Below are 72,089 nucleotides of genomic sequence, written 5' to 3' on the forward strand. Positions count from 1 at the left end.
GTTCCTAACACAGACAGGTAGTCTTTCTGCTCTGAGCCCATAGGTGTGGGAGCACACCACTTTTACCTCTACAGGCAGCTCCTGATTATTACTGATAATTACTGAGAAGGAATATTAACCCTATCTGCACTAGGAATCCCCCTGCAGTCTGCATCATGCACCTCAAACACACATTTTGCCATATATTTCTAGGTAAAACAGTTGTTATATAAAGAGCTGTGACAAAATGTGAGGATCCTGACGGTCTGCTATATCCTCTCTTTTACTGTAGGTGGCAGTGCTGTCCAGGCATTTGTTCTCACCTGCCATGGGTGCTACCTCATATTTTCTTTCTGGGAATAAACTATATATGATATAAATATAAACACAAAGAAAATGGCAGCAATCAAACAGGGTGAGGAATAGTACTGAGTAAGTGATTGGCCAAGGCTTATAAGAGGAACAATCACAAGAGAATGCAGATTCATGTATTTTCAGCATTAACTTAAAGGAACAGTAACACCAAAAAATAAAAGCTTTAAAGTAATAAAAATACAGTATAATGCACTGTTGCCCTGCACTGGTAAAACTGGTGTGTTTGCTACAGTAACACTACTATAATTTATATAATAAGCTGCTGTATAGCCACGGGGGCAGCCATTCAAGCTGGAAAAAAGGAGAAAAGGCACAGGTTACATAGCAGATAACAGACAAGTTCTGTAGAATACAATAGTGTTTTATCCGTTATCTGCTATGTGCCTGTGCCTTTTCTGCTTTGAATGGCTGCCCCCATACTACACAGCAGCTTATTTATATAAACTATAGTAGACTTTCTGAAGTAAACACACAACTTTTACCAGTGCGGGCAGCAGCACATTATATTTTAGTTACTTTTATACACTTTCATTTTTTGGTGTTACTGTTCCTTTAAGGAAGCCCTGTGTGCCACCCCCTTTACCTGGTGGTGGGATAGAAATATTGAGGCTTTTGGGGGGTAACGGTATGATAGGTAAAGAAACTTAATGAGTATTGGATAGGGTGTTCATCAGTTTTACGCTACTGTGAATGTGCACAGCTCAGGGCAGGCACAAGGAATTGATGGGGCAGGAGGCAAGATGGCACCTATCCACTTACTGGAATTGTGCCCTGGAAAGTGTATTTTTTCTCTAAAAAGGAGCACCAGTCTGGGGTGTGAGATTTGCTTTTGTAATCACTGGAAGGTAACCTTTCATTCTCCTTTAACTATATCTCCTATTGCTGTATGATGGTTTCTGAACCATAATCATCCATGTTAATAGGTACAGATTTTTTAATCCCTTGTAGTCCTGGTAATATTTGCAATTTAATTTATATACATTCTACAAAAATAGAACAGAACCTGCTTTTGTGCGTTACCAAACCTGAAGAAGAAGAGAAGGGATCTGTGGCCTGGAAATGTGTTTAATTCAGAAAACTTGCATAAATGTATTAAATTCCTTTAGTTTGTACTACATTTTCATATCTCTCCCCACCCTTCTAATTGTTCAGAGGAATAAGGTAAGTGCACTAAGCCAATAACCCAGTATTGTAAGCGTTGGAGTTGCTCATCGTGTTCCTTCTGGTCAGTGTCATGTCCATGTATAGAGCGTTCTGGGGCAGATTTTGTTGGGCTTTCTTCTGAATCCACTTCTGAAAAACAGTGAAAAACCATGGACTGATAACAGCTCTGTTACAATCAAATAATATATACATTTATATTTCAGACATAGCCATCCCTATTCTTTCCCTTGAATTCCACAAAATATTTTTATATTATACTTTCTCAAGATGGCTACTACAAACTTTTAATGTTTATTTCATATTCATCTCAGATAAAAACCTAACCTGCAAAAAAAAAAATAGGGAACAAAAGCAGAGGCATTTAGATCAGAACCATTTGGGGGAAAAGGAGGGCTCAATTGCAGCAGGTTTATTGCCTGCAACTAGACCCATCTCTCTTAAAGGGGACCTGTCACCCAGACATACAATACTATAAACATGAAACTCAAGTTCCTTTTTCATTAACACATCCATACCCCATTATAAAGGCATTTAGTTGTCAATCATATATTGCCTACCCTGCCCCTATGCCTTAGGCATAGATGCGGGTTAGACAATTACTCTCACTTTCCCACTTCTTCTTCACCATCTAATTTTGTAGCCAGTGCATGATCATGGACATCCGGTCCCCAATTCTGGCATATAAACTAGATTTGGGGTGATACAAAGCTTTTCTTAATTACAATGCCCACAAAATGGCAACTGCCTGCTTGCTGTGATTGTGTAACTCCAAGACTGAAGGAAACAAGATTTACCGTATTTTTCGGACCATAAGGCGCACTTTTTTTCCCCCAGAAGTGGGGGGAAAAAGTCCCTGCGTCTTATGGTCCGAATATAGCCTACCGATATACTTAAAAAAAATGTTTTTACTTGCCCGTGTGGTCTCCGCAGGGCCCTCCTCTATTTGCCGGCGCTTAGCTATGGCGCTGTGCGCATGCACAATGACGCGCATGCCCATACGCATGCGCGTCATTGTGCATGCGCCAGAGTTAAGCGCCGGTAAATAGAGGAGGGCCCTGCGGAGACCACACGGGCAAGTAAAAACATTTTTTTAAAGTATATCGTTAGGCTATATGCTGGTACAGATGGGGGCAATATGTTGGGTGAAATATGTTGGGTGCTGCTGGTACAGGTTGGGTTTTAATGCACATAAAATATTTTAGGACACTTTGTTTCAGAATCTTTTTTTCTTCATTTCCCTTCCCAAAAAATTGGTGCGTCTTATGGTCCGGTGCGTCTTATGGTCCGAAAAATACGGTATATAATTTATATAGTGTAAGTGAAGTTTATTTTGCTTGACAAACACAACAGAAAAGAATCTGGAATTATTTCTTAGGGTGACATGTCTCCATTAATAATAATTTTGACCAGCCTCTCAAACTAGTTTCAGACAGGTGCCCAATAAATGCTAACTGCTGATTGGTTGCTATGTGTTACTGCTCCTGGGCAAGTTTTCTGCCTTTTATGACATAACCCCATTAGTGTTCTTTAGTTCCTGGTTGTGTTTTCTAACTGTCCTAAGTAATAAAATATCAACTGAGCCTCCAGAATACTTACATAAATCAAGTATATTGCCAGCAGCAAAAGGATCACGCACTGGGCAGCAATAACCGCAACAAGGATGGGAACAAGATGTTCGTTTCTTGATTGTTCTGTATTTACATCAACACAGATATATATCAGTTTCCCTACTTGTGTATGAAAAGGCATACATTAGGACTAGTTAGAGAGAAGGCAGCATTCAGATGAGTGCAAGTCTGATATTATCCCTGTCCCAGTAGAACTTGCAAAAAATAGGTTCATAATGCTGGTCATACAAGCACCAATAGTATCGTACAAAATCTCGTTTCATAGGATATTGGATGCGTGAATGGCGGATCGACGAGACGACCGATATCGCAAAAGCTTTCGGATATTGGTTGTCTCGTCGATGGGGCGGGTCAAAAGATTTTGATCGGTGCCCAAGCAATATCTGCTTTTGGGGCTGAATCGTCAGGTGGAGGTAGAATCCCTATTGTTTATACAACAGAGGGAACGTTAACGGAGGGGACTTTCCTGCGACCATTAGATCGTTATTGGTACGTGTATGACCACCTTATCACATGTACACTAGCAATGACCAAATCTGTCCCGTTTGACTTCGGTGAAACATCTGCGAAACTGCTAATAAAAATTCTCTAACTTTTTTTTTATGTGCGTGACATTTTTCACTTAAGATTTTGGTGTTTTAGTTTTTGTTAAACAATAAAAAATCGTTAAAAAAATAAACAAAATTAAAGGTGGCCATTCATTGGCTGATTCTCCACATATCTAACTGATAAGGATACAAAGTGTATGGCCGATTTGGTCTGAACCATCGGAACTGCAGGATTTGAAAAGAAACCAGAATTCAATCATATCACAGGCCTCTACATGCAGCAGTGCTGTAAATACAAATGGAGCTTTCTGGCTAAAGGGGTGGTTCAACTTTTAGTATGTTATAGAGTGAACTATTCCTAGCAACTTTGCAGTTCATCTTCATTCATTTTTTTTTTAATAGTTTTTGAATTATTTGCCCTCTTTGTCTACCACTTTCCAGCTTTCACGTGGGGGTCAATGACCCCGCTAGTCAAAAAACGTTTATTTTATATCTTTTTATTTAGTCCCTCTCCTATTCATCTTCCAGTCTCTCGTTCATACCCCTGCCTAGTTGTTAAGGTAAACAAGACCCTAGTAACCAGATAGCTACTGAAGTTCCAAACTGGGGAGCTGCTAAACTAAAAGCTAAATAACTGAAAAAACTACAAAAATGATAAACAATTGTGTCAGAATATCAATGTCTACATCATACTAAGGGGCTGATTTACTTACCCACGAACGGGTCGAATGGAGTCCGATTGCGTTTTTTTCGTAATGATCGGTACTTTGCGATTTTTTCGTATGTTTTGCGATTTTTTCGGATTCTTTACGAATTTTTCGGATCCAATACGATTTTTGCGTAAAAACGCGAGTTTTCCTATCCATTACGAAAATTGCGTAAAAAGTTGCGCATTTTGCGTAGCGTTAAAACTTACGCGAAAAGTTGCGCATTTTTCGCGTAAGTTTTAACGCTACGAAAAATGCACAACTTTTTACGCAACTTTCGTAATGGATACGAAAAACTCGCGTTTTTACGCAAAAATCGTATTGGTAACGAAAAATTCGTACAGAATCCGAAAAAATCGCAAAACATACGAAAAAGTCGCAAAATGTTCGTTTTCAAGTCGGAACTTTTCCAATTCGGGTCGGATTCGTGGGTTAGTAAATCAGCCCCTAAAAGTTAATCTCAAGGTGAACAACCCATTTAAGGGTGCACTGATTTTAGCTTCCTCTTGTAGAAATGGGCGTTTTTTTTTAGAGTCTAACTACACACAACAATCTCCACTCACCTTTACCTATACCGGGGCATTCGGCTGCAGAAAGCACTGAGATAAAAGTCCCACCTCCACAGAGTTTTTCATTTGAACCGATTAGATCTGCATCACACATGTAAATATCCGAGTCATCCGTCGTCAGATTTGTTAGCGTCACTGTAAAATCCCGACTCCACCCCGACAATAACAGACTTTGCCTGTAATCTGGTTCCTTGCTGGTTGTATTGGTTTTATTAATATATATTATTTTCCTGAAACGCCTCAGTAGATGCACCCCATGGATATCCTTTTCCGACGTGACTTGGCACGTAATACTGACAGATCCTCCTGGCAGAACTACAGCAAATTGTGGAGTTTGCCTTATACCAATAACTGAATTTTCTGAAAAGGAAAATGGCAACACTTGTTTACTCAAAATAAGTACAAAAAAACATTAATTCTCCAGCATAGTTATTTAGTCACTGCTCCATGCCGTACAGATAGCTGTGTCTGTCACTCCCAAATGCCCATTGGCTCCCAGCACTCATTTGTTAATGACATGCTGTGAGACAAAAGTGCATTCGGTTTTCAGTACCTACAGGGTAAAAAAAAAATTAAAAAAAAAATGACCGCACCCATTTTTGTGACTGCACCCCCTAAATACCACTCCCATTTTACAAAATTTGGGTTTTGGGGTCTTGCTTTATGTGTTTTCAAAAAATTGTTTCTAAGGGGCCCATTCATTAAACCACGATTTTTCGCCAATTAAAAGCACGATTGGAAAAAATTCAGAGTAACCACGATAATTTCTGATGTGCGAAAATTACGCATAAATTCTTTTTTTGGTCATACGATCCAAAAGTCACAACATTTTTATATCCGAATGATCGTAAATGACGCAAAAACCTTTCTGGCTTTAAACTTCAATGCATGATTTTGGAAGCCTCCCATAGGGCTCAATGGCACTCTGCAGCTCCAACCCGGCCCAAGGAAAGTCTCCCATAGGGCTCAATGGCACTCTGCAGCTCCAACCCCCAAGGAAGTCCCAAGGCTCAATGGCCTCTGCAGCCCAACCCGGCCCAAGGAAGTCTCCCATAGGGCTCAATGGCACTCTGCAGCTCCAACCCGGCCCAAGGAAAGTCTCCCATAGGGCTCAATCGGCACTCTGCAGCTCCAACCCGGCCCAAGGAAAGTCTCCCATAGGGCTCAATGGCACTCTGCAGCTCCAACCCGGCCCAAGGAAAGTCACCCATAGGGCTCAATGGCACTCTGCAGCTCCAACCCGGCCCAAGGAAAGTCTCCCATAGGGCTCAATGGCGCTCTGCAGCTCCAACCCGGCCAAGGAAAGTCTCCCATAGGGCTCAATGGCACTCTGCAGCTCCAACCCCCGGAAAGTCTCCCATAGGGCTCAATGGCGCTCTGCAGCTCCAACCCGGCCCAAGGAAAGTCTCCCATAGGGCTCAATGGCGCTCTGCAGCTCCAACCCGGCCCAAGGAAAGTCTCCCATAGGGCTCAATGGCACTCTGCAGCTCCAACCCGGCCCAAGGAAAGTCTCCCATAGGGCTCAATGGCGCTCTGCAGCTCCAACCCGGCCCAAGGAAAGTCTCCCATAGGGCTCAATGGCGCTCTGCAGCTCCAACCCGGCCCAAGGAAAGTCTCCCATAGGGCTCAATGGCGCTCTGCAGCTCCAACCCGGCCCAAGGAAAGTCTCCCATAGGGCTCAATGGCGCTCTGCAGCTCCAACCCGGCCCAAGGAAAGTCTCCCATAGGGCTCAATGGCGCTCTGCAGCTCCAACCCGGCCCAAGGAAAGTCTCCCATAGGGCTCAATGGCGCTCTGCAGCTCCAACCCGGCCCAAGGAAAGTCTCCCATAGGGCTCAATGGCGCTCTGCAGCTCCAACCCGGCCCAAGGAAAGTCTCCCATAGGGCTCAATGGCGCTCTGCAGCTCAACCCGGCCCAAGGAAAGTCTCCCATAGGGCTCAATGGCACTCTGCAGCTCCAACCCGGCCCAAGGAAAAGTCTCCCATAGGGCTCAATGGCACTCTGCAGCTCCAACCCGGCCCAAGGAAAGTCTCCCATAGGGCTCAATGGCACTCTGCAGCTCCAACCCGGCCCAAGGAAAGTCTCCCATAGGGCTCAATGGCACTCTGCAGCTCCAACCCGGCCCAAGGAAAGTCTCCCATAGGGCTCAATGGCACTCTGCAGCTCCAACCCGGCCCAAGGAAAGTCTCCCATAGGGCTCAATGGCACTCTGCAGCTCCAACCCGGCCCAAGGAAAGTCTCCCATAGGGCTCAATGGCACTCTGCAGCTCCAACCCGGCCCAAGGAAAGTCTCCCATAGGGCTCAATGGCACTCTGCAGCTCCAACCCGGCCCAAGGAAAGTCTCCCATAGGGCTCAATGGCACTCTGCAGCTCCAACCCGGCCCAAGGAAAGTCTCCCATAGGGCTCAATGGCACTCTGCAGCTCCAACCCGGCCCAAGGAAAGTCTCCCATAGGGCTCAATGGCACTCTGCAGCTCCAACCCGGCCCAAGGAAAGTCTCCCATAGGGCTCAATGGCACTCTGCAGCTCCAAACCCGGCCCAAGGAAAGTCTCCCATAGGGCTCAATGGCACTCTGCAGCTCCAACCCGGCCCAAGGAAAGTCTCCCATAGGGCTCAATGGCACTCTGCAGCTCCAACCCGGCCCAAGGAAAGTCTCCCATAGGGCTCAATGGCACTCTGCAGCTCCAACCCGGCCCAAGGAAAGTCTCCCATAGGGCTCAATGGCACTCTTCAGCTCCAACCCGGCCCAAGGAAAGTCACGATACAGAAGCAACATTACCGGTGATGTTGGCTTGCACACTATAATAAATATGCCCCTACCTGTAACCTGGGATAGTTTGGCCTTGTGGTGAAGGCCATTTGTATTGGATCAAATAATAATGCCTTTTCCTCCAGACTCAAATGGAGGTCTCTGGGCCTCTGTTCTTTCCTGTGTTCCCAAATTATTGTTTTAAACTTTCTCTAATGTATTTATGTATTAATGTTCTCTCAAGTGCCTCTTCTCTGGAGAAAACATTTAATAGGATCTATGTAGTGGAATTAGGGCTCTTACACATGGATTTCTCCAGAATTCCACCGCAGGGGAGCGCAGGACAAAACACAACCTAGTCTTCCTAATTGACCTGTACTGACACAGACCATACCTCCCAACTGTCCCAATTTTAACAGCTCAGCCTGCAGTCCCGGATTCTAACTGAAAAGTCCCTCATTTACCTTTCATCTCCTGCACTGAATGCCAAAAAAAGATACAAAGTTTCTCAAATTTAATTAAATCAGTAGCTTAACAAACTTAAGAAGCAACCCCTGCACTATATATTTTATTATAATTTTTATAATATTTTATTAATTGTAACTAATAAGCTAAACAGGTCTCTTGGGGGAACTAAGACTAGCAACTTAAAGGCCAATTTAACCTTTTTTAGCAAAACTGTAATAACACATAAAACAAGACCCGAAAACCCCCAGAAATGTGTTCAAACTTTAAATGGCCTGCCAAATTTTGTAAAAATGGGAGTGGTATTTAGGGGCATGGTCGCAAAAAAATGGGAGTGGTCCAAAAAATGTTGCCACGCTACATGCACCATTTCTTTTAGTCCCTCTTTACATTTTTCAAATGTTGGTAGGTATGACACAGACTAAGGCTACAGCCTGGGTGCAGCCACACGAAGCGGATTTCAGCGCCAGAGAGTGTGAGTATGTATTTCACACTGAAATCCACTCCACCTGTCTGCACCCAGGGCACCCATCTGTCTTTCACCCTTCTGCAGGTGAAATAATCACAGTATATCCAAGTAATTTCCCCTATTCCAGTTGTTTTCTCCTTTAACATGTACATTAACATTCTGCTAATGGATTTAATGAGATGAAAGTAGTTAGTAATACATACCAGTGAAACAGTTTGCTGAAGCCAGCGAGAAACTGCAGACGTGCAGCAAAAGGAGAAGCAACATGTTTATTCCCCCAGGCTGCGCCTTGTCACTGTGGTTGTAACGCCTGGGGAGGGGACTATATGCTGTGAATTAACTGCCCCCTCTCCACCCACAAGGAACCTTACTCGAGTATCCTGTCTATTTTCTCTCTGTTAAAGGGGAGGTTCGCCTTTTAGTTAACGTTTAGTGTGTTATAGAAAGGCCAATTCTAAGCAACTTTTCAGTCTTTGTTATTATTTTTTTTATTGTTTTGAATAATGTGCCACTCTTCCAACTTCCAAATGGGGGTCACTGACCCCGGCAGCCTAAAAACTTTTGCTCAGTCAGGCCACAATTTCATTATTATTGTTACTTTTTATGACTTATTTTTCTATTCAGGTTCTCTCCTATAAATATACCAGTCTGTCATTCAAACCAGTCCCTGGTTGCTAAGGCAAAACTGCTGAAATTCCTAACTGGAGAGTTGCTAAAATAATAAAAAACAAAGACCAGTTCCAAATTCATAATGTTACTCTCTACATTATACTATAAGTTAACTCAAAGGGGAACAACCCCTTTAAAGGAACTGTAACACAAAAAAATGTTTTAAAGTAATTGAAATATAATACTGTTGCCCTGCACTGCATTACATTAATTATTCATTATGCAATAAAGGGGATGTGCAGAGTCCCACATAAAAATCACAGTATTTCCAAGTAATTTCCCCCTATTCCCGTTGTTTTCTCCTTTAACATGTACATTAACATTCCGCTAATGGATTTAATGAGATGAAAGTAGTTAGTAATACATACCAGTGAAACAGTTTGCTGAAGCCAGTGAGAAACTGCAGAAATGCAGGAAAATGAGAAGCAACATGTTTATCCCCCAGGCTGCGCCTTGTCACTGTGGTTGTAACGCCTGGGGAAGGGACTATATGCTGTAAATTAACTGTGCCCTCTCCCCCCACAAGGAACTGTATTCAGGTATCCTGTCTATTCTCTTTGTTAAAGGGGAGGTACACCTTTCAGTTAACTTTTAGTGTGTTATAAAAAAAGGCCAATTCTAAGCAACTTTTCATTATTTTTTTTATTGTTTTTGAATTATGTGTCACTCTTCCAACTTCCAAAACACTTTTGCTCTGTTAGGCTGCAATTTCACTATTATTACTTTTTATGACTTATTTTTCTATTTAGGCCCTCTCCTATAAGTATACCAGTCTCTCGTTCAAACCACTCCCTGCTGAAACCTGCTGAAATTCCAAAGTGGAGAGTTGCTAAAATAATAAAAAATAGACCAGTTGCAAATTGTTTCATAATATTACTGTCTACATCTATGACGATTCTCATTCATCCAGGTCATGATATACAGTATCTAGTAGAATTAAGTCTAAAACAACTGGACTTTTCTGAGTTTTTCTTGAAAACCTTTCACCACTCATCCGAGTGTCTTCTTCAGTTCAAATGGCTGGTAGGGAATTCCCCAGTATTTAAGCTCTTGGTAGTACAGCCACAGGCATCCAATCACAATGGTTCCATTGAACTTGTTCAGTTAGGTGTTAGCTGAAACTGACAGATGTAAGAAGGTATGATCCAACCACAATGGTACCATGATTCTGATTGATGAAGGTGTTAATCCTTCAAAGTACATGACTGGAAGTGTGAACTGTTGTGAAACTGCCGGGGTAAGGATGTCAAAGCGGCATTGTATGTTGATGAGAAGCAGTGTCGAAGGCCCCCTCCTCTATTCAGGGTTGGTTTTTCTATGCTGGCATTAATGGCCTCTTTCAAACCATCTGTCCTCTTGGTCCAAAATATGCACGTTACTGTCCTCAAAGAAGGAAAGAGAAAACAGAAGCAGAAGGAAGAGGAGACTCTCGCTGTAGCTACCCCGGGCTGGTGCGGTTTTCTCCTAACAGGGGCACCAGCCCGGGGTAAAAGGTAAGCGATTACCCCAAGTGACTTAGCCTTTCCTTCTCCTTTAATAATAACTACAGAGATCCAAAGATCTTCATGGAAATGTTCCTCAAAATATTTTGTTTAGTGTAGAAGGAACTCATTTTGTGCCCCCTAAATGGGAAAATGTTATTTACAAGGATTGCATCTCTGTTACCTGGAAATGTTGGTAAACTACATTATGAATTTCCATGAGATGCAGAGAAACAGCATGTCCCGCCCATAACAAAAAACAACATAGTCATCATCTTGATGTCAATATAGCTAATAATCTGGGGGATTATTTAGAAATTGGTATTCGCCTCCTCTTTCCTACTCTCTTACAACTTTTCCAGTTAAAAATCAATAAAAAATACTTTAAAAAAGAAAAAAAAAATTGGTATTCGCAGGAGGCATCTTGAATATTTTGAATAACCTGAAGAAAATCTGCCTGGAAAATGCACCAATATCCTTCTGAAAAGCATGCTGTACTGTTATGTACTTGCCCTAAAAGAGACGACCATGGGCTCATACATTTTATTATTTTATATAGCCAACTTTTTTCAGCAATACCACATTTAACTCTGTAACTGCCATATCATTTTCCTCCACTCTTCTTTGTGTGTCCTTTCCAGTCTCCCTAAATTAAGTTTCTTGTACAATTAGAGGCCACTATCCCTAGTATGCTCTGTGTCAGGGTGTCACGATTAAGGGGGAAGTGTTGCTGGAAGAACTCGTAGAGGAAGGATCTCTCCTACACCTCCCACTAAGGAGCACAGCCGCTGCAGATGAAACAGGACTGGGACCAAGTGGAGGAGTGGCAGGAGTGCCGAACCAGGCGTCAAAGCAGAGTTGAGAGGCAATCGGATGGTCAGGCAGGCGAGAGGATGGTACAGGCAGCAGGATACGTAGTCGAGGGGCAGGCCTGGTCAAGAACAAGTTTTTCAGTATGATAATAATGCTTAGCGTCTTTCACAAGGAAAATGATCACTTCGCAGTAATCCTAGGCCCCTGGCGTCTATTTAAGCGCAGGGCGTATGCGCGTGAACAAACTTGAGTACCGCAAGGCGAAAGGCTTCGGGAACAAAAATCTTATTATGAGTTATGAGGTAGTTGTCTTGGCGAATAACATTCTCCAGCGGGTTGGCGACAGATTCGGAAGCACATTGGATCTTGTAGAGCATTCAGCCTTAAGGAGGAGAAAATTGGAGGCCTGAAAGATCGTACTGGACGAGTCAGTTTCAGAGGCAGAAAACAAGCGGGATAAGGCGTCTGCTTTCCCATTCTTGGAGCCAGGTCTGAAGGTCACATGAAAGTTGAATCTGGAAAAGAAGAGCGCCCATCTGGCTTGGCGAGGTCGGAGTCTCTTTGCAGAACGTAAATACTCCAGATTCTTATGGTCAGAGAATACTAAAATAGGATGGGCAGCCCCCTCCAACAGATGTCGCCGTTCCTGGAAAGCAGATTTAATGGCAAATAACTCTCTATCCCCCACATCGTAATTCTGTTCAGAAGAAGAAAGTTTCTTGGAGAAAAATGCGACAGGATGGAGCAAACCTTGTACGTCATTTCTTTGTGATTACACAGCTCCGATGGCATACTCAGAGGCGTCCACTTCTAGAACAAATGGACGAGTAGGGTCTGGATGCTTCAAAATAGGCGCTGAAGTAAAGCGATTCTTGAGATCGGAAAAGGCTCGCTGAGCCTCAGGAGTCCAACAAAACTTATTTAGCGAACTGGTAAGGGCGGTAATAGGAGCAATGGTCTTGGAAAAGTCCTTGATGAATTTCCGGTAAAAATTGGCAAAACCAACGAATCTCTGCACGGCCTTGCGGTCATTCGGAACGGGCCAATTTAACACAGCAGAGACTTTACGAGAGTCCATAGACATTCCGTCTGGGGAGATGATAAAACCAAGGAACTCTATTGTCGACTTCTCAAATTCACATTTCTCTAGCTTGGCAAACAGTTTGTGAGCGCGTAACCGTGAAAAAACCTGTTTGACATGAAGTCGGTGCTCTTCCAAGGAGGAGGAAAAGATTAGGATGTCATCCAGATAAACGATAACAAAGAGGTCCAGGAAGTCCCTAAAAATGTCATTCACGAAGTGTTGGAAGGTTGCTGGCGCGTTACAAAGGCCAAAGGGAATTACCAAATATTCAAAGTGCCCATAGCGAGTACCAAAAGCTGTCTTCCATTTGTCCCCTTGCCGGATACGGACCAGATGATATGCCCCTCGAAGGTCTAGCTTCGTAAAGACACGCGCAGAGTGTAGTCTCAGGAAGAGTTCTGATATAAAGGGCAAGGGGTACCGATTCTTAATGGTAACCTTGTCCAGTTCTCGGTAGTCAATACAAGGGCGTAGGGACTGATCCTTCTTTTCTACAAAGAAAATACCTGCGCCAGCGGGAGAAGTAGATGGACGAATAAATCCTTTCTTGAGATTTTCCTAGATATAGTCCTTAAGAACAGTAAGTTCAGATTCGGAAAGAGGATAAATTCGCCCAAATGGGATAGCTGCTCCAGGGAAAAGATCTACAGGGCAGTCATAATTTCGGTGAGGAGGCAGTACATCAGCCCCTCTTTCATCAAAGACGTCTAGAAATTCATGGTAAGGTTTCGAGGATCAGAGGACAGAACCAGCAACTTCTTCAAGGCCAAACCATGACAGGAGCATGGGTCAGAAGAAAATGTCAGTTGATTGGTATCCCAATCGATGAGAGGATTATGTGCCCTCAACCATGGAAACCCCAAAATGAGAGGATACAGGGGAGAAGTAACCACGTCAAACGATAGGGTTTCACTATGCTGTTGAATCTTTATTAACAAAGGAATAGCCTCAAAAAGAACTGGACCAGAAGAAATATCAGATCCGTCGGCCAACTTCACCATCAGTGGACTGGATCTTGGTTTCAAACGAACATCATGAGAACGGGCGAAGTCCTGATCAATAAAGCAACCACACGCCCCGGAGTCAATCAGTACTGGGACTTGGAGCGTCTTTCTGGACCACTGTAAAACAGCACCAACAGACATGAGTGACAGTCCATTGACAGCTTCAGCACTGAGAAGAACAGGTGCTGACCCCTTACTTGTCGGTCGCACCGGGCAGTTGCGAAGGAGATGGCCTGAAGCCCCACAATAAAGACACAGATTCAAACGACGTCTGCGTAGCCTTTCCTCAGGAGTCAATGGGGAACGGATGAGGCCGATCTGCATAGGTTCGGATTCCCCAAAAGACGAAGAGGCGGTGGCGGACGGTGTTGAGGTGGGTTTAGGGAACAGGGGCGCCTTAGGAAGCAGCCAACTTGGTTGAGACACCCCAGATTTCTCCAGTCTCCTCTTTCTTTGGATCACGGTGTCAATGAGAGAGTCCGAATCCTCCGGAACCCCAACATGAGCTAGCTCGTCCTTCAAGCCTTCTGACAAGCCAATTCTAAATTGATGTTTCAGGGCCGCTTGGTTCCATTGGGTATCAGCAGCGTAATTACGAAAGTCCGTAACATACTCCTCAACTGGGCGTCTTCCCTGGAACCACGAGCATAAATGCGCGAATAAATGCATCACGTGCACACCCAGTCCATGGAAACATTTTCCTTCTTCATTCCGGTCTTTGGTACTAAAAAGTTTGGGGACCTCTGCATTAAACGATGTGAAATAATATAAAATAGAAGTAAGTGCTTTTATTTTAATACCTTTGGGTTCAAATATGTCCATAACTGCTTAAAAAACTGTGCTCTACCCAGACCTTATGCCAACTTCCGGTTTAGACTCTTCAGTATGTGGCTGGGAGCCGCTGGCCCTGATCTGCTTCAGTAACAGAGCAGCAGCTACTTAAAGTGCAGTGAATATGCATAGTGCATATGCATAGCCTGTCAGTCAGTGCTGTGACCACTTCCTGTGGGAGACTGAAGCCACACTCCCATCTTTCATGTCACTCAGGCTTCTGACTTGAGAGGTGGTCTCTGCAGCTCTCATATAATGACAGTTGAGGTAAAATGGTTTCAAAACATCTTTTTTTCCTGCATCATTTCACACTTTGAAGGCGGATGAATATTATAACTGAATATGAACTTTATATAAAATGTCTCCTTTAAACATCACAGGAAAACAGTTCTGTAGCATTTTAACAAAACATATTTTAAGACTTGTCCCCTCTCTGGGAATCTCACCTTCCAGGGTAACCTTCACCCTCTGGAACCTTTCTTGGTTTCTCCCCAGTTTCACACACCACAGTGACTCTCACACTCATTAAGACTCAGGCTTCTCACTCAGCCATGCTGACTCTCCACTCATACACTTGGTCATCGCTCTCTCTACTCCTTAACTTCAAAAAAGGAATTAAATGGAGAAAAAGTACTCAAAAGAATAAACAATGTTGATGTGGCATATAGAGAACTCTAGTGATCACTGAGGGATATAGCAACTAAGAAAAGTCTCAAAAAAGCTACTTAAAAATATAACAATTTTATTTCAATCCATTAAAAACATCAGTAACCCCCTACAGTCATAGCGTAAGGCGTTTCATGCTTACCCAGCACTTAATCATAGGCTCCCACACAAAACCACCCGCCAGGGGTATAGATACATACATTGGGAAAGGTCAACCCCACCCTCCTCAATTACAAACATAGCCAAGTGCAAGATGCCATTTAAGCCATTCACTAAGAATACAAAGTCAGGTTCCAACATTATTCAAAGGGTCGGAATTTGCATTGATACATGTTACAGGGTACAGATAAAAATACTTATATACAAACACATATGTCAAACATGGCAAGTTCCCATTATAACTGTAACATCAAAAGCGTAATTCATGCCTCTTTCTACTCCTTGCAGTGGCAGGCAGCACCCCAGACCCTTGGAGTTCCTAATACAGACAGGTAGTCTTTCTGCTCTGAGCCCATAGGTGTGGGAGCACACCACTTTTACCTCTACAGGCAGCTCCTCTCTCTCAGCTGCCTCTTAATTACTGAGAGGGAATATAAACCCTATCTGCACTAGGGATCCCCTGCAGTCCGCATCATTCACCTCAAACACATACTTTGCCATATATTTCTAGGCAAAACAGCCGTGTTATATCCATGTTTTCTCAAAAAGAGCGAATCCTGTCGGTCTGCTATATCCTCTCTTTTACTGTAGGTGGCAGTGCAGTGCAGGCATTTGTTCTCACCTGCCATGGGGGCTACCTCATATTTTCTTTCTGGGAATAAACTATATATGATATAAATATATCTTAAAGGGAATATTACCTAGGAATATATCCACAAAGACAACACCAGCAATCAAACAGGGTGAGGAATAGTACTGAGTAAGTGATTGGCCAAAGGCTATTGAGGCTTTTGGGGGATATCGGTAGGTGAAGAAACTTAATGAGTATTGGATAGGGTGTTCATCAGTTTTACACTACTGTGAATGTGCACAGCTCAGGGCAGGCACAAGGGATTGATGGGGCAGGAGGCAAGGTGGGGACTTTTCACTTACTGGAATAGTAGTAATAATAGTGCTCTGGACGGTGTATTTTTTCTCTAAAAAGGAGCACCAGTCTGGGGTGTGAGATTTGCATTTGTAATCACTGGAAGGTAACCTTTCATTCTCCTTTAACTATATCTCCTATTGCTGTATGATGGTTTCTAAATCATAATCATCCATGCTAGATATACTTACAGATTATTTTACTGGTAATGTCAGAACCAATATTTGCAATTTCATTTATTTACATTCTTCAATAATCATCCATGTTGAAATGTACGGACTATTTCATCCCTTGTACTCCTGGTAATATTTGCAATTTCATTTATTTACATTCTACAAAAATGCATGGCAGAACCTGCTTTTGTGCGTTACCAAACCTGAAGAAGGGAAGGGAACTGTGGCCTGGAAATGTGTTTAATTCTGAAAACTGAAATGTTTTAGTTTGTGCTACATTTTCATATCCAGTTATGGATATCCATTAGACTTAATAGATGGTTAAGAGGGCTGCTTAGAATTCCTTGTAAGTGCTAAATCACAAAAGCTGCTGCCCAATGAGGCTTCTTTTTGTAAACTGAATTTAAAATCCATGAAATGTAATAAGGACACAGCTCATATGCCGTATGCGTTGCTCAGAGGAGTAAAGTAAGTGCATTAAGCCAATAACCCAGTATTGTAAGCGTTGGAGTTGCTCATCGTGTTCCTTCTGGTCAGTGTCATGTCCACGTATACAGAGTTCTGGGGCAGTTTTTGTGTGGCTTTCTTCAGCTGAATCCCCTGAGAAACAGTAATAAACATTTATCAAAAACCATGGGCTGATAGCAGCCGTGTTACAATCAAATTCTATATACATTTATATTTCAGACTTTGCCATCTGAAACCTTAAAAAAATGAATATGGCTAAAAATGCCATATTTTATATACTGAACTTATTGAACCAGCCTGAAGTTTCAGCATCTCTATCTCTCATCTCTATCTGGGAGCTGTTGACAAGCTAAGCTTAGGGGTCGTCACAAATTATCAAGCAGACAGTGAGGTTTGTTGCTACAGGGCTGATGGTTACATTTTTATGGGAATTGCACTGGTTTCTGTGTTACCATGTAGTGTGAATCTGAATTACAAAAAGCCAAAACATAATGTACAACATGTTTATCCTACTTCTTTAGTATGGCTTTAGTTCTCCTTTAAATTGTCAAATGGTGGGGCATTGTTGTCATAGGACCATGGTGTAAGGCTGGTGAAAAATGTCATTCATGTCTTAGGTAAAAACACTTAGTCCCCGAACTAACCCCCAAATGTAACCCACAGCAACCAATAAGGTGCTTGCTTTCAAACAGGTGCCCAATAAATGCTGATTGTTGCTATGTGTTACTGCTCCTGGGCAAACTTTCTGCCTTTTATTACAGTACATAACCCCATTAGTGTTCTTTAGTTCCTGGTTGTGTTTTCTAACTGTCCTAAGTAATAAAATATCAACTGAGCCTCTGGAATACTTACATAAATCTTGTATATTGCCAGCAGCAGAAGGGGCAGGCACAGGACAGCAATAACCGCAATATAGATGGGAAGAAGAACTTCGTTTCTTGATTGTTCTTGTTCTGCATTTACATCAACACAGATATATATCAGTTTCCCTACTTGTGTTTGAAAAGGCATACATTAGGACTAGTTAGAGAGAAGGCAGCATTCAGGAGTGTAAGTCTTATTATCCCTGTCCTTAAAGCTGGCCATACATGCACCAATAGTATCATACGAAACTCGTTTCATATGATATTCGGTGCATGTATGGCAGATCGACGAGACGACTCGATATTCTGTTATTGGTCGTCTTGTCGATGGGGCGGGTCAAAAGATTTTGATTGGCACCCGAGCAAAATCTGTGTTCAGGGCTGTATCGTCAGATGGAGGTAGAATCCCTATTGTTTATACCTCCATATCTGATAATTCAGCCCTGACCGTTAACAAAGGGAACGATCAATCTTTCCTGCGACCATTACATTGTTATTGGTACGTGTATGGCCACCTTATCACATGCGCACTAGGAATGAGCAAATCTGTCCCGTTTGATTTAGAGAATTTAGCAGCTTTGCAAATTTTTCAAACTTATTTTTATGCGCATGACATTTTTCACACAATAAAAAGAAGTTTAAAAAAATAAACAAAATAAAAGGTGGCCATTAATTGGCTGATTCTCCACATATCTAACTGATAAGGATACAAAGTGTATGGCCGATTTTGTCCGAACCATCAGAACTGCAGGATTTGAAAAGAAGCTGTGATGCCTCTACCCCTCATTATCTATCCAAGTACCATGACCTGCAACAAGGCACATTGGCTGATGATATTTCCAAAAATGGTTTCCTGATACTGACCCCCGACCTGTCCTACATATCTAAAGGGTCAGGTAAAATCACCCTAATTGGCCCCTGGAGAGATATGGTCACACAGAACAATTGGATATAAACTGTAGTGCTGCTTAGCATTTTCCAAGGGGTGGTGATTTACTCAATATACAACCTGCGTACGGCTGTGTCACGTCAAACAAGTAAATCTGCGCAACTCAAGGAAAGACAGAGAACCATGAACCCGCGGGCCCCCAGTTCAACAAACCAGAATTCAATCATATCACAGGCCTCTACATGCAGCAGTGCTGTAAATACAAATGGAGCTTTCTGGCTAAAGGGGTAGTTTTTGAATTATTTGCCTTCTTTGTCTACCACTTTCCAGCTTTCACATGGGGGGTCACTGACCCCACTAGCCAAAAAACGTTTTCTCCTTGAGGCTACAATTTTATTCATATTGTTACCTTTTATTTTTTATCTTTTTATTTTTTCCCTCTCCTATTCATATTCCAGTCTCTCATTCATACCCCTGCCTAGTTGCTAAGGTAAACAAGACCCTAGCAACCAGATAGCTACTGAAGTTCCAAACTGGGGAGCTGCTAAACTAAAAGCTAAATAACTGAAAAATGACAAATGAAAAACAATTGTGTCAGAATATCAATGTCTACATCATACTAAAAGTGAATTTCAAGGTAATCAACCCATTTAAGGGTCATTGATTCTTCTGTGTGTTTTGTGAGGCTCTTGCATCGATTTTAGCACAACAATCTCCACTCACCTTTACCTATACCGGGGCATTCGGCTGCAGAAAGCACTGAGATAAAAGTCCCACCTCCACAGAGTTTTCTATACGAATCGGTCGGATCTGCGTCACACATGTAAATATCCGTGTCATCCGCCGTCAGATTTGTTAGCGTCACTGTAAAATCCCGACTCCACCCCGACAATAACAGACTTTGGTTGTAATCTGGTTCCTTGCTGGTTGTATTGGTTTTATTGGTATACATTATTTTCCTGAAACGCCTCAGTAGATGCACCCCATGGATATCCTTTTCCGACGTGACTTGGCACGTAATACTGACAGATCCTCCTGGCAGAACTACAGCAAATTTTGGAGTTTGCCTTATACCAATAACTGAATTTTCTGAAAAGGAAAATGACAACACTTGTTTATTCAAAGTACAAAAAAACATTAATTCTCCAGCATAGTTATTTAGTCACTGCTCCATGCAGGGTAAAATATATGACCACGCCCATATTTGTGACCGCACCCTCTAAATACCACTCCCATTTTACAAAATTTGGCAGGTTGTTTGAACATATTTATGGGGGTTTTGGGGTCTTGCTTTGTGTGTTATTACAGTTTTGCTAAAATTGTATCTAAGTGCAGGTGTAGCTTGTTAAGTTTATCTGGGCTCTCTGCCAAAAGCCCACTTGTGTAATTAAGATTGAGAAACATTGTATCTTTTTTAGCATTCAGAGCAGGAGATCAAAGGGAAATGAGGGACTTTTCTGAAAAAAAACGGAACTGCGGACTGAGTTGTAAAAATCATGACTTTCCCACGAAAATCAGGACAGTTAGGAGGTATGCAATACATGCACAGATTTTATCATTTTCCGACTGAAATTTTCTAACCTGGTCGATCAATTAAACAACCAATTGCCCACACATGGTCTGAAAATCATATGAATCAGTGCTTGTATGGCCAGCTTATCTGTGAATCTGAATCTATCGATAATTTAAGGGGAATTTCAAGGGGTTGATGTGCCGTAAAGAGATGAATTGCTTGTTTTGCTTACCATGTGGTTACATATTACTCGTTACTAGGCAGACAAACCCAGTAATAACAGAATTAGTTTGCAGTCACCAAGGGATGATGAAAATGGTATGGCCAGGGTTAATACAGGACATGTTAACTCTCTAGACAAGAGGCCTTCTATCAGGCCGGCTTCCCTTACAGCAGCCCACCCTGTAGCTCCTGACTCATTAGCACCCATGCACGGTTCTCTGACTGCTCTGCGTGTGATGTAACAGGGAAATGTTGCCAGACGCCAGTAACCTTAACTGTCATTTCAGTAGGGATGTGTCAGTTGTGAATATGACTCACTCGACATTTCGATAGCAGAAAGCAAACCACGGGTATCTCACAGTATGTAATACTATGGGGCATATTTATTATAGTGTGTAAGCCAACATCACTGGTGATGTTGCCCATAGTAACCAATAAGACGTTTGCTTTTGTTGACTTGACCGTTCATCTCTAATTGCTAATTGGTTGCTATGGGCAACATTACCGGTGATGTTGGCTTGCACACTATAATAAATATACCCCTACCTGTAACCTGGGATAATTTGCCCTTGTGGCAATTTGTATTTTTCCAAATAATAATGCCTTTTCCTCCTGACTCAAATGGAGGTCTCTGGCCCTCTGTTCTTTCCTGTGTTCCCACATTATTGTCTAAAACGTTCTCTAATGTATTTATGTATTAATGTTCTCTCAAGTGCCTCTTCTCTGGAGAAAACATTTAATAGGAGCTATGTAGTGGAATTAGGGCTCTTACACATGGATTTCTCCAGAATTCCTCAGCAGGGGAGCGCAGAACAAAACACAACCTATTCTTCCTTATTGACCCGTCTGACACAGACCATACCTACTAACTGTCCCAATTTTTGTGGGACAGTCCCGATTTTAACAGTTCAGTCCACTCCATATGTCTGCACCCAGGGCCGAGACAGATCATAGTGAAGGGGCTGTTTCTTGGCTGGGCTTATGTGCAGGCCGTAAAACAGGCCCATGTTGCAGTAGCCTTGAGGGGGTTGTTCACCTTCAGGTTATCTATTAGTATGTTATGGAATGGTCTATTCTAAGCAGCTTTTCAGTTGGTCTTCATTTTATATTTTGTATAGTTTTTAAAATGATTTGCCTTCTTCTACCGACTCTCTCCAGCTTTCAAATAGAGGTCACTGACCCCGGCAGCCAAAAACTATTGCTTTGCGAGGCTACAATTGTATATTATGGTTATTGTTACTTTTTATTATTTATCTATTTAGGCCCACCTATTCATTATCCTGTCTTTCTTTCAAATCGCTGCCTGGTTGCTAGACTGAATGGAACCCTAGCAACCAGATAGCTGCTGAACATAAAGCAGAGAAATCACAAATACAAAATAGAGACCAATTGCAATCTGTCTCATATCAGAAGTTATTGTAAAGGTGAACAACCCCTTTAAATGTATGAAGCTTGATCAAAAACATTCAAAACCGTGTGAGAAATCTTCTTGCAGTCATATTATTGTTATTATAGCAATTCTCAGTTTCGCTGTGCACTTACACAGAAGGGGAATTTTATTGCCTAAACACAGAAACTTAGTAAGGGAAATTCACCCTATAAAATAAAGAGAGAAACTTTATTGTTTCGTGTACTGCAGGAAAGTGTGCAGGTGTCTATAGACCCTGCTCTTTCATTCACTTGGGTTTGTAATGTAAAATGTCAGAGGAAAATGGGTGCCAGTCATTGTGACGCTTGAACTGGGCAAATTTATCCCTAAATGCCTCATTTACATAACTCTGAAATAGAATGGAAATCTGACTCTGAATCTGAGTTTGTTTTTGTAGAACTGCTGTGCAACATCTAAACCTGTTCCCTCTTTAAAGAAAAATGAACAAATGTAAATATATTGTATTTATTATAAATATAAATGCTCAGGGAATAAGTGCCATGTGGTGTGAGACACAGTAGGAAGGAGGTCCCTGCCCTGTAGAGCTTACAGTCTAAGTGGTTGGGTAACATACAGGCACAAACTGGAAGGTAAGAGGCACCAGGTATGGGCATTTGCCCTTAAGCGCAGGACTGGGCAAAATAATGTTTTAGTGCTCCAGAAGGTACAGTGTGAGTTTGTACCTACGGAGGGATTCAGGGATAGAGTTCCAGAGGGAAGGAGCAGCGAGATAGAAAGGGTTAAGATGAGAGAGCGCAGTGGGTGTGGATGGTGTAAAAAGATGGAGGCGCAGAGAGAAGCGAAGGAGATGGCCAGGGTGACCAGTGAAGAAATGTAGTGAGGAGCAGAGGAGGGAAAGGCTCCCTCTTAGAAGAGAGCAGGAGGATCTTGGCAGCAGAGTTTAAGACTGATTGCAGGGTAGAGAGGTGGGAGTCTGGGAGGCCAGTTAGTAGGAGATTGCAGTAATCTAAGCGGGAAAAGATAAGGGCATGGATTAGTGTTTTAGCTGTTACTTGTGAAAGAAAGGGGCATATCTTGACAGCAAAGGACCAAGCACAGAGCCCTGAGGCACCCCCACACTGAGCTGAACCAGGGTAGGGGGATTTGTTAGCAAGAGCGACAGAGAAGGAGCGGTTAGAGAGATAGGAAGAGAACCAGGATGCTGCTTGATCCGGTATACCCAGAGAATAGAGAATTTGCATAAGGATAGAATGGTCGACAGTATCAAAAGCAGAGGAAAGGTCTAGGAGAATGAGGACTGAGTAGTGTCCTTTGGCCTTGGCAGTCTGGGGATCATTTGCCTCTCTACATAAGGCCGTCTCAGTGGGGCGCAGGCCGAAAACCAGACTGCATAGGGTCCAGCAGATTATGGGTGCAGAGGAAGTTAGCGACACGAGAAAAGACAAGACGTTCCAGGAGTTTAGAGGCTGGGGGGGCAGGAGAGAGACGGGAGTTAGATAGGCATAAGGGGAAGGATGAAGTAACGAGTTAAATATGGAGAATAAGCGCCGTAGGTTTGATTTATTATTATTTACAAGTGTGTTATAGTATACTTACTTGGGCTGGGATAGGGCAGTATTGAGGCACACCATAAGAAATTTATAGTGGAGGAAGTCCGCTTTTGCTCAAGATTTCCTCCAAATGAGCTCAGCAGATCGCGCACAGGAGCGCAGAAATAGTATCTGAGGGTTAAGCCAGGGACGGGGATTGTGGGCAAGACTGCGTTGCGGCTGCAGGGGGGCATAGGTATCTATTGTGGATGATAAAATAGAGTTGTAGCTATTTACCAGTAACTCAGGATCAGAGGAAGTTAGAACTAAGAGATAGAGAGAGCAGTTATATCAACCATTCAAGTGTTGTGAATCAGGGTTTTAGAATGAAGGAGAAGGAGACGCGTGCAAGATAGAAAAAGAGATAAGATGATGATCTGAAAGAGGAAAAGGCTCACCGTTAAAGGAACAGTAACACCAAAAAATGAAAAAGCTTTAAAGTAATAAAAATATAATGCACTGTTGCCCTGCACTGGTAAAACTGGTGTGTTTGCTACAGTAACACTACTATAATTTATATAATAAGCTGCTGTGTAGCCACGGGGGCAGCCATTCAAGCTTGAAAAAAGGAGAAAAGGCACAGGTTACATAGCAGATAACAGATACGTTTTGTAGAATACAATAGTGTTTTATCTGTTATCTGTTATCTGCTATGTGCCTGTGCCTTTTCTCCTTTGAATGGTTGCCCCCATGGCTACACAGCAGCTTATTTATATAAATTATAGTAGGGTTTCTGTAGCAAACACACAACTTTTACCAGTGCAGGGCAGCAGCACATTATATTTTAGTTACTTTTATACACTTTCATTTTTTGGTGTTACTGTTCCTTTAAATGCAGATAGATCTAGATTTTTGGAAAAGACCAGATCTAGGAAATGACCACTGTATTAGCTGTATTAGTCCCACTGCCGGAGATCAAAGGAGGAGGTTAGATGGAGAAATCGAGATGCCAGGGCTGAGAGGGGTCATCTATGTGGCAATTGAAATCGCCTAAAATAATTATTCCATGTAACAAACAGTACCTGTACTTGATCCCAACTAAGATATAATTACCCCTTATTGGGGGCAGAACAGCCCTATTGGGTTTATTTAATGGTTAAATGATTCCCTTTTCTCTGTAATAATAAAACAGTACCTGTACTTGATCCCAACTAAGATATAATTACCCTTATTGGGGGCAGAACAGCCCTATTGGGTTTATTTCATGGTTAAATGATTCCCTTTTCTCTGTAATAATAAAACAGTACCTGTACTTGATCCCAACTAAGATATAATTACCCCTTATTGGGGGCAGAACAGCCCTATTGGGTTTATTTCATGGTTAAATGATTCCCTTTTCTCTGTAATAATAAAACAGTACCTGTACTTGATCCCAACTAAGATATAATTACCCCTTATTGGGGGCAGAACAGCCCTATTGGGTTTATTTCATGGTTAAATGATTCCCTTTTCTCTGTAATAATAAAACAGTACCTGTACTTGATCCCAACTAAGATATAAATAATCCTTATTGGGGCAGAACAGCCCTATTGGGTTTATTTCATGGTTAAATGATTCCCTTTTCTCTGTAATAATAAAACAGTACCTGTACTTGATCCCAACTAAGATATAATTACCCTGAAATCCTATGTCAAATACCAGAGACCAATATCTCCTCCAGGGATAGGTATATACACACTAAGTTTATAACCAAGTATACCTGGCACCCCACAGGCTGGCCCAAATTTACCCGGGTTACCCAGATATGTGCCCCAAATGAAACATTGAGCAAGGCAATTACATGCATGTTTTCTGGGACTGCACTGAGATCCAAAAATTTTGGTCTGAGGTATTTAATTACAGCACCAGTGTCTTGGGACTTTCACTTAACAAATGTGATGAACTATGTCTCCTTTAAATTCTACACTTCCAAAAAAACTATCCTAATGACCTGGAAGGCAAAAGGTCCCTCAACCCTGGGCTTTTGGAAAAAAATGATCAATGACACTCTTCCCAGCCAAAAACTAACATACCTGGCTAGGGGATGCCCAGATAAATTTAACGAGATATGGGACAACTGGTTTAAGGACATACATCAACCCTGAACACCGCCACATACTGGTCACCACAAAGATACAGAAGCACGGACTCAAGACAGAGGTGTATAACAAAGGACACAAAGAACGGACACTGGACTAGCAGTTTAAATTTTAAGCCTCTTTATTAAAAACACATAATAAGGCCACAGGACAAACATGAGACAAAGTCAATAATACACTTGATAAGTATCGAAGCCCAAACACTCCCATCCATACTATTCCTCTTCTTCCTCTCCCTGCCTTACTTTGATTTATGTAAATTATGAAAAACGCAATAAAGAAAATCTTAAAAAAAAAAAAAAAAAAAGATATAATTACCCCTTATTGGGGGCAGAACAGCCCTATTGGGTTTATTTCATGGTTAAATGATTCCCTTTTCTCTGTAATAATAAAACAGTACCTGTACTTGATCCCAACTAAGATATAATTACCCCTTATTGGGGACAGAACAGCCCTATTGGGTTTATTTAATGGTTAAATGATTCCCTTTTCTCTGTAATAATAAAACAGTACCTGTACTTGATCCCAACTAAGATATAATTACCCCTTATTGGGGCAGAACAGCCCTATTGGGTTTATTTCATGGTTAAATGATTCCCTTTTCTCTGTAATAATAAAACAGTACCTGTACTTGATCCCAACTAAGATATAATTACCCCTTATTGGGGACAGAACAGTCCTATTGGGTTTATTTATTGTTTAAATAAACCCAACAGGATTGTATTGCACATAACATTTTTTGAGTTTATTAGATTAAAATAGAGCTTATGGGAGTTGGCCTCTCTGTAATTCAGAACTTAATAGATAACGGGTTTCTGGATATTGGATCCCATACCTGTATAGCTTTTATTCTATAACAAATTAAATGGGAATTGTAAGCAGCTTTTCAATATACATTCATGTAGCATTGTCATTAGTTTTAAGGTTATTTGTAAATGCTGTTAAAAAGCAGTATCCGTCTGGCTGTTTATATTCCCTGCACTGCTGGCTCTGACTCCTGAAACAGTGAAGCCGATTAACAGACCCCGAGAACAACTGACTTCTGTAACAGAAGACAAGTGCTCAGGGCCAGAACTAGGGGTAGGCAGAAGAGGCAGCTGACTAGGGGCCTCTCCTGCCTACCCCTAGTCCTCCTTTTTTGTCATTGCCCCCTGCCGCTTGTCATTAGCGGCGTGGGGAATGACCATCGCATCGCCCCCCTCCGGTTGCCTAGGGCGCCCGGTCAGCTTGGCCCGCCCCTGCAAGTGCAATTACATTTACAAATAACCAGTGAAAGTGTGTAATGAATGTATTGTAAATATTGGCTTAGAACTACATTCATTATTAATAGTTATTACATTAATTATTCATTATGCAATAAAGGGGATGTGCAGAGTCCCATATAAAAATCACCCAAATATTTCCCCCTATTCCAGTTTACTCTTTTTTTTTTTTTAACATGTACATTAACATTCCGCTAATGATGTTAATGAGATGAAAGTAGTTAGTAATACATACCAGTGAAACAGTTTGCTGAAACCAGGGAGAAACTGCAGAAATGCAGCAAAAAGAGAAGCGACATGTTTATCCCCCAAGCTGCGCCTTGAGACTGTGGTTATAGCTTCTGTGAACTAACGGTATAGTCCTCCCACCCACAAGGGAGGACTATACCAATTCTAAGCAACTTTTCAATCAGTCTTCATTATTTTTTTTATTGTTTTTGAATAATGTGCCACTCTTCCAACTTCCAAATGGGGGTCACTGACCCAGCAGCCTAAAAACTTTTGCTCTGTTAGGCTGCAATTTCATTATTATTGTTATTTTTTATGACTTATTTTTCTATTCAGGTTCTCTCCTATAAATATACCAGTCTGTCATTCAAACCAATCCCTGGTTGCTAAGGCAAAACTGCTGAAATTCCAAACTGGAGAGTTGCTAAAATAAAAAAATAAAGACCAGTTGCAAATTTTTCCATATTACTCACTACATTATACTATAAGTTAACTCAAAAGGAAAACAACCCCTTTAATAACAAAAACTGTATCGTACTTACCGCGATTTTCCTTTCCTGGCCTCTCCATGTCAACACTTACCGGGATAGCCCCTCCCCTCTGCTCCCATCAGAAGGACCCTCCCAAAAGCTTTAAAAGACCAACCCTACCTCCACTCCGGTGTCTAGTAATGAGCTTCTTTAAATTATCGAAAAAGGGTGGGAACCTTGACATGGAGTGGCCAGGAAAGTGAAATCACGGTAAGTATGATACAATTTTCCTTATTCCCTGGTCACTCCATGTCAACACTTACTGGGACATAGCAAGCTAATATCCCCAATAGGGAGGGTAAAACTTCTACAAAGGAAGGAAGTCTGGATCCCAGAATATGAATCCCAATCCAAGTGAAAACCCCACCAGTGTAGAAACAAATACCTGGTATAAACCTGTGAACTCTATATCTGGACTAAAATAAAAGAGGAATGAGCAGTGTGAATAGCCAGAGAAAGGACTAGAATTCTATAAAGGCAAAGCCCACACCAAAGTAATGATACGGAGTGTGCAACCCACATCTGGGGAAAGAACTAAACAATTTATCAAAAAAAAAGAGGATAGCAACAGACCAAAAGGTCTTCTTCCACTACTTACCAGTACGCCTGTAATAACGTGCTCTCAGCAATCACTGCTGAAACAGCTAAGTAAACACCTGAGGAAAAAAAAAAAACAAAAAAAAAAACGACAATGACATTCTACATGTATCAGACCAAGATAAGCTATTACAGACAGCCATCTTGTTTTCCCCTTCAAAACATATGCATCTTGTAGATAATTTGTCTCTCCCCCTGATGTCTACAGAGTGCATAAGGGCCTGCCCGTGTCCTAGACCCCAAAACATATGCACCGTGCCAGGAGCCATGTGGGGAATCATCTAGCTAAACATGATAGACCCAGGAAAAATATCCCGGCAAATACAACTAGTCAAGAGCCTTGTCGGTCCCGTAGGCTCTAAAAATGGTACCCTGCACAAAAGCCTACCAAGTGGGCAGTTTAATACCTACCTAACATTATTAAACGAATGGTTTGGAGATACTAACCCCTAGAGACTTCATGCCACTACGGGAAGTGAACAGTACCTGCCTCTGTGAGGAAGCAGCATAGAGCAAGCTTCAGGCAAGGCTGAAACTGATCCTTATCCTACACTCCTGATATCCTGCCCAAGCATGCCCATGGTACTATGGAATCTGCATGCCATAGCATGGGGGTCCAACTGTATTGCATGCCCACCAAACAAGCATTTGCAAAAAAACACTTATACCTACCTACTTACCTATGAGGACCCACCCTGAAAAAGATAAGATTTCATCATGTAAATTGGATCTAGAACCTAGGACTCATTTGCATGCTCTAAAATAAAGGCACCAAACAGGAAGTGAAGACACAGATAATTAAAGGATTAAATCTAGGTAAGCGGAAATAAAGTTATCCACCCATTGATTTAAAAAGGAAACTGACATACTAACAGTATCAGCGCTCAAGCCCATAGGCCACTTAGCCCATGGGTCTGTCCCATAGTAGCCTTGGCCTGCTGATGGTCCAAGGACCCTTCTAAGTTTCTAAATGTGACAATTGTTAATATGTGGCCTCTGAGCCTAAACTCTGGCCCCCTCTATGTACCTGACCAAGGATACTGGACAGGCCTATCTTACTATCTACCCCAACAGCAAGGCCTGAAAATGATGCACTAGTCATGGCCATAGTTGCCTATACAGATTACTATATATGTAGTCACATATACAAAAAGTTCTTTAAACCAATGCACCCACATAATACTGGACTAAGAAATGGTGAACTGATCCTCAGTGTCCAGAGCCAGGGAATGTTAATTATTGACTATACAGAGCCCTATAGTTCAGGCTTCTAGTATAATGCCCTGCCATATGGATAACCATGCCTACCTACAAGGCATTGTGAGCCATGTTACTCCGAGCCGCTCCTTGTTCCTAGAAAAAAGCGATAAACATTTATAACACTTACCCCAGAAGCACAGCCGTAGTGGGAATCCTATAGCCAGCACAAATCAGGTCTGAAAACCATAACTGGAAGATAACATCGCTGGCTACTGTGTCTACAGTAAGGCTAAAACTCAGTTTAGTCTCATTAAACGCATACAATTTGAACAGCCGTAGCATGCCAGTGCATATGTAGCGTGTAATACCTGCACCCTAAATGTCGCCCTTAGCACCTACACAGTATAGGAGTGTTTGAGGCCAAGATGGCTGCTGGTTTCAGACCAGCGTGTCCTACCTAAACACAGTCTGGCTGTATTGGTCTCTATCGAAAGAGAAAAATACATATACACTGTTGATGCCACTTCAGAATTTACCTTTATACAAATATATAATACCTGCATGCAACACACCTGTTAGATATAATACATATACAACCACAATTCTGCTTGGTTGTACCCTTAAGTCAGTTGACCACTACCTTAAAAACAAAAAATACAGCGTAGGGACTGCATTAACATGCAACTACATTATCCAGCTTGGCTGTTGCTTCTACATAAGCCAGTCACTGGGTGAGCAATACCCAAACAGCCCGGTTCAATAGAAACCATGCTTTTAACAGAATTTCAGTTTTTTTTATTTTTTTTTTATTTACACAAACATGATACAGGGTCATTATCAGTGATATGTTACCCATACTTACCTGGAGGCTGCACAAACCAATATGACCCAAAACTGAATAATCATAATACAGTATTGACATTGCCTTAGCCTCCAACCCACAGTACCACTAAAATGCTCCCACATATACATTCAAATTGTTAGTTATCTTAACCAGCCAGGCAACCACTGATGTGTTTTAACATAAATATCAGTTTAAATGGCATATTACCCAGCAGGAGGACTGCTCAAATGTTTTAACATATACATTCAGTATATATAGTATATTACCTACAGGAATCATTGAGATGTTTTAACCTATACATTCAGTATACATGGAATATTACCCATGGGACCCACTGAAATGTTTAACATATACATTCAGTATAGCTGTTCCAATAATCAGGCCCATTAAGATTCTACTACAGAGCCAAGTGCTAAGCTGCCCATTCCAGGCTAGCACATATCCCAATGTACACACTGGCTGAGCCAGGTTACATATACATATTGCAGACACCAATTCCCCAGCCTAAAAAGACTAGCCCAACTCTGTATAAGAAGCAGTAAGAAGGGAAATAAAAGCAAATTGAGGCACCAGAACATAAGTGTAACCCAGACACCTTACCTCATACTCCTGGGGCTTCATCCTAACTGCAAAGAAGGAGAAAGGGAAGAAAGGAAGGAAAAGGGGAGGGAACCTACCTAGCCAATTAACTACAGCTGAATACTGTCATGCCCAGTAATTACCTAATTACCTGCAACTGGTGTCTGCTCTAACAAGCATTGCATTTGCACAGGTCACGGAATAGACAAACTTGCAAACTTACCAATTTGCTCCAAGTGTTGAGCTTGGAATTCAAGCTTGCAAAAAGATTTCTGAGGAAGACAGCTGGCTCTTAAAACTGGAATCCTCCATTTAAAGAAAAAATGATGCCCCAGTATAGGAAAGGAGGCCATAAGGCTTAGGCTCCTAACTAAGTCTGTGTTTCCTGATGCTTAGCTAACTGCCACCTTCCTCTCCCATCTGTAAAAATGAAGTGTAGGGGCCACAGACCCCACTGCCGCCAGATGCTTCATAAGCAGGCCCAGTAGGGCACACAGATGGGGGGACAAGCACCTGCCACCAGACCTGCTAACCGCAGCCTGGGAGAGCACCTAGATCAAGGACAAACAAGTGATACCTGCCATAACACCACCGCGCCCTCCTGATCCCAGAGCCCCAGGCTAGTTACATAAACTATAGTAGGGTTTCTGTAGCAAACACCCCAGCTGTACCAGTGCAGGAATGGCTGCCCCCGGGGCTACACAGCAGGGTATTTATATAAACTATAGTAGGGTTTCTGTAGCAAACACCCCAGCTGTACCAGTGCAGGAATGGCTGCCCCCGGGGCTGCACAGCGGGGTATTTATATAAACTATAGTAGGGTTTCTGTAGCAAACACCCCAGCTGTACCAGTGCAGGAATGGCTGCCCCCGGGGCTACACAGCGGGGTATTTATATAAACTATAGTAGGGTTTCTGTAGCAAACACCCCAGCTGTACCAGTGCAGGAATGGCTGCCCCCGGGGCTACACAGCAGGGTATTTATATAAACTATAGTAGGGTTTCTGTAGCAAACACCCCAGCTGTACCAGTGCAGGAATGGCTGCCCCCGGGGCTACACAGCGGGGTATTTATATAAACTATAGTACGGTTTCTGTAGCAAACACCCCAGCTGTACCAGTGCAGGAACGGCTGCCCCCGGGGCTACACAGCGGGGTATTTATATAAACTATAGTAGGGTTTCAGTAGCAAATACCCCAGCTGTACCAGTGCAGGAACGGCTGCCCCCGGGGCTACACAGCGGGGTATTTATATAAACTATAGTAGGGTTTCTGTAGCAAACACCCCAGCTGTACCGGTGCAGGAATGGCTGCCCCCGGGGCTACACAGCAGGGTATTTAAACTATAGTAGGGTTTCTGTAGCAAACACCCCAGCTGTACTAGTGCAGGAACGGCTGCCCCCGGGGCTACACAGCGGGGTATTTATATAAACTATAGTAGGGTTTCTGTAGCAAACACCCCAGCTGTACCAGTGCAGGAATGGCTGCCCCCGGGGCTACACAGCAGGGTATTTAAACTATAGTAGGGTTTCTGTAGCAAACACCCCAGCTGTACTAGTGCAGGAACGGCTGCCCCCGGGGCTACACAGCGGGGTATTTATATAAACTATAGTAGGGTTTCTGTAGCAAACACCCCAGCTGTACCAGTGCAGGAATGGCTGCCCCCGGGGCTACACAGCGGGGTATATATATAAACTATAGTAGGGTTTCTGTAGCAAACACCCCAGCTGTACCGGTGCAGGAACGGCTGCCCCCGGGGCTACACAGCGGGGTATTTATATAAACTATAGTAGGGTTTCTGTAGCAAACACCCCAGCTGTACCAGTGCAGGAATGGCTGCCCCCGGGGCTACACAGCGGGGTATTTATATAAACTATAGTAGGGTTTCTGTAGCAAACACCCCAGCTGTACCAGTGCAGGAAAGGCTGCCCCCGGGGCTACACAGCGGGGTATTTATATAAACTATAGTAGGGTTTCTGTAGCAAACACCCCAGCTGTACCAGTGCAGGAATGGCTGCCCCCGGGGCTACACAGCAGGGTTTTTTTTTTTATATGGAGCATGCTACATTTTATGCATTTAATGCACTGTTATACAGGAAGTCTAAAAATGACATTATTTATTACAAAATATGAAAATGTGTGAACGAGACATAAAGCGCTTAAGTAAATGTAACCCCTAACCCCAAGAAACACTTCACAAGGCAAAGTGTGAAAAAGCTACTATCTTTAAAGTGCTATATTCCCACAGCTCAATTTCTTCATGAGGAAGATAAAATCTCTGGCTATTACCCTTGTGATATTTGTAAATTGTGTATTTACAGCATTTTGAGGCTTCATTTATCATAACAAGTGCTAAAATGGACACACAAACTGAGCATACATTGACACTATTTACAAAAGGTACTTGCACCCATAATATGGGTCCTTACATGGATCCCACCCTGCTCTGATGAATAGTCTGCAAGGCTCGGACTGGCAATCTGTGGGTTCAGGCAAATGCCAGAGGGGCTGCTGTAAGATGCCATAGACAGTCACTATTTATTGGGCTGGGGGGGCTGTTTGGGCCTCTGGGTACTTGGAATGCCAGGACCCAGGCCCAGACTGGCAATCTGTGGGTTCAGGCAAATGCCAGAGGGGCTGCTGTAAGGTGCCATAGTCACTATTTATTGGGCTGGGGGGGCCGTTTGGGCCTCTGGGTACTTGGAATGCCAGGACCCAGGCCCAGACTGGCAATCTGTGGGTTCAGGCAAATGCCAGAGGGGCTGTAAGGTGCCATAGACAGTCACTATTTATTGGGCTGGGAGGCTGTTTGGGCCTCTGGGTACTGGGAATGCCAGGGCCTATTTTGAATCCCAGTCCAGGGCTGGCATGTAAGCACACGGATGCCAGGGAATCTGGAATGGTTGCTGGCCGGGATGTGGGGGTCAGTGTCCCACTAGCTGCAGGAATGATCCAGCTGAATCAGATGCTTATCATGTTGCGGAAGTCACATAATTCTCATCTAAACACAGGGGATATTGTGTCCATGGCAGCAAGTTGGCACTACTTCTGCACCCACATTGGTTCAATTACACTGGAACTTAGTTACCTACGCCATGCACCGTGCCTGCAGTTCTTTTATATACAGACTGAGAATGGAACAATAACTATATGTTGTGTACATAATGTGCTAACCACTTTGTACTAACCACAGCACATTTATTAAGCTTTTTGCAGCAAATGCACCTGGCCGTGGGTTTATTAACTGTCAGACCCCCACACGGACTTCTTTGCCACATAACCCATTGGCTCCTCCTCCTTCCTGCAACCCAGATACTGCATGCAAACACAGACTAAGGTTTCCTTTTGACTCTAACCAGTGCCCCTTACCTATTAAAGGGGTTGTTAACTTTTAGTTGGACAGAGAGAGCAATATTCTGATACAATTTCCAGTTGGTCTTCATTTTTCATTATTTCAATTTATGTTCAGCAGCTCTCCAGTTGGTGGTTCAGCAGCTATTTGGTCGCTAGGATCCAAATGACCTTAGTAACCAGAGCCTTGTCCTGTACAGGAAAATAAGTAATATAAAGTAAAGCTGCCCATACACGGGCTGATTGTAGCTGCTGATACCAGTCCTTTAGACCAAATTGGCAGCTTATATGCCTGTGTATGGCACAAATGACCGGCCTCCCCGACCGACATCTGGCCTGAAATCGTCCAGATTTGGGAGAGGTTTGATTTTTTCCGTCGGATCAGGGACTGCATTGGCTCGTTGATGTGGTTCATGGACTGACGGCGCCTATACCCTACGTTCTAGTTCAACAGTTTGGCCCCAGGGCCAAACGTCCGAATTAACCCGATATCGCCCACCCGTAGGTGGGGATATCGAGAGAAGGTCCACTCACTTGGCGACCTTGCGTGTATGGCCACCTTTACAGTAACAATTAAACTGGAGCCTCACAGAGCGATAGTTTTTTGGGCTGCCGGTGTTAGTGACCCCCCGTTTGAAAGCTGCAAAAACTATAAAGAATAAATAATGAAGTTTAAATGAAAAAATGATTGGAATTAGCCAAGTACTAAAGGTAAACTTAAAGGTGAACCACCCCTTTAACGCATGTGTGGCTGCATGTTAATGGGGAATAGGACTTTGCCCATGTATAGAAGGATTATTATGTATTTAGTGCATATGTTCTTGCTGGAGATTTGTGAATACTGTATATGTTGCAGTATTGTTGGGGGATTAGGTGAGTAGATTCTTGCTGGATCATTGGAAGTTCTGAGCAGTATATGTGTTGCATGAGTACTGGAACATTCTGTGTGTGTGCCACAATTTATGGGGGCCTCAAATGTGTGTTTTTATGCACAATCTCACATCATATAGGGAACGTTGCTTGTCTCTTCGCTCTGAGTAGGTAGCAGGCAGCAAGGGTCCAGAGCAGGGGGCTGATCCATAATGGCTGGGAACATGTACCATATGAAAGACAAAGATTTCTAATGGTCACACTGTTTGTCAGCCTTGGGTATGATGCACAGAGACTAATGTTTGTTTTCATGGGGTTATGAATAAAGCCCATTCTGCTATTCTATCGGCCTATGTAGCCTTATGTCCAAGACTAATGGATTTGCTTATTATGGGCTGATGTATTTGGTGCAAATAATACATTAACCAGACCTGCAGCTGAATGGGAAATAATAAATACACCTCTTTTTCTAGGAGACACCTTTATATCTAGCTGTCCTCACCCATATAGTACTTCATATTACAGTCTAAACCCACTATATAGTAAGTGACTGTAATACCCTAAACTTCAATAACCAACCCATCTCCCTTATCTGCTGGGGCTTTTGCAATGTGTGACATTTCCCTTAGCGGGACAAAAACAACCTGCAAGTGCATGAAATAACAATGAAATATGCCCACTTTTAGCGCATTGCCCACAACTTCTGGGATAGGTATAAGTTCAGTATAAGTACAAAAACATATTAAATAATTACAAAACATGCATTACCTTCCAGTTTGTGCCTGTATGTTACCCAACCACTTAGATTGTAAGCTCTACGGGGCAGGGACCTCCTTCCTACTGTGTCTCATACCCCATGGCACTTATATATATATTTATTGTATTTATTTATTATATCACTTGTCCTCCCTGTAATTGTGTATATTGTAAGATTGTACAGCGCTGCGTACCCTTGTGGCGCTTTATAAATAAAGTTATACATACATAAAATATTTTTTTGAAATACATTTAGACATGTATACAATGTATAACAATACAATACAATGTATATATACAATATATTGTGGGGATTTAGCTCTTTAGGTAGAAGCGGCAGCTCCTTTCACACATGGAAGAGACAGGGACACAAGGATTCCAGCTGAATTCAGGTGTGAGTTTATCTAACACAGCAGGCTTGACAGAAATAAAAGTTCATACAGCTGATATCCCAAATACAACCACAAAGTAGCAGTCTTGCTGAAACTCAAAACTATCATTCCCAGGGGGCACACACAGACACACTTGGGCAGAATAAGCCAATATAGGGAAATGCAGGTTACACTCACAGACTTTTGTAGGATTCCTGTGCTTTCTCAGAAGCAGCTGCACTTCAATCCCTCAGCCTTTAGGGCAGCATACATTAGCTGGGCCTTGCTACTAGGCCATCCAACTCTGGGGATAAATATTCCTCCTGCTCCCAGAGATAAGGCTGATGCCACACGTGGCGTAGGGCTGATTTTTTCGGCAAGCGGAAAAATGCTTGCCGAAAATTCAGCCCTACGCCTGGTACTTTTGCCTGCACCCGAATAAATGGAATACGCTCGGGTGCAGGCACATGTAGCGATATACGCATGAAAACACGAGAGAATGCAAAGTCTTGTGTTTTCATGCGTATATCGGCTACATGTGCCTGCACCCGAGCGTATTCCATTCATTCGGGCTGCTTGCCGAAAAAATCAGCCCTACGCCACGTGTGGCATCAGCTCAACTGTTCCACACTGCCGCTCCAGTGTCTCACCTCTCTCCCAGCCACTCCCCTTGGGGCACCTTTTAACTACAGGTGGGGCTAATCAGCCCTCACAGCTGCACAGGCCCTTCATTTCACAGCCCTTTGTGCTGCTTCATAGAGGATTCTGGGAGGGATATAATTTCCTTCTATCATTTTCCCAACTATGCAACAAAAATGAAAAACAAAGATACTAAATATCAAGAAAATAAATGACAATTTGTATATACAGAATAAAAGATTAAAAAAGAAACATGTTTACAAGATATCTAGAAAATAAATACATATATATATATATATATATAATGTCAAACATGTAGCTATCTTTAATACAAAATATAATAATGAAATGCAATACATGTATGTAGAAACAAAATACAAGGTTGGAGAAGAGAAGCTCAGACGGGGGCAATACAGAGCAGCCGGCTGTAGGGTACCATTCTGTGGGAAATAGAATGTATTTATGTAACACTTTCACACTGACAGGGAAGTTTATAACTGACACCCGTGGGTGTATTTCTCAGGGGCCAGATTGTCAGATTGCTTATAACTGATGCTTGTGTTCTGAGGTTTTGTTTATTTTAAACTATCAAAGGGACTGTTGTAGACAATGGTATCTAATAATCTGTGTATTTTTCTGTGTTTTTTCTGTTTTCCATTTAAACTGCTATCTGGGGGCTCACAGTTCGCAGCAAGCAAACAGTTGTTGTTTAGTGGGTTACACCAGAAGACAAAGATACGGATCAGACAGTAATATTACCAGTTAAATAACAAGGAAAGGCTTGATTACTGATGTGAATGATTATAATCACTAATCTCTGACCCCAGGCTGCTCAACTTTGCTGAAAACTGCTTTTGCTCAGGGTACTATTGTAGGGAACACTGTGCCGCTATCTTGTTCCAACTCCTGCAATCCTTGCTGCTGCCTAGCCACTGAACATGTATAGTAGAGCAACATCACGGCTAAAGGTGCCCATACACGATCGCGAGGTTGCCAAGCGAGTGGATCTTCTCACAATATCCCCACCTACGGGTGGGCGATATCAGGAAAATGCAGGCTAATTCGATTGTTTGGGGCCAAACGATCGAATTCTAAGGGCGGCAATGGCACAGTCGGTTCGGGGACCGCATCAACGAGCCGATAGGGTCCCCGATCCTACTAAATCTTTTAACCTGCCCGATTAATATCTGGCCAATTTCAGGCCAGATATTGGTCTGGCATGGCTGTCGTTTCTGCCCCTACACGGGCCGATTGTAGCTGCCGATATCGGTCCCTTGGACCGATTTGTGTATGGCCACCTTTAGTAAATAAAAGTTTTTCCTCTGTTGCCCCTTTGCACAACAAATGTAGCAGTGAGGTTCATGGTTACTGAAAGCAAGATGGTGACACTACAGTAATACCCCAATGAATTTTTCAGCCATTAGCACTGGCCTGTGGTCACTAGAGTGTGCCCAACATATTGTCACTTTAAGCCTTTTTCTTCTCCTTTAATATTGGATCCTCACAGTCAGTGTGGCTGCTGGTATCACTAACCCAGGAAGATGGGCAGCCACTTAGTTGGCAAGCTTCTCAACCAGGAGTGTAAAAATTGGGATGTTCTTGGCAGCTCATTAGTGTAGTGGGTGGATATGGTTATGAACATCTTCCCAAATGATTGGGGCACCCCAAAGATGATATTGCTGGGTGCCTTATGGCATCTCCTGTGACTCTGGTGGGCAGCACAGGGGAGGCAGGTTGGTAGATGCATCTAGTAGCAAGTTGCAGTGATATAGCTGGGATAGGATAAGACTATCATAGTCTGTGGAATCAATATGTATATATTTGCACCTTTACTATATACTGTAAGCCCACATAAGTAAATAAGCTCATGTTAAAGAGAGGTGTAATTGTGCATTACAATACACTAGTCTATATCAGATTTAACAAAAGTAAGCTTTGGGCTCCCTTAAACTGCATTGCAGACGACATGCTGGTACATAATGAGCATTCACTTTGTGGTGAGAGTGCGAGCGAGCTTTAATGAGCAGAGTGTACAAAGGTGCCACCGCACTAGGAGCTCATCTAATTGTATCCCCTTTATGTGCAAGGCTTTACTAGTGGCTACACAAACAGGGTTTCCTGTTTTCTTGCCTTTAACAACATCTCTTTCAGTGTGGGTTTTTGCAATTGTTATTTACATTTCAAAAAATATACTGTTAAAACCCCCAAGTGGGTTTAGAGAGTGTGGAGGACTGTGCCTGTCAGGGGAGCTTTCGATTAGCGTCACCGCTTCAGTTTTGTAATGGGTAGAAAAGGTTAGCAAACACGCACTGTGTATACCGCTGCAAGTATTTGGGTGCCCTTAATGTCCAATGCCAAGTCTTTAATAACACAAATATCTTTATTTAGCAGTATAATAATTGAGCAGTCTTGCTTTAAAGGGCTCTTGGGGAATACGTAGTGGGGGGCGGGGGGGGGGGTGCTTACAGCAATGGGGCTGGGCAAGATACCAGTAAATGTTGTGCTCAGCCAAGCAGATAGGTTTGGGAAATAGTTTCTGGAGCAAACAAACTGTTTCATATTAATGTACTGAAAATACTATTTTCCTAATTTATAAAGTTTACTTGGGGACTCATTTTTTGTCACATTGGGCATCAGGTACCTGTGCTAGAATTTAACTGCTTTCTGATTTTTGCTTGTGGTTTTGCCTTCTGTGTGTAGGTTTTGCTGGGGCTCACACTTCCCCTGATTCACTGAATACAATTCTCAGGACTAGGGCCTCTGTTGAATTTCCCTGCTTGTTTCCCATGACTCATCTGATTTCTGTTGTACCAATAATGCTGCAAAAACCTGAATATTGTTCTGGTTATAGCACTGTGTATTTTAATGCACAGATAAGTCACCAGTTGGATTCCACAGGCAAGTATAATAAGGAAAATTACCTTACTCAATGTTCATTACTAAATTACCTTACTCAGTGTTCATTACTAAATTACCTTACTCAGTGTTCATTACTAAATTACCTTACTCAGTGTTCATTACTAAATTACCTTGTTCATGACTATGATCCCCATACAGATGTTGCACAGGTCCATCCTAGGGCAGAATTAAATACCAGGAGGAAGCATGTAGGTATGTTGTTGAGGCCTGCTTAGCCCTTTCCAGGTTGAAGTCAGGACCATGGAAAAAGCAGAGTTTAATCAAGGGAAGAATAGTCCAATACACAGTATTCAAAGGTTTAAGAGTCACTAAGTTGAGTTCGGGCACAGGACAGAGCAACAATCAGAGTAGTTAAAAATTTAGGCAGGAGAGTCAGGAACCAGAGGATCAATCAGGAAAAGTAATCTAGATTGCACCCAGGAACTTGCAAGGTAAGTACTACATTCAGGCGTTGAACCCGGGTCCCCAGCATCTGTTTATTTAGAATTTCGGTGCAGAAGCGCGATGCAATGATGTCACATGGCGGTACGTTGCTATGCGATGTGCCGACATGATGTTGCAACCATAACCGGAGCACTCCTGATACAATACTTCAGGCACATGTACAGTGCATCTATCACTATATCCCATCATGTCCCTCCATGACAAACTGTCTGCACTTTTCCCTCTTTACAGGAGACACAATAAATGGTGATTCCAACACTTACTCCAATGGAGGTGACTTCTTTTGCTAAGTTAATTCTAGGTCACTCATTGTGCGCCATGGACCTGACCAGAAGTCACTTCATGTTGAAATGACTTGGCATTAGGGTTGCACCCTCTGCCGGCTTTCTTTGCTGGGCAGGGGTAACATCATGGGGGGAAGAGGGCGTGGAAGAGGTAGGGCCGTGATGTCACGGGGTGGAGAAGAGGCGGGCCATGATGTCACAGGGTGGGGAAGAGGCGGGCCGTGATGTCACGGGGTGGGGAAGAGGCGGGCCGTGATGTCAAGGGGTGGGGAAGAGGCGGGCCGTGATGTCACAGGGTGGGGAAGAGGCGGGCCGTGATGTCACGGGGTGGGGAAGAGGCGGGCCGTGATGTCACGGGGTGGGGAAGAGGCGGGCCATGGTGTCACGGGGTGGGGCTATGACATGGCGAATGGTCAGTGTTAGTGAGTCCTGCCCGGTTTTCCTAATTTGGAAACCATGCAGCAGGTTTTGACCCAGACAGCCCTTCCGAAAACCAGACAGGTGGCAACTATAAGTAGCCACATTTAGGATTTGTTTTTATTGATTAGATACAAGCTACAGTTGTGTAGATACTGTATGTATCAGTTATGTACTTTGTTTTTCCGTTATTTCATTTCACAATGAATGTTAATGCCCATGCAAAGTGCAATTTCAGCCACAATTTGCCATGTTTTTTTTTACCCATGATGCAGTGTTTTTTTTCCTATAAAAGCATAATTGTGGTCACACTCTGGATTGTGTCTAATGGAGTTGCACCCTATGCATTAAAACAAATGCAATAGCCTTTTTATCTGTGAATTGTGCACAATTTTAGAGCATTTGCCATTTAAAATGGCATTAGTGTGTTCTCTGCACCTTTTGGTACAACCCTCTACAGGAACCCTGGAATAACCACCAAGTTCTTGATGGCAATAAGCTCCAGGTTCCAGAGTGGTGTCAATGCATAAGTAGGCGCACTTGGAAGTGCCTTCAGTTAATAGTTTCCCCACGTGGATCATTTACATTTGTTTTAGAGGGGGCACCCTTGCTTTTTTTTCCAATGTGTCCCTAAATATTTTTTTTTATAAGTGTCTCTTTTGCCACTGGTCTTCTTGTCCCATCTAGTTTGGTACTGGGCAGAACTTTTTCAGCCATTTTCTGTACCGTACATTCCTACACCTTATTAGGCACAGGGAATTCCTGGGAAAAAGAAATAAAATGGTAGCTCTGAACTCTGCAGAACATGTCCCGGGCCTGACCCAGAGTAGTGATCAATCGGGGGGATGTATAACACAGATTGGCACCTCCCTTTCCAGTGAATTTGGTTTATTTATTGATTCAATCTGCTCCCTCTTTACTGTAGCTTTCTTGAAGCTGCAGTGCTGGCTCCCGGCCAGGCGTTGGAGCTATAGAGTGCTGTATGATTAAAAATTAGTTAAAAAATAAAGTGTGTTCTTACAATACTTATAGCTAGTTATTAAGAAATGTGTGTGGTTTTAATTTTCTCTTACACTGAACAGAGCAACATTGCGAAATTGAAAGTAAAGTCATGTTCTACTTCCTGGTTTGTACAACCACAAAATCCCTATTCCACTGAGAAGCCCTCTGCTTATATCTATAATATACCCTTCATCTCCTCTGTTTATTCTCTTGACTAATCTTACTTTCTAAATCTAGAAGTGTTTTCTGCATATGTCCTTTACGTACGTACCTATTCTCATTCTTTCTTCTCACCTTCTTTTGCCAGTGACCCAATTATGCCATACAGACAAATGACTTTGCTTAGCCAAAGAGGCAAGTAAAGGCTACACTCGGGCTAATAAGAGCTATTGACCTATATACGGGGCTCTCCCTACAGCCGACTGTACTGGACTGAGGGGCCAAGCAATTGGATCAGTGTCGGACTGGGGTGTCTGGGGCCCACCAAGGCTGTCACCTCCGGCCCCCCACCCCAGATGCGAACTCTTCAATCCACCTCAATGTTCTTCTTGTACTTGCGTCCCATTAGGTGGTGAGGGAGGAGGGCCTAAGTTGCCAGCAGGGATCTGGCCTGGGTTTTTGGGGCACACAAGCCAGGGCCCCCACTGGGTTTATTCCCTAGTCTGCCCAGTCTGACCCTGTCTGTATTGGATCAACCTAATTTGGCCCAGTAAGTGGACTCCCAAATTGGACTAAGATTTTTAGGTTTATGGCCAACTTAAGGTGCCTGGCAGGGCTCTATGATGCAGCCGACTCTTGAAACTCTTGCTGTATTGTGGTGCCTCCTTTACTTGCCTCCCACCAATGCATATAGAATATTTAACAATTTCTGCAGCAATAAGCAAGCTATTTTGTAGCGGTCATTGACTCTCATATAATACTTGGAGCGAATGCAAGCAAGCATCTGCCAAAGCGGTGTATTTATATTCAGTCTTTCCTATTGTGTTAGGAAAGTAGCCTGTCTCACCCGGCATACTGTGTATCAAACATAAAATAGTGATGATTTTGGCATGGGCAGTAAGACAGATATACCTATAAGTGAAGCATAAGGATAAAGCCCAAATGGAACCCAAATATGCAAGTCAATAAAAGCTAAAGGGGTAGCAGATGGGCCTTCCCAATCTTGAGGCTAGTCTGCCCTTTGCTATACACTGCTTTTCCTGCAGGTCTATACATTATAAACCCAATAATTACAAGTATGACTTAAACTAACCTCCCTAAACAAGTTCATATTCTGCTTCAGCCAACTATATATATATTTTGTTTAGCATTTAGAAAATGTCATTTATTTTTCTTCTTCCACAAAGTGCTTTTCTTTCACCCCAGTAGCGACAACTGCAAAAAACAGTTCTGGCAGAAAGGTCCGGATGTAAACAGCTGCCCTGGGGATGGGATTAGCCATAAACACCTCTTGTTTCTTCCTGCTTACTGTACTTAGAACCTCTTCTGCCACTTCCACAGGGTGGGCACCATAGGACAGTTTCCTGAAAAAGACTTTGGAGTACATAGACGTGTCAAAATTCCTATTACTACATACAGACAGACATAATCCATAATTACTGTTTATGTTCCTTTTTTCTATTAAGATTACTTTTATTTTACAGAAAATAAAAATATAGCTTCTTGCCGGCATAGTAGATGTTCGGAGCCTATTTCTTATTTATAATTACAGTATGAGGGTAGACAGTACAGTATGGGGGTACAGCTTATTGTGTGCCCAGAACATTCCTTCTCTGTATATTTGTATTTATACATATGGGTAGGAGGTGCCATAGTGTTTCCCTTAGACAGTACAGTATGGGGGTACAGCTTATTGTGTGCCCAGAACATTCCTTCTCTGTATATTTGTATTTATACATATGGGTAGGAGGTGCCATAGTGTTTCCCTTAGACAGTACAGTATGGGGGTACAGCTTATTGTGTGCCCAGAACATTCCTTCTCTGTATATTTGTATTTATACATATGGGTAGGAGGTGCCATAGTGTTCCCTTAGACAGTACAGTATGGGGGTACAGCTTATTGTGTGCCCAGAACATTCCTTCTCTGTATATTTGTATTTATACATATGGGTAGGAGGTGCCATAGTGTTCCCTTAGACAGTACAGTATGGGGGTACAGCTTATTGTGTGCCCAGAACATTCCTTCTCTGTATATTTGTATTTATACATATGGGTAGGGGGTGCCATAGTGTTTCCCTTAGACAGTACAGTATGGGGGTACAGCTTATTGTGTGCCCAGAACATTCCTTCTCTGTATATTTGTATTTATACATATGGGTAGGGGGTGCCATAGTGTTTCCCTTAGACAGTACAGTATGGGGGTACAGCTTATTGTGTGCCCAGAACATTCCTTCTCTGTATATTTGTATTTATACATATGGGTAGGGGGTGCCATAGTGTTTCCCTTAGACAGTACAGTATGGGGTACAGCTTATTGTGTGCCCAGAACATTCCTTCTCTGTATATTTGTATTTATACATATGGGTAGGGGGTGCCATAGTGTTTCCCTTAGACAGTACAGTATGGGGGTACAGCTTATTGTGTGCCCAGAACATTCCTTCTCTGTATATTTGTATTTATACATATGGGTAGGAGGTGCCATAGTGTTTCCCTTAGACAGTACAGTATGAGGGTAAAGCTTCAGTCTAAGTATGGAATAATTATGGATTAAAATGATCATTCTCATTCTCAGACAGCCAAAACAACATAAGGTTTCTACATAAGCTTGAGGAGGAAAAAACCATCTGACTAATAAGATTTAGAAGACTGGAAGATGAATACTGTGCAACAAAAACAGACCTGACATTTAGTTTGTAGCAACAACAAATACTCAATAGAAGATCGGTACCTGCTGCTCAAAAAGTGTTTATCATTGTGGTTTACGGGTGACAGACACTGAGAATGATTTTCCTGTGTGCGGAGGAATTATTCAGTGCGTAGGTCTGGCAGCAGCTACTCATAGGCAAGAGACACCCAGTCAACCTTCAAGCAGTCCTGCGACTGTGCTTTATTCATAACACAACTTCACTTAGTCACAGCAGTACTAATTCACTCCACAGCTCATCGGATATCTCTAGTGCTCAGACTGTTTCCCATTAGAAAGATCAGTTATATACAGAATAGCATCACAAGCAGCATAGTCATGTGTATATCCATCTGCTCTATTAGGCTAGTGGCACACAATTCTTAAAGGAGAAGGAAAGGCTAGTAAAGAGTTAATCTCAAGCTGCAGGCATACCTTCAGTTCTCTCAATAGTGCCCTTAAAGGAGAAAACTCAGTAGGTTTATCAGAAAGGTCTATGTAAATACAGCCATAAGCACTCACAGAAACGCTGCACTCTGGCAAAAGATTTGTTGTGTCTGTTTTCCTGTGCCAGAGACACGCAGCTCTCTCCCCTCTCCCCTTTCCTGCTCCCCCCTTCCTCAACAATGCTAAGAACTCACTCCCCCCTTAGGAATGTGGATATGAGCCAATCAGCAGGAAGCTAACTAACTGAGCATGTACACTAGTCTGGGTGTCAGTGCAGGAGTGAGGCATTATGGGAACTCTCTTTACACAGCTTCTGATCTTCTGAACGGGAGAAATATGGGGAGACTCAAGGGCACTATTGAGACAACTGAAGGTATGCCTGCAGCTTGAGATTAACTCTTTATTAGCCTTTCCTTCTCCTTTAAATCTCCCTATATTTCTCCCGTTCAGATGATCAGAAGCCAAACAGGAAGAAAAAAAGCTGAGCTGTGTAAAGAACGTTCCCATAATGCCTCACTCCTGCACCAAAACCCAGACCGGTGTACATGCTCAGTTAGACTATGAGTCAGCTTCCTTCTGATTGGCCCAGATCCACATTCCTAAGGGGGGGAGTGAGTTCTTAGCATTCTTGAGTGAGGGGGGAGCAGGAGAGGAGAGAGCTGTGTCTCTGGCACAGGAAAATAGACGCAACAAATCTTTTGACAGAGAAGTCAGTGCAGCGTTTCTGTGAGTGCTTATGGCTGTATTTACATAGACCTTTCTGATAAAGCTACTGAGTTTTTACCTTTCCTTCTCATTTAAGTTTGCAATAATAAGCACAGAATCACAGTTCACACCAGCGAAGACAATGTGACACTAACCTTCAACATCACTCCTACATCCCCCATTGCTGAGAGGTGAGAGATCAGCGATATACCCCCATTGACAGGAGAGCCAAATGAACCTAAAACCCCAGACAACAGCAAGGGGGCGTTGTCTAACTCAAGGAATTGGTGATCCACTCTTCTGTTGATTATGGATTCCCAGTAAACCCGCTCCATGTTTATGTGGTAAATGAGCACTATAATCTCCTGAGAAAGATAGTTCCCCAACAGGAACTTGAGGAGATCGTTACGGTCTTGGTGGCTTTCTGTTCCAGCAAGTTAGGAGGTGGAAACTTCAAGATGAGACTGCTTTCACCAGGTGATTGAAGAACCCCCCTAAATGTTTCTTGTACCAAAGCTACATTAGGCACCATTATAGGGGCTTACGATCGGCCTAGAGTTGTCAAAACTCATTAAGATCTTTAATCTTCGACATCAGATTCTTCGATATAGTCAATTGTTAGCCAAGTGTGTCAAAAACTGTCATTAGTTGGAATGGCAACGAGTGGTCTTGTCCACTAAAGGAGACTTCAGTGATTAATGCCTTCAGAAGCAATATAAGTTGAATCCATTTTGAACACTAAGGGGCACATTTAATAAGCAATTATGCGATAAAGTCGGATTTTTTCTTACTTCTAGATAATTTCAAGATTTACAAGTGGGGTTTCACCTGAACCCAATTTTTTTGTTATTATTCCCAGAAAAAATTAAGAGTTTTTCAAAAATAACTCCCATAATTTGTGATTTATAAATGTTTAGTTAACTTTTTTTGTAAAATAAAAATATTTGATCTGTCGAGTACCATTGAGTCCTATAGAATAGTAGAGGAATAGAATAATCAGTGACAGCCTGTCCCTAAGGGACAACTTAATCCCTCATTGTTATTAGTTTCACCCAATTTCAAAGGGGAACTTAATCCCCTCATTGTTTTCAGTTTCAAACCTTTCAAGGGGAAGTTAACCCATCATTATTTTCAGTTTCATCCAGTTTTAAATGAAAGTTAAACAATTCCAAGAATGAGCGCCAATGCTCCTAAAATGGCTTGCTAAAGCTTAATCATTGCATTTTTTTTCTGTTTCCAAAATCCAAAAGGTAAACTGCTTTAGGGAATTTTGTCAGCACATCATTCTTAAAAAAGTAGCTCCACTTTAGCCTTGCATCTACATGCTGGCTTGATCTCTTTTCAATGATTTGAAGCAAGAGAATCTAGGCAAACCATCCTTGACTCCTGGTCTTCTTGTAAAAGTGCTCTGGCCTCCACGCCAGGAAGAGGGCCTATTAGAAAGCCTCCCGGGATGATAGAAATGAGTATATCTGCCATATTTGTTGTCTCTGGTGATGTTCTGGAGGTATCGAAACCATTTTTTGCTTTTGCCCGTAAGACAGAACCTATTTCCTCTGGAAGTTTTTCTAATGATCTCATCTAACTTTGCTCCAAACAGAAGGCCACCTGTAAATGGCAGTTTGCATATGTCTTCTATTAAAGCACCTTTGGCTGAGCAGGCCCTTAGCCAAAGTCTTCTTCTAGCCACTACTGAGAGGACTATGTGCTGGGCTATCAGCCTGACTAGGTCAAGTGAGGCTTCTGAGAGGAACTCTGTAGCCAATTTTAGCTCATCCATGGCTTCCAATAGTCTACATCGCTTTACACCGCTAACTACTGCATATTCAAGGTGTTTTAGCCATATTTTCATTGCCCTTGAGACAGAGGTCATGGCTATAGCGGGTCGGAAAGAAGCTAAACCTGCCTGATATGATCTTTTCAAGGCTGAGTCTATCATGCGCTCCATAGTATCTTTAAAAGATATGCTGTCTTCAACCAGATTTACTGTTTTAACCACAATTTTCAGTATCGCTTCATCAACCTTGGGAACTTCCCAAGCTAGTATATTCGTTGTGTCAAGGGGATACATACGTGTAAATTTTGGAGAAATAAACACACTCTTTTCCGGTCTTTTCCATTCTGTGATGATCAAATCCTTCACAACCGGATGAAAAGGAAACATTTGAGCTTTTTGAAACTTTTTACCAAAAATCTTATGTGCCTTTTCTTTTGACAGTGTTCGGGGGCTGAACGCCAAAGCTTTCCTTACTGCCTTAACCAAGTGGTCAATAAGCTTTAAGTCAAAGCCCGACGCCATTGCTTGGTTCTCATTCAATTCATCCAAAATATTCCCAGTATCACTCACATTCTCCTCTTCAAAAGACAAATATAATGGAGGTAAACATTTAAGAAGTCCCTTAAGTTTAGCAGTGGAGGAAAACAATATTCTCGAGAGCACCACTTTTATCCAAAGAAGAAAGTCTTTCATATGATCAAGGGTTGTAGACCACGCTTGGTCTGAAATGAGAACACTCTTCAAACAATCCTTATTAACGTTCTTCAGTCCAACCCTTTGCACTTCTAGCCTTTCACAAGCATGGCAAGACTTCCATATTGCATTGGCCTTCTCTTGCACATTACAAGTAGGCGCTCCATGAGCTGCGGTACTGAAAAGAGAGGCAAGAATCCATAAGACACCAGAAGTGGCATCTCATGTTTTGTTTTTTTCTATGTAACCATTTAAGCTCACCCTTGGCCTCTAGATGCGACACAGGCAGGGCTTTCCATGGCCACACGATAGAAAATCCCTGCAAGGACAGAATAACAAAGCCCTTATTCCATAATCCATTTTACAGCAACAAGGGGGAAAAGAGAAGGGAGATGTTCTTGCATCTTTCTGCCCAGAACCAACAGCAAGTAAGCCAAGAAGAAGCTGGAACTGTATAGACACCAACAGAAAGGTTAAACGAGCCAAGGTACATGCAGACTCAAGTTCCCTGGACACTAACAACAGAGCAAGAGAGGGGTTGGCAAGTGGCAGCAGAACAGCAAAGCCCAAAGCAGGCAGTGAGTTTTCAACCATGGCAACAATGTATTTAACTTTACCAGATGAACATCAGGCCTTGTAACATGGCTCTCTTTAGTCCACATACTTAAGAAGGATTTCTTAAGAAAGAATTAATAAAAAAAATCCAGCATAGGTTCAGGCAAAAAGAAGCCCTAACAGTTAAAACAGAGGAAAATACAAAAAAAATGTTTGTATCTAAACCAAATTAAGGGTGCATTGAGCTAAAATTGAGTTATGGGAAAAATCCCATGATGCCTGCAGATCTGATGGCTGAAGAAGATGGATGAATTCACATCAATATCCATAAAATACATTTTTGATTCAAGCACGATAAAAATGACTGGATCTTTTTCCAGAATCGAATGATGTTACATTTCCCCAGTACCTAACTGTGCTCTTCATTGACAACATCCTACCAAAACATAGCCTCATTTTATAATATTTATCTTAGAGTTGGGCCATGGAACGCTTGATGAACAGTCCTCCCAAGCTTTTGAGACAATGAAATCTCCTGCCAGAAAGGACACTTAGATAATGTAATCTATCAGTTATTCATAAAGTGGAACCCACAATGCTTCAGGAACTGTGGTATCTTGGGGGATAAGCAGCCTCTCTGTTGCCTGTTCTCTGAGGAAGGTGGTAAAAGACCTATGGATTAAATTTCCTAGGCTGCTCTCCACAATGCTGCAATCAAACATTTGCTGCCAGATGGAACCAAGCTGTTCTAACCACTGGCAAAGGAGAAGAGCAATCTTGGCACTTTTGATAATACCTGGATTCTGTGGGTAAAAAGCACTGGGACTCATTTATAAACACTGGGCAAATTTGTAATTAGGCAGTAACCCATAGCATGGCCGGAACTATGGGTAGGCAGAAGAGGCACCTGCCTAGGGCGCAACAGTGAGGGGGCGCTAGGAAGGTTCCTCTGTTGCCACCCCTAGTCCGGGATCTCTTACTCCGAGATTTGATTTTGGCGTTCCCTCCCTGCACGCCGCACTCTCCCCTCTACGGGGGGGGGGGGGGGGAAGCAGTGGGGGAGAGGTGACCGGCCGGGTCACCTAGGGCACTCGGCGGACTTGGCCCACCTCTGACCCATAGCAACCAAACTGTGATTAGATTTTTCTAGCCAGCTAAAGCAGAACAATAAAAGCAAACGTCTGATTGGTTGCCATGGGTTATTGCCCAGGTGCAAATTTGCCCAGTTTTTATTAATGAACCCCAAGTGTCTGATTAACTTAAGTATGTAACTCATTAGTATGTTATGTGGGCCAGATTGCAAGTGGTACAAGCTTTCAGGCAGACCGCAAGAGAGTCTTGTCTTGTCGTAAAGTGGCTATCCTGCTGCAAATGGGCCCCAGGATAATTGCTGATTCAGACTTACACAGGGCATTTTGTTTACTATGGGAAGGATAGAATCTTTTATGGAAGCAAAGTGGGCAAATCCTCTGTACCTGTGTGTCCTAGTTGCCCAACACCACTTGAACAGTGTACATTACTGCCTGATAAGGTAAAGAAAATGTCTCTCTCGTTAAAGAGACATCCATAGACATCATTATCATATCCCGTGCATGGGATTAATGCTTTGTTTAACCAGTTAAAAGCATAGGGAACATGCCTGCTGCACATATTGCATTTGTTTGGAGAATGAGAAAGTTGTTTAGCAAAGTGACTCAAAAAGCACCCATTTAACAAATATCTGGGAATTAATTGCAACAATATGCAGCACAAATAGCAGAACAGTCTGTTAATTTTAAAAGGATTGTTCACCTTTCGATTAACTTTTACTATGATGTAGGCATTGATATTCTGAGCCAATTTGCAATTGGTTTTTCATTTTTTTTTTTCAGTTATTTAACGTTTTGCTCCGCAGCTCTACAGTTTGGAATTGCAGAAGTCATCTGTTTGCTGGGGTCTTGTTTTCCTTAGCAACCAGGCAGTGGGTTAAATGAAAGACTGGAATATGGATAGGAGAGGGGCTAAACAGAAAGACAAGTTATAAAAAGTAACAATATTAATAAATTTGTAAGCGCACAGTGTAATCATTTTTGGCTGTAGGGGTCGGTGACCCCCATTTAAAAGCTGGAAATATGTAGAAGTGAAAGGCAAATAGTTTAAAAACTATAAAAAAAAATAAATAACTAAAACCAATTGCAAAGTTGCTAGTTACAGGACATTCTGTAACATACTAAAGGTTAATGTAAAGGTGAACCACCCCTGTAATCACAATAAAACAAACCGTTCTGCTTTACAATAATTATCTATATACAAGTGGGAATTTTCTTGTTTATGTCTCTAGTACAATATTAAGGCATATATTCCACTCAAATGCATCAATGCAGATTTACAAGCAAGGACTATGGCAGTTTCTGTTGATACATACAAATAGGCAGGGGACATCATATTGTATGGTCCAAGGAAAACAATATGGTAGCTTCCGTCTATATGTATAAATACAATTATACAGAGACTTAATTAACACTGGCTGTAGCTATTGGTTGTGAGAGCTTGGGGGCCTCTGTAACCCCACTACTTACACACGTGGCTCCTGTAGAAGGGCAGTTTTCACTTACATTTCCAGATGGAGGCCTCCCAGTTTCCTGGCTGGGGCTGAACATGATAGGAGCGGATAAATGTAGGGCTAACGGTGCTCACAGAGACATCAAACTCTTCTACTTCAGCCCGGAGGCAGTCAAAGAAGCCCTGAATGGCATGCTTGGAGGCTGCGTCTGTCGGAACAGAAATGCAAGAAAGCCGGCAGTATTTACTAAACGATGCATATGCACAAAGACCGGGCCTTAATGTGTAGCAGCCAATCATTCTGCCTGAATTTGTCAGATGGTATTGCCAAATCAGGGCAGGCACAAAACTCCTAAAGATAAGGAACTACTCATATTAACAACCATTATAGGCTCCACCCATTTATCTATCATTTGTATATGGACATGGTATAATTAAATCAGTGAAGGCAAAGTGCCTAGATATGAGCCCTTATTTTATTGAGAAAACAGAGGCTTACAAAACATTTTTCATACTTGTTTTATGTAAATAAGGGTGATTAAAGGGCAAGGCAACTCTAACAAAGGACGTGGCCTAATATTATCCCCCCAGGCCCCCCTATATTTTCTCTTCTTGTTAATCTCAGTTAGAAAATGCAGTGATTGGCACCCTTTTTCCCATCTTGGGCACATCATTTCCACAAGTGATATAGAAACCTTTCAGTTAGCTTTTAGTATGATATAGAGAGTGATATTCTGAGACAATTTGCAATTGGTCTTCATTTTTTATTATTTGTAGTTTTTTAGTTATTTCACTTTTTGTTCAGCAGCTCTGCAGTTTGGAGTTTCAGCAGCTGTTTGGTTGCTAGGGTCCAAATTACCTTAGCAACCAGGGAGTGGTTTGAATGAGAGACTGGTATATGAACAGAAGAGGGCCTACGTTGAAAAATAAGATATACAAAGTAACAATAACAATAAAACTGGAGCCTCACAGACCAATAGTTTTTTGACCCCCATTTTAAAGCTAGAAAGAGTCAGAAGGCAAATAATTAAAAAAACTATAAATAATAAAGACTAATTGAAAAGTTACTATAAGGTAACTTAAAGCTGAACTACCCCTTTAATAGGCTTAATTACTACACAATACGCAGTGCTGTAATAGGCTTTACAATCAGAGAGAAGTTTTTTATGTTAAATTAATAACATTTAACTGAAATAGTATTTAAAGAACTCCCTCTAGATTACCTACAAGTAGTAACAATGCTTCATCTCCACATAGGGATTAATCAGGGACAAAAATTGCAAACTGCAACCATTTTTCCCGCTGTAGCGCTTTGTAAAAGTTCATTGTGAGAGATACTTCCCCTTTAGGTATAATTCCTATATTGCCACTAGATGGCACAATTGGAAAAGTAATATCCTTCTGTTCTAACGGCTTTAGACCGATAAATATTGCACTGCACAAAACAAAAACAGCCAAAAATATGGGGCTGAGCAATCACCCCACCCCAAAACTAAACAGGGAGATTGCAACATAAAATACAGAACTCATGTGTTCCGAGGGGGTGTCACTGGCACTTTAAATCCAGTGCTGTTTAATAACATACACAATCAGTCATCCAATAAAGTACATACTATGTAATTCAGATTTAACTGAGCTCATATTGAAGCCCTCTGTGCCTTTACATGGCTGCACGAGAAGCTTTCACAAACAGTGCAGAGATATTGCTCTTTCCTTTGGGGACAAGTAATTACAGACGCTCAGGTTTTTTGGGGTTGGTCGGAATGTTTTTTCCACGCTTTTTTATAAGGAGTTTAGTCATCCCGGGACCTTTGCACAGACCGCTCAGGTAAACATTTCTGCAATTGGAGCTAAATGTCTCTTGGCTTCCCTAGGCTAACCGGTGCGCCCCGGGCAGAAATGCCCCACTGGGAGAAATCCGCTAAATATGATCCAATTAACCACTTAGCCTCTTGCTAAATCTGATCCTCGTATGCTCCTGGCCAATTTAAAACTCAGGCCTCTTCTATCCAGCACTGTGCTTGGTATTCCCCATCTCTTTCCTGATTGGTGCATAGGCCTACTGGGGGAATTTAATAAAATTCATTAACGGAAACAATTACGCTCGTTCGCAATGTAATATTTTTTATTAGACTTTTATTGCATTGCGACTTTTATTTGCATATTGCAAATGTCTAAGAGGTGCTTGAAGATGGCGTTAATTTTAACAGAAGAAGAGGGACTTTTTCATTAAGAAGTTTTATTACATACACTGCGTACTTAAGCAAACTAAAAACAAATTGTAATTGAATTTTCTTATCTCTTATAATACATGATTATGAGTTCCCTGTATAACTCAGCCTGCAGCCTTGTGCCTTTATATGGGCACAGAACCCCTCAGTGACTGCTAATATCCTTATCATTTACAGTAGGGGGTACATTATCCCTTATAATACATGAGTGATACTCAGAGTTCCCTGTATAACTCAGCCTGCAGCCTTGTGCCTTTATATGGGGGGCACAGAACCCCTCAGTGACTGCTAATATCCTTATCATTTACAGTAGGGGGTACATTATCCCTTATAATGCATGAGTGATACTCAGAGTTCCCTGTATAACTCAGCCTGCAGCCTTGTGCCTTTATATGGGGGGCACAGAACCCCTCAGTGACTGCTAATATCCTTATCATTTACAGTAGGGGGTACATTATCCTTATAATGCATGAGTGATACTCAGTGACTGCTAATATCCTTATCATTTACAGTAGGGGGTACATTATCCCTTATAATACATGAGTGATACTCAGAGTTCCCTGTATAACTCAGCCTGCAACCTTGTGCCTTTATATGGGCACAGAACCCCTCAGTGACTGCTAATATCCTTATCATTTACAGTAGGGGGTACATTATCCCTTATAATACATGAGTGATACTCAGAGTTCCCTGTATAACTCAGCCTGCAGCCTTGTGCCTTTATATGGGCACAGAACCCCTCAGTGACTGCTAATATCCTTATCATTTACAGTAGGGGGTACATTATCCCTTATAATACATGAGTGATACTCAGAGTTCCCTGTATAACTCAGCCTGCAGCCTTGTACCTTTATATGGGCACAGAACCCCTCAGTGACTGCTAATATCCTTATCATTTACAGTAGGGGTACATTATCCCTTATAATACATGAGTGATACTCAGAGTTCCCTGTATAACTCAGCCTGCAGCCTTGTGCCTTTATATGGTATGTTGGGGTTCACTGCTGCCCCTTGAAGATGAATGGTGTTTGTTGATATTCCTATTTTTCTATCTTTAAAATTTAATAGGATCTGACAAATAAATGTTGCATTAAGTGGAAATGGTTGGGTAGAGCTTTGTGTCCCTGTTACAGGCTTTTGAGTAGTGGGTCAGTTGTGACTGCGCATTCAATTGCCCACAAACCTCAGATTCTTGCTGGGCCCATGTGAGCACTTGAAAGTCGCCACTCGAAACCGCATTCCAGTTAATGGGGCACTCAGCATTATTGCTCTGAATGTTTGCAGTGTTCCCTCTGCAACCTGTCGCTAATTATTTGCTCTTAAAGGGGTAGTTTCCCTCTAGATTAGCTTTTAGTATGGTGTGATATTGTGAGACAATTTGCAATTGGTCTTCATTTTTTAATTTTTGTTGTTTTTCAGTTACTTTGTTTTGATCACTAGCTCTCTAGCTCTCAGTCATATGGTTGCCAGGGTCTTATTTTCCTTAGCAACCAGGCAGTGATGTGTGTTCAACACTGAAATAAGCATAGGAGGGGGACAGAATTGGACGGTAAGTAATAAAAAGTGACCATAACAATAAAATTGTAGCTTTACAGAGCAATATTTTTTGTCTGTCGGGGTCAGAGGGGGAAAGAGGTTGAAGAGGTAGGAAAATACCACAAAAACTATGAAGTTGCTAGGAATAGAACATTCTATAACATGCTGAAAGTAAACATAAAGGTGCACCACCCCTTTAGTAATAATCCTAGTAATATTTTAGGAATAATGATAAAAATATAACAGCATGCAAAGAATCCCCTGAATGACACTATACTTACATGCTGCCCGAAATGGCACTCCTATCTTCCCCTGAATGGTATTCACCAGAACAATTTGTCCCGTTCGCCTTGAAATCATATGGGGAAGGATGGCTGTGAAAATAAACAAGAGTGCAATGGCCGTGCCGTTAGATGGGAAATGCAAGATATTGTTACTGTCTCTATGAGCAGGGCAGGGCCTTTATAGCTGGGGGATTGCACCTTGGGTGATTGGGGGGAGAGACCAACCTTTCCTATCATTCTCATTTGATCTCTGGACTCCCTGATTGCTTAACTAGGCCAAACATGGCCCCCATTGATCAGGGAGTTGGGCAGATTTTAGTTATTCAGGTATGGGATCCCTTATCCGGAAACCCGTTATCCAGAAAGCTACAAATTACGGAAAGCCCGTCTCCCATAGACTCCTTTTTAATCAAATAATTCAGAATTTTAAAACTGATTTCCTTTTTCTCTGTAATAATAAAACAGTACCTGTACTTGATCCCAACTAAGATATAATTACCCCTTATTGGGGGCAGAACAGCCCTTATTGGGTTTATTTAATGGTTAAATGATTCCCCTTTTCTCTGGTAATAATAAACAAGTACCTGTACTTGAATCACCAACTAAGATATAATTACCCCTTATTGGGGCAACAGCCCTATTGGGTTTATTACTAAGATATAATTACCCCTTATTGGGGCAGAACAGCCCTATTGGGTTTATTTCATGGTTAAATGATTCCCTTTTCTCTGTAATAATAAAACAGTACCTGTACTTGATCCCAACTAAGATATAATTACCCCTTATTGGGGCAGAACAGCCCTATTGGGTTTATTTAATGGTTAAATGATTCCCTTTTCTCTGTAATAATAAAACAGTACCTGTACTTGATCCCAACTAAGATATAATTACCCCTTATTGGGGGCAGAACAGCCCTATTGGGTTTATTTAATGGTTAAATGATTCCCTTTTCTCTGTAATAATAAAACGGTACCTCGTAATTGATCCCAACTAAGATGTATATAATCATTATTTGGTGCAAAACAATCCTGTTGAGTTTAATTAATATTTTATTGATTTTTTAGTAGACTTAAGGTATGGAGATCCAAATTACAGAAAGTAGCCCCTTATCCGGAAAACCCCAGGTCCCGAACATTCTGGATAACGGGTCCTATACCTGTACTATCTGACCATCTGGGCATGTATGGCTACTTGGGGGCCTTCATACTGATTATTCTGCCATCTTTATTGTTTGTAATTGGGTGTTTTCTTTTTGTCTATTTCCCTAAGCTGAAAGCATATCAATAACATGTGCCGGAGTTGCTGCTGTTGTAAAATAAACCCACTATATATTTACTTTCAGCCTTTTTTGCAAATGCTTGTTGGGAAGCGTTTCTGGCAGGGAATCCGGGCAGCTTGATTACATTTGACATAAAATTATACAACAGCGCATTAAACTAATGGAAAAAGCCAGCCTGCTGTCATTACTGTATACAGTACCGTTTTTTTTTGGTTCCATTAAAAAATGTCCTAATTTACTGTAAATCATTTTCAGATGCAAATATGTTATTTGTGTGTAATCCCTCTTGGGCCTATGGCAGATGGGACATGTTTCAGATGCCAGTGAAGTACCCACGCACCTTTTATTTATTAGTGGCAACCCTAGTCCTGCCTGTATCAAATAAATAGGCCTTTTTGCCTCAACCCAATAGCAGTCGTACCTATTCTGTCCTCCCGTTCCTTGCTCCCCCTATAGCCGGCTATACGCGCACCGATATAATTGTACAAAACAACATTTTCGGACCATGTGTGGGCCACTAATTTTCATACCATGGCGATTGGTCATTTAGCCATTTGGACAGGTTAGAAAATTTTGGTTGGATAAGGATAAAATCTGTGCATGTATTGTGTATCTGCCGATACCCTTGGGGGGCCTACAATGCATTTCCGGGAAGTCACTTTCGTACGATTGGTTCTGCCAACTATTTCATGTTCCTCAGATTTGTTGTTTTTAGGGTTTTATCGTACAATTTCAGTCTCAATGTTAGTTTTAGATCCTTGCATTTAAATGTATGACAATATCTGAATGTTGGGCGGAAGACACTAAATTAGTCCAAAACCTGTCCTGACAGTCCAGTTTCCTCTCCTCCTTAGTACTTAAAGGAGAAGGAAAGGCTAATAAAGAGTTAATCTCAAGCTGCAGGCATACCTTCAGTTCTCTCAATAGTGCCCTTAAGTCTCCCCATATTTCTCCCGCCCAGATGATCAGAAGCCAAACAGGAAGTTAAAAATTCCCATATAGGAGCGTACCTTTAACTAACGTAATGGGACCAAAATAATTGGCGTCCATGATCTTTTTATCCAGTTCCAACGATACGCTTTGCAGGGGTCCCTTCATTTTCATGCTGGCGTTGTTAATTAATACATCCACGCAGCCATAGCAATCCTGGATCTCCTTGCCCATAGCTTCCATGTTGTTTATGTCACTGATATCAAGAAGAACCAGTTTGGGAGTAAATGTCTATGGGGGAAAATAAGTCACATTATTAGAAAAAAAAATCTTTACTCTTAGCTTCAAATTGCTGATTATTTGGCCCTGCCCCTTCCCACACAGACCAGGCCCACTTCCCACCCAGACCATGCCCCCTTCCCACCCAGACCATGCCCCCTTCCCGCCCAGACCATGCCCCCTTCCTGCCCAGACCATGCCACCTTCCCGCCCAGACCATGCCACCTTCCTGCCCAGACCATGCCCTCTACCCGCCCAGACCATGCCCCCTTCCCGCCCAGACCATGCCCCCTTTCCGCCCTGACTATGCCCCCTTCCCGCCCAGACCATGCCTTCTACCCGCCCAGACCATGCCCCCTTCCCGCCCAGACCATGCCCCCTTCCCGCTCTGACCATGCCCCCTTCCCGCCCTGACCATGCCCCCTTCCCACCCTGACCATGCCCCCTTCTGGCCCTGACCATGCCCCCTTCCCGCCCAGACCATGCCCCCTTCCCGCCCAGACCATGCCCCATTCCGGCCCAAACCACGCCCCCTTCCTGCCCAGACCATGCCCCCTTCCCGCCCAAACCATGCCCCCTTCCTGCCAGGACCATGCCCCCTTCCCACCAAAACCATGCCCCCTTCCTGCCCAGACCATGCCCTTTTCTGCCCAGACTATACTCCCTGCTCTGCTCCCACTAGGGATATACTTTAATCTGAAGTGATTCCTGAATAATCCAGGAAAGAGCAGAAATCCAAACAGCATGTGGGTCTCAGCATTAATATTTCACCTAAACATTAATCATTAGCTCCCTGTTGGCTCTGGCACTGGTACAAGGGATAATCACAGAGCTGATCCGTCTGTGGTCCATGATTATCCGCATTCAGCAGGGAGTGAGCTCATAGGAAACAGGAATGTTTGAAACTGTAACAAAGAGACATATAACTATATACTGTATATACCCAATGTCATTTTCATTGTAGGCATAACTTTCCCTTTAAGTACATACCACACTAGGGTCTGCCACGCTGATTAGAGCATCATGCAGCGCCTCTAATTTCTCCCAGGTTTTACCGCAGAGAACCAGCCTTGCTCCCGCCGAGTGAAACACTCTGGAACATTCTGGAAGAGCAAAAAGCATGGAATTCTGTTGAACTAACATTCCAATATATTGATTTTAGGCCTGTTGGACCCATGGTGGCTGCTGTATGACCTGTGTGTGACAGAGGCGCTACAGTAGGTAGAACAACTTACCTTTCCCTAATCCGGAAATGGCGTCGGTGATTACAACAACTTTGTTTTTAAGTGCCGATCTGGACATTAGCCGTACAACTTCCCTGTATATATAGACTATACCGCTGATTCCCAAGATAAGGAGGGGTACAATGAGGAACGTTAGGAACCCCATTTTAGCTGAAATAAAAGAAACAGAAAGACGTGCATTAGTATTCCGCAACCAGCAAACTGCTTAGGCAGCCAATGAAATGCAGTGTACAGCATATTAACTTTGCATCATACAGATGGTTGCACATAACCTCTAATCTTCACTTGTTACTTGTATTTTGGCAACAGCCGGAGGGCCCCAGAAATAGTAACCAAAGCAAGCACCGTAGTTCAGTCTGAATAGAAAAATTCTTCCTAAATATTCTTCAAAAGAGAAAGCTGCTCCTGAAGCCCTGTTGCAATGCATGTGTAACGACAGATCCACACTGAGACAAACTGACCCTTTGCACTGATAAAAATACAGCTTTAGATTTAGAATAGGTTCTGCAGCAGGCACAGGCACAAATAGGGTTTGAACGTTAGACATCTTTGAGCATATTTAAAAATTACTTTTATTTTTTTTATAAAACATCCCTTAGAAAATAAAGGTTAATTACTAAACATCAGAGAGACTGTAAGTTCCAGCCTTTTGGGAGTAATGTATTGTATTAGTGTATTTAGTGCAGAAGAGAGAAATCCCGGTTCATCAGTAGATACACAGATACATGCCATCAGATTGCTTTATATGAAACACAAGTGGGAAGTTACTTACTGGTGATTTCTGCAGAGGAAAGATTTTGGTGAGGGAAAAGCCGATTAAAGTTACATTCAGTCCTCGTTCTACCCCTCCGATCTTCTCAGCTTTGACCACTTAAGTCAAAAGTGCTATTCTTAGGCTTCAGCTGTGGGAAGCTTTAAATTTAGCTATTAGGCAGGATCCAGCCCGACACGTGATCCCACAGGGTGATTAGGTTTCCATTGACTTTGTGAAGGCCGGTAACAGCGTTTGCTTAGAATCTGCAGGAACCCATAGTGCTGGGGCCTTCAGGCACACAGGGGTTCCACAGCAATACCTACTGTCACTATGGCAGGGATACATAGATAGATTAGATGTATAGATTATATATAAAGATTAGATTTGATTAGATAGATAGATAGATAGATAGATAGATAGATAGATAGATAGATAGATAGATAGATATGATAGAGAGAGAGAGAGAGATTAGATAGAGATGATAGAGAGATTGAAAAGATAGATAGATAGATAGATAGATAGATAGATAGATAGATAGATAGATAGATAGATAGATAGATGATAGATAGATAGATAGATAGAGAGATTGAACAGATAGATAGATAGATAGATAGATAGATAGATAGATAAAGATATATAGATGGATAGAAAGAGAGATATAGATAGAGAGCTATAGATCAAGAGAGATAGATAGAAAGAGAGAGAGAGATTAGATAGATATTGATGATAGAGAGATTGATTAGATAGAAAGAGAGATAGATAGATAGATAGATAGAGATGAGAGAGATAGATAGATAGATATGATAAATAAATAGATAGATAGATAGATAGATAGATAGATAGATGGATATATAGATAGAGATGATAGATAGATAGATGGATAGATATAGATGGATAGAAATAGAGAGATATAGATAGAGATAGATTAAAAAAGAATTTAGATAGAGAGAGAGAGAGAGAGAGATGATAGCTAGATAGATAGATAGATAGATATAGATAGATACAGAGATAGTTATAGATATAGAGATATATAGATAGATAGAGATATATAGATATAGATAAATAAAAGATATAGACAGATAAAAAGAGAGAGAGATAGATATATAGATTTTTTTCCAGAATTGGATACCTGTGGATTTATCAGTAACAGTTATATAAAGAACAAAACTATAACTAAACTGCCCCCCTAATAAATAATGATTGCTAGTCCCCTCCTACATGTAGTGGCATGGGTGTGTCTGTAAGGGGGGGGCGGCTAATGGTTTCTTTAGGAGTTTCCCTAAGAGTTCTGTGCCCTGTACCTTTATATGGCCATGCCATTTGCCCTACAGTTCCTTTATGGAATCTCAGGGGCCCCATTCTTCTGGGTTTCAAAGTATTTTAGGACCACAGACAACAGTGGCACGGAGCAATGCTAGTGACTTTTAAGTCAATAGAAAACTTCTGTATCCATCAGCTGTACTGTGATTGGCTGCAACTTATGTTTCTGCCTTGTTCCCTGCGACTTTTCTGATTAAAATAATCTTTTTTTTTTTTTATTTAAATAAGAGCTATTTTTATAATCCAATTTTCTTTTTATTAAGTGTTCAGAATCCCGCACAGAAACACGTCCTTCTTTTCATCTTATTTCAAAGCATTTTTGCAAGAGCTGTTCCATTTTCTCAGAACACATTGTACCGAGCGCGGCTTAAAATATAAAAAAAGAAAATAGTACATATTTAAATTGTCCCCGGCACTGCAGGCACAAACTGTGTGGGAGAAGGAAAGTCTCAATTACTGTAGATATAATTTATTTCATTAGCATTATAAAGCCATGTGGCTAGTTTTAAATGGCAGAATTAAGTTTGCCTTTAAATGTAAGAATATGGTCGAGCGTGGTTGCATGATTGTTCCCTTGGGGGACAGTTTCTTCAGACCCATTACATCAAAACCTAGTCTGGTACTGACTGACCCAACAGCAAAGGTCCACCCCAACCTCCTGCTTCCATTTGGCTTTGTGATCTGTGCATTGAGGCAATTGGCCAACCGAGTGGAAAAAGATATTTGGCTAGCCAATCAACAACCAATAGCCAATGTAAAGGTGGCCATACACAGCAAAGTTGGCCATACACACACCTCGTTTCGTATGATATTCGGTGCGTGTATGGCAAGTCGGCGAGTCTACCAGTATCGCAGGAGGCTGCTGATATCGGTCGACTCGCCGATCAGCCAGGTTAAAAGATTTTGATTGGGCGCCATAGAAGGCGCCTGAGCTAAATCTGCCGTCAGGGCTGAATCTGCAGAAGGAGGTAGAAATCCTATTGATTCTACCTCCTTATCTGCCGTTTCAGCCCTGAACGTTAGTGGCGGATCGCACGAAAGATCGGAAATCGCCACGTGTGTGGCCACCTTAAGATTTGTTCCTTTGGTGAGGTCATGAAACGAGCAAATCTTTCCCCCGATATGGATACCTTGGGTGGGAGATATCGTGGTAATGCAGTTGTTTGACCCTAGGGCCAAACAATTGAATTGCAATGAAGGGATAGGAAAAGTCCAAGTGAGGGCTAAATCAATGAGCCGATGCGGTCCCTGATCTGATGAAAAGTCAAGTCTGTCCGATTAACATCTCGCCAATTTTTGGCCAGATATCGGTCAGTGAGGGCCCCATACACAAGCTGCTGAGTCGGTCTTAAGGCCCCAAACCGACAGCTGAAATCTGCCCGTGTATGGCCAACTTTACTTTCTAATTGGACAGTTGGCCTCTAAGTCCAATTAGGGGACTACTCAAGCCCTCGCCTTACTTTATGTCTCTGTAACAAGGTCAGAACTATGGGTAGACAGTAGGCACATAGTGGGGGGGGGGGCACATGCCTCTTCTGTCTGTCTATAACCCATCCTGCCCTTATGTATCTCTATGCAGCAGCCTGCTGAAGAAGCAGCAGCTATGTGGAGTATTTATATACAGTATCTCACAAGTAATTTCAGCCCCCCCTGCTCGTCACCTAGGGTGGGGGATGATTGCCAACGCGACTTTGCCATGGGCACCCTTAACGCTTGGCCCAGCACTGCTCTCTTATGTTAATCACCGGGGCACTGCCCAATAAAAGCTTCCAACTCAGCCCCTCCAAGGAGATATAGCTAATCAATATGTGGGTATGATCCAATCATTGGCTCTCAGGCCAACAACTGGATCACTCTGATATTGGCGAGTGCATCAGTGGCCAAATCAGGCAGAGATCCACTCATTTGTCAAGTGGATTTTACTATATATAGTCAGCTTAACATTCATGTTGGGGCCCAAGGCTTGCACTATACTATTTCTATATTCTGTGACATTAATCAATGCTCTTTGGCACGTGTTTTCTTTGTAAACTTCATATTCTATTAACTCATAATTCTGCAGTGATTCTACACTCTCCAGGCACACATTCCTGTTGAAAATGTGGTCTTATCTTTGGACATTTACCAGGTATAGTGGGGAAGGAGAGCTGCTATAGTGCCAGATGGAAACAGTAGGTTAGAACTGGGACGAACCCTCCCATCTCCCACTGATACCCTGATATGAGTGGAATTTTTGGAATGGGGAAAGCATAAGCCCTCCAACGCAGTCTATTCCAGGATGGTTTTCTGGATAAATTGTGTTGAATTATGTCAAAAAGTTTGGTTACATTAGGTTTTATTGGTTACATTAGGTTTTAGTGTGCCAATTTACTTTCTAAAGTCCTTTAAATCATATATGTATAGTATTAGGAGAATAATCCAAAAGCCTTATATAATGGGAACAACCTAACTGCTGCTATATAAGGGTAATTTGGGGACCTTCACGAAAACATTTATACTGAAATCTATTGGTTCCTTGAGCCCATTGTATCCTAAGGACCCTAGGGGTCATAAGCCAAGTGCTGGACAGGGGGGCACGATACACTACTTTTCAGCCTGCCTTGCTCTGTTTGAGTTGCCATGGGTTCCCCTGCTCGGAGACCTGCATGTGTCCTATGATTACAGCACTGTATTCATGAGGGGCTCCTTGGAGGAGGCACCTAGGTGTCCCCCCACTGATCCCCTAATTGCATGTCATTTAGATGCACTGGTGGGTGCAAAAAGCAAGAGAGTCCTGTACATACCACTTGCTCCATGGCAGGGCTGCGTTCTGCACCCATCCAATCCAGCACTAGGTGCACAGGCAGTTGGACCCGGACACAAGTTCTTTTACAATATAGTTACATAGTTACATAGGGTTGAAAAAAGACCAGTGTCCATCAAGTTCAACCCATCCAAGTAAACCCAGCACACCTAACCCACACCTACCAATCTATACACTCACATACATAAACTATATATACAACCACTAATACTAACTGTAGATATTAGTATCACAATAGCCTTGGATATTCTGCTTGTTCAAGAACTCATCTAGGCCCCTCTTATAGGCATTAACAGAATCTGCCATTACCCCATCACTAGGAAGGGCATTCCCCAACCTCACTGCCCTCCCCGTGAGGAACCCCCGACGCTGCTTCAAATGGAAGCTCCTTTCCTCTAATCTAAAGGGGTGACCTCTGGTGCGCTGATTGTTTTTATGGGAAAAAAGAACATCCCCCATCTGCCTATAATCCCCTCTAATGTACTTGTACAGAGTAACCATGTCCCCTCGCAACTGCCTCTTTTCCAGAGAAAACAACCTCAACCCTGACAGTCTCACCTCATAGCTTAACCCTTCCATCCCCTTAACCAGTTTAGTTGCAGTCTCTGCACTCTCTCCAGCTCATTAATATCCCTCTTAAGGACTGGAGCCCAAAACTGCTCCTTACCAGGGGCCTATAAAGGGGCAAAATTATGTTTCATCCCTTGAGTCAATGCCCTTTTTATACAAGACAGCACTTTATTTGCTTTAGTAGCCACAGAATGACACTGCCTGGAATTAGACAACTTGTTATCTACAAAAACCCCCAGATCCTTCTCCATTAAGGATACCCCCAACACACTACCATTCAGTAGATAGTGAATGACAATGAGCACCCTTCCCAATTAATAACTGACCTGCATGTTGCTATCCCCTGCCCATTTATGGCCATTCTGACCTACAGGATCAGATGCCGAGTATATAAGTTATACTCCTCTGGGCACATTTGCATGGTTTATCATGAGCAAGTCACGCTGGTTCCTTTATAAACACTCCCACGTAACACAGAAATAGCTTCAGTACATTATTACAGTACGTATTGTGGCAATTACAGAACGAAAAAAGTGCAGAAAAATCTGTTCTCTGTACACTGTTGAGAAAATGTTTAGCTAATTGTTTTAGAGCAGCAGTGGGTCAGTGGCATAGAGTAGAGTCCTGCATCGGGTCGGGTTGGGACCAGCTGGAATCTACTTGATGTCCCCACTACGTGGGTAACTATGGGTTCCTGATCCGCTGCAGTGGGGTGGCCATTTAGGAAAAAACTATTCAAAATATAGTTTTGGTGTTACTTCCGGTCAGAGCAGCGCTTACTGTGGGAGCAGGTCGGATGGCCTTGCATGGGGATCACAAAGTAGGTAAGGGGGTACGGGTCAGGCTTAGGGTAAGCAGGTTTGGGTGAGGGTCTGAAAAAACAGGTCTCTAGGATAGAGCTAAACACTTTTCTACCTAAAGGGGCAACAGAAATAATGCACCAAAAGTAACATTTATTAGGGATGCACTGAATCCAGGATTCTGCCTATTTTGGCAGGATTCGGATTCGTCCGAATCCATTCTCCTGGCCGAACCGAATCCAAATCCTAAAAATCACGTGACTTTTTGTCATGTAAACACGGAAGTTGAAATTTTAACCCTTCCGTACCTAATTAGCATATGCTAATGAAGATTTCACACTTCCATAACCTAATTAACATACACTAATTAGGATTCGGTTCGGTATTGGGCCAAATCCTTTACGAAGTGGATTCTGTGCAGCCGTAACATTTATATGAATGATATTTCAGTGTCCATATCATGTTAGAAGTTATAGTTATGGCATGACTCTGGCCATAGGAACTATGTACTCTCAGCCCAAGATATACAGGGCATGAAAGTCTATTCAAAAACATAACTTACAGATTGTGTGCATTTTACCCAGAGACAGGCCAGTATCCCAGGGCGACTATAGCCATTAATGAGTTGTGGCTTTATGGGAAGTGCCCCACAATACTGTCCAATTGTCTTATTTTGTAAGCCTAAAGGGGTGTGAAAGCTGGCAGGGTCTGGGCATAGTAAGAACACAGCTTGGCTGGATATCCCAGAATTTGGAACTTTCTGGATAATGGGTTTCAGGTAAGGCATCACATGCAAGAATTAAAAGGTCAATCTATAAACATTTTGTTCTAGATCCAAAGCACCCAAAGTGCCAATTCCATGTATAATACCTCCTTGCTGGAAATTTGTTGAGGTTGTTTCGGGGCAGCTCAGCTTCCGCAAACCTTTATAACAAGTTGCCTATGTATGTGGGGCCCCCTCAGCTCCTCTGTATCCCTGATTGTTAAACCCTTGTCTCTATATCCAGCATGTAGATTCATTATTTGTTCAATGAAGGCTTCTATAATGCACCCCAGTGTCACTTTCTTTTTTTCCTGCTTACTTTCTGCAATGCCCACTAAAAATGACATTGTCGATATAACTGAGTGTGTATTCCATAGCTGCTTTGCACTGCAGAGTCAATAACTATTCAGCAACATTCAGCTATTAAGGTAATGAAAGCCAATATTTCCCTCCAATTTCTGTTGCATTTTCAGTGCCGTAAAATACAGAGAGGAAGGCTGCAGGAGTGGGTCAGTGAGCAACGCCAGAGCCCCCCTGGGAATAACAATAACCCACATATTTTGTCTGTGGGTGAATTTCATGTATTTGTTATTAAATTAGAGCCTGTCGTACAGTACAGGGAATATTGCTAACGAAGGAATTTCCTCTGACCTTAAGGTGGCCATACACGCACCGATATTATCGTACGAAACCTCGTTTCGTACGATAATCGGTGCGTGTATGGTATGTCAGCGAGCCGACCGATGTCGCAGGAAGCTGCTGAAATCGGTCGGCTCGTCGATCGGCCAGGTTAGAAAATTTTGATCGGGCGCCATAGAAGGCGCCTGACCAAAATTCTCCCTTCAGAGCTGAATCGGCAGAAGGAGGTAGAAATCCTATTGTTTCTACCTCCTTACCTGCCGATTCAGCCCTGAATGGTGTGTGGCGGATCTGACGATGTTTCGTGCGACCGATGGTCGTACGAAACATCGTCGGATCGCCACGTGTATGGCCAGCTTTAAGGTGCCTGTTAATTGACTGTGAAAATCAATGAGATGGGAGGGGTATTTGCTAAAAGCTTCAGCTTCAGCAAATACTTTATTGTTGTAACGTGTATAGGAAATAGCTTTATAAACAGTATTTCACTTTTCCTAATCTTGTCATTTCTATTTATACTTTAACCAAGTCCAGCTGGTAAAACAAACTCCAGCCAATGGGAACGGCCTAAAATAGGCGTTAGTGCACCTAGTGACACTGGGGAACCCCGAAGCTACCACTAGCCTGAATGTGGCAGTAATTCCTGGGTTCATATAGTGGGTTGTGTTTATATACACAGCGGGCTTGCACCCAAACAATCACACACGTACAGCATCTTAATGACAACTCTGAATTAGAACTTGTAGCTGAATTAATACCACATGATACACATAGTTGTGTCTGGCTTTGATGTTTTGGGCACAACAATTATGAGCACAACTATTATAAAACATGCCAAATCTTGTTCAAAATTGCACTTTGCACACAATACTTTATATTTTATTTATATTTCCAAGAGTATCCAGACAACCCTTCTAAATAGGAATAGGTTATCTAAATAGGTGACCCAAAATATAATTTTTTGCCTAATAGAAGAACACAAAAGCAACTTTGCAATATAATTCATAACAAATTTGCAATGGTTTTTGACTTATTTGTATATATAATTGCTATTAGAAGCAGTGTTTGTCTGTCCTTCTCTATTCCCTGCCCCGGGGGCTCTGACTGAAACAATGTAACACAAGGAGCAGCCTGACAGACCTGACTCGCTGGAGGAGACCGACCTTTGCAACATTGTTTAAAAAGTAACAAACAGGAGTTCAGCAAATGCTGCTTTCAGTAGTAATTACATTAAATTTTAAAGCACTGACAATGCGCTTAGAATGTTTTCTTTTATTAGGCAAAAACTTATTTTTGGGGTTTAACTTTTAGAATTTTTTATTCCCTTTTTTTTTTTTTTTTTTTAGAGTTTTTGGCAGTAGAATGGGAGTCGGTTTAGGATTCAGCCTTTTTAATTCGGATTCGGCCGAATACACACTTTTGGCCGAACCGAATCCTTAAAAAAGGAAGTTAAAAAAATGTTGTTGCCCGTGGCGACGTTTAACCCACTACATAAAAGTGGATTTAGTACATCCCTAGTTTTGATAAAGAACTTTCAACATGGCACCATCATAGGATGCCACAGCAAGGCTGTGAAAATTGTGTTCTGGGGTCAGACTGGGCCTCCTTGGGCCTATTTTTCTCTAGTTCTTTGAGTACTAGATCCAGTTTGAGCAATTACATTGCATGAGTGGGAACCGACAGGTGCTTAGAGCTTTTCCATTGTGCGGCAGAACAAACACAGCCATCTGCTGCATTCAGGGCACCGCTGGGAGTTGACAACCTGATAATTAGGATCTAATATAACAAAAAGTGATAATGGGGTCTTCCTAAATGCTTCCCACAAGAGCTATATTATAAGGGATAATAGAAAAGTAAAGCTGGATATTACCTTGGAAATAGAACCTGCACTCTGAGATGTACACTTAAAAGTAATATGATAACTCAATATATTTCATTCTGCTTCCTTCCAGGCCTGGGATGCTAGCTGTCTGTGTAGCAGGATAATCACTGGGCCCCATGTAAATCACTAATTATTGCTTTACAATCTTCAGTATGATGCTAATGCCACACAGGAAGCCATTCAGCCCAGCATATATATATATATATATCAGCAACTCATATACTTTCTTTCATTAGGCCATGGCTAAATATGGCAGCATGGAAAAGGCCTCCTTGTTACCCCCTAGCACACAGGCTGTTTACTCTTTCAGCCAGGGGAGAAGCTTCCAAACATGGCTGTTGTTCAGCTGGTCATCTACATACAGTGAAACCTCAATTCTACATCCCCTGATTTTAAGTTTTCCTGCATTTTACACCATTGTTTTGTGGTCCCACTAATATATAATACATAATAAACTCCCCTGATTTTACATTTTCACGGATTTTGCACCATTTTTTCCTGGTCCCCTGAAAAACTTAAAATGGGGATTCTACTGTAAATGGAAACTATACTATACCTCTACGGGTATGGAATCCATTATCCGGAAACCCATTATGCATAAAGTTTCGAATTACGGAAAGACTGTCTCCTATAGACTCCATTATAACCAAATAATTCTAATTCTTTAAAATGCTTTCCTTTTTCTCTGTAATAATAAAACAGTACCTGTACTTGATCCCAACTAAGATATAATTACCCCTTATTGGGGGCAGAACAGCCCTATTGGGTTTATTTAATGGTTAAATGATTCCCTTTTCTCTGTAATAATAAAACAGTACCTGTACTTGATCCCAACTAAGATATAATTACCCCTTATTGGGGCAGAACAGCCCTATTGGGTTTATTTAATGGTTAAATGATTCCCTTTTCTCTGTAATAATAAAACAGTACCTGTACTTGATCCCAACTAAGATATAATTACCCCTTATTGGGGCAGAACAGCCCTATTGGGTTTATTTAATGGTTAAATGATTCCCTTTTCTCTGTAATAATAAAACAGTACCTGTACTTGATCCCAACTAAGATATAATTACCCCTTATTGGGGCAGAACAGCCCTATTAGGTTTATTTAATGGTTAAATGATTCCCTTTTCTCTGTAATAATAAAACAGTACCTGTACTTGATCCCAACTAAGATATAATTACCCCTTATTGGGGCAGAACAGCCCTATTGGGTTTATTTAATGGTTAAATGATTCCCTTTTCTCTGTAATAATAAAACAGTACCTGTACTTGATCCCAACTAAGATAAAATTACCCCTTATTGGGACAGAACAGCCCTATTGGGTTTATTTCATGGTTAAATTATTCCCTTTTCTCTGTAATAATAAAACAGTACCTGTACTTGATCCCAACTAAGATATAATTACCCCTTATTGGGGCAGAACAGCCCTATTGGGTTTATTTAATGGTTAAATGATTCCCTTTTCTCTGTAATAATAAAACAGTACCTGTACTTGATCCCAACTAAGATATAATTACCCCTTATTGGGGCAGAACAGCCCTATTGGGTTTATTTAATGGTTAAATGATTCCCTTTTCTCTGTAATAATAAAACAGTACCTGTACTTGATCCCAACTAAGATATAATTACCCCTTATTGGGGGCAGAACAATCCTATTGGGTTTATTTCATGTTTAAATTATGTTTTAGCAGACTTAAGATATGGAGATCCAAATTACTGAAAGATCCCTTATCCGGAAAACCCCAGGTCCCAAGCATTCTGGATAACAGGTCCCATAACTGTACTTAGTTTTGGTTATTTTATCTTTCAGCGTTTTCTTGTCTAGACAAATAATCTGCATGCTCTGCTGTGACCCGTGTGTTATTTCTATTTCATGTAATTTATGTTTAAATTAATTCATATCTTTGTGCACTGTATATTTGCAATGGAGACGTTGTTTCAGAAATGAACAGTTTTTAACTGAAATGTACAGTAAAGTCGCCAAAAACAATAAAGCGAAGCAAAATGATCACAAACCCTGTCGCCAGCATTGCGGGAACTTATCATCAGTCAAAGGCAAACTTAGAACTGCAGAATAGGTTTCAAAAATTCTGCAAGCAGAAATGTGTACAAAGTGTCTGTTAAGTTAATCATTTATTCCAACTCATTTTAACTGAAGTATATTTTTAAGTAAAATAACACTTTTTAGTTTGACAATATCACATATTATTAACAAATGGGTATAACATATAATTAAAGGCAAACTATACCCCCAAAATGAATACGTAACCAACATATAGTTTATATTATGATAAGGGCCCTATTAAAGAATCTCGCCAAACTGTTATATATATATCAGTAAATATTGCCCTTTTGCATCCTTTCCCTTGAGCCGCCATTTAGTGATGGGCTGCGTATGTATGTATATCTTTATTTATCTTTATATAAAATGCTACGTATGTACGCAGCGCTGTACAGTAGAATACATTAATACAAAAAAGTTATCAAGATTATTGTAATACTTTGTATTTATCTATTAACACAAATAAATAAAAGATATAGTTGCAATAAGATAAGAGTTAAAAACACAAGAGGATGGCGGTCCCTGCCCCGTGGAGCTTACAATCTATATGTGTGCTCCCTCAGAAATCAGCTGACAGGAAGTAATGCAGCGCTTACTACTGTAACAGGAAGTAGTGTGGGAGCAAAAGGCAGAACTCTGCTCATTCATTGGCTGATGGGGCCTAGCATGTATGTGTGCCTTGGCTTGTGCACTGTGATTCCTATGATCCCAGGGGGCGGCCCTTAGTAATTAAAATGGCAGTTTTCTATTTAGCAGTGTTATATTTATGAACTTATTTATGCAATATATTTTTAATAGAGACCTACATTGGTTGGGGGGTATAGTTTTTCTTTAACAAATGGGTTATTATCCAATGTCAAACAGTAATATAGCTTTGCTTTCAGGTGTGTCCGTACCATCAAATAGGAGTTGAACTGGCCATATGTGGCGGAGCAGAAGAGAAGGATATGGTACGAGGGGCCACATATGTATAGGGGACACCTTTATATTGTTTCATTAGTAACAACAGAAAGTGAAGAGAGACCACTTCGGCACTTAGGCACACACAAGGGTCAGGCTCATCAGGAGCCAATGAACCGGCAGTTGAATTGCTGCGCTATACAACAACTGCATTAGGGTTCTCCTGTAACTGATTGCTCTGTCACCATGCCAACCCCATTGCAGGAATGGCAGCTTCCCTGTATTGCCAAAACACATTCTATATCAAGAGATGGACACATAAGAATGTCTCTCCCGTGGCTGGCTTATGGGTGTTTTTTAATAAACATCTAGATAATTTTGCAGGCAGCTAACGTTAAAAAAAAAATTAATCCTAAATATAAAAGATTTCTAATTCCGGATTTTAAAAAAAATAGACTATAAATAATAAAATTTAATAGCGTGTAGTTT

General features: G+C 42.0%; 2 protein-coding genes and 1 long non-coding RNA gene across 4 annotated transcripts; all 3 read right to left on the bottom strand.

The window, feature by feature from the left end:
- Positions 1–1,065: 1,065 nt before the first annotated feature.
- On the bottom strand, positions 1,066–5,353 carry LOC105945256. Its single transcript, XR_004220690.1, has 3 exons — positions 4,965–5,353; positions 3,115–3,209; positions 1,066–1,647 (listed from the first exon to the last, which is right to left on the bottom strand). It is a non-coding gene; the product is annotated as an uncharacterized LOC105945256 (long non-coding RNA).
- An 11,205-nt stretch (positions 5,354–16,558) lies between these two features.
- LOC116408043 (T-cell antigen CD7-like) lies at positions 16,559–27,070 on the bottom strand. The gene is made up of 4 exons (XM_031894793.1): positions 26,970–27,070; positions 19,404–19,769; positions 17,781–17,881; positions 16,559–17,060 (listed from the first exon to the last, which is right to left on the bottom strand). Exons 1-4 carry the CDS (start codon positions 27,031–27,033, stop codon positions 16,938–16,940), a joined length of 654 nt encoding a protein of 217 aa, XP_031750653.1. The 5' UTR covers positions 27,034–27,070; the 3' UTR covers positions 16,559–16,937.
- Positions 27,071–43,065: 15,995 nt separating this feature from the next.
- dhrs7c (dehydrogenase/reductase (SDR family) member 7C) lies at positions 43,066–60,061 on the bottom strand. 2 transcript variants are annotated; one of them, XM_012971521.3, is made up of 8 exons: positions 59,879–60,061; positions 59,098–59,256; positions 58,853–58,965; positions 57,664–57,874; positions 55,372–55,464; positions 51,377–51,532; positions 48,489–48,546; positions 46,964–48,405 (listed from the first exon to the last, which is right to left on the bottom strand). In XM_012971521.3, exons 2-8 carry the CDS (start codon positions 59,249–59,251, stop codon positions 47,076–47,078), a joined length of 2,115 nt encoding a protein of 704 aa, XP_012826975.2. In that variant the 5' UTR covers positions 59,252–59,256; positions 59,879–60,061; the 3' UTR covers positions 46,964–47,075. The 2 variants fall into 2 exon arrangements, with proteins under 2 accessions (NP_001107423.1, XP_012826975.2); NM_001113951.1 differs by lacking the exons at positions 46,964–48,405; positions 48,489–48,546 and adding an exon at positions 43,066–43,296 and having other exon boundaries at positions 59,879–59,922.
- Between the last annotated feature and the right edge of the window lie 12,028 nt (positions 60,062–72,089).

This window comes from Xenopus tropicalis, chromosome 10, assembly GCF_000004195.4.
Source record: "Xenopus tropicalis strain Nigerian chromosome 10, UCB_Xtro_10.0, whole genome shotgun sequence".
Taxonomy (NCBI): domain Eukaryota; kingdom Metazoa; phylum Chordata; class Amphibia; order Anura; family Pipidae; genus Xenopus; species Xenopus tropicalis.

What these genes read in the sequence shown, in the direction of transcription:
- LOC116408043 (XM_031894793.1), bottom strand. Translation starts at nt 27,033, where the DNA reads ATGTCGCTTCTCTTTTTGCTGCATTTCTGCAGTTTCTCCCTGGTTTCA. An exon ending in TTCAGCAAACTGTTTCACTG is followed by an intron (nt 19,770 to 26,969) that starts GTATGTATTACT and finishes TTTCCTTTTCAG; the next exon opens with AAAATTCAGTTATTGGTATA. An exon ending in TGGCAATATACAAGATTTAT is followed by an intron (nt 17,061 to 17,780) that starts GTAAGTATTCCA and finishes ACTGTTTCTCAG; the next exon opens with GGGATTCAGCTGAAGAAAGC.
- dhrs7c (XM_012971521.3), bottom strand. Translation starts at nt 59,251, where the DNA reads ATGGGGTTCCTAACGTTCCTCATTGTACCCCTCCTTATCTTGGGAATC. An exon ending in AGTGCCATTTCGGGCAGCAT is followed by an intron (nt 51,533 to 55,371) that starts GTAAGTATAGTG and finishes CTGTTCCGACAG; the next exon opens with ACGCAGCCTCCAAGCATGCC. An exon ending in GTCGCATCTAGAGGCCAAGG is followed by an intron (nt 48,406 to 48,488) that starts GTGAGCTTAAAT and finishes CTCTCTTTTCAG; the next exon opens with TACCGCAGCTCATGGAGCGC.